Raw genomic sequence first — 72,089 nt, 5'->3', positions numbered from 1 at the left:
TGGTTCGAAGATGTTGATTTGGGGAGTTGATTGCAAGGCTCTTGCATTCAAGTTGAGTCTAGCCATCAAAAAGTGACTTGATCCTATTGGATCATAGCAACATATTCCTCCAAAGGTACTCCTTATTCATGATATTTGATCTTTTTACCGCTATTCAATTCAAGAACTAGGAACCCTAGAGATGAACCAAGCATTCAATGAGTTGTGTGTGGATGTTGTTTTGAAACCCGGGCATAAGCATCTAGAGAAGAAAAGTTTAACACACATTTTACATATGCCAAGGGATGACATTAATTTTTGGTTGGATCACCCTATTTTGATAACAAAGAAGATGATACATAGAATTACTAGGTTGTTAATGCTGAACAAGGCAAAGACAACAAAAATCCTAGGTCATGTTGAACTGACTCAGAGGAGTCTTGTTGAGTGGGATGGAAGATGCATGAACATGATGGGAGTAATCACCATGGAAATTAAGTTTGGCACCCATGTTATTTAATACAAGATATATAGCTCAAATTGTTTGAACACAATTTTCTATGAAGTTGTTGACTTGGCTTACAAGGTGGTGAAGAAAAATTTATCCTTCAACCTTTATGAGATGTAGTCAAGCTAATTCAAAAAGAACATGGAAAGAATACGAGTCTCAAAGAATAATCCATTTTGATTCTCTATTGACTTGTTTATTTTTCTATGTGCAAAATTTTTTCCCTTCAAAATGAATTGTGTCATGGAAGAAAAATACATTGGTTTTATATCAGATAAATGAGTTTATAGCAAAGATGGAAGAAAATTTGAAAGTGTAATGGATAACTATTTTGAGTCCTTCAAAGAGAAAATGAAAGGAATATTCAGAATACCAAGGAAGTTGGTAGAGGATTATGAGAAGGATATCTATTTTCTTGTTGATTGTGAAAAGGTTCATATCTAAGAAGTCAAGCCTAGAGTGGCATGGGTCAAATCTCTAGGATATGAGGTCATTATTGATGACACTAAAGATGTAATTGATGCTATCATGAATGAACCAATAGATCCCAAGACTCCATATTTCAAAACCTATGAGGAAGCAAAGGCTAGATTTGAACTAGAAATCAAGCTTCCTCAATTAGTGAGAAGAGGAAGAAAGAATGTGGAAAGGATTCTTAAGGCCACCAAATCCTCTAGTTCCCATCTCTTATTGACTAGAGGGAAAGGAGATGATATTGTGGAAGAAGAAGGAGAAGAAGAGAATGTAGAGGAAGAAGAACCTGAAGAGAAGGTGCCTCCTAAGAAGAAAGGGAAGGTCATTATAACCAAACTTGCATAGTCTTCCCCTACTATGTTCACAAGAAGAACATCAAAATCTAGAAAGAAACTCAATTTAGGAGATTATGATGATGAATATGAGCATATCATATTCAAATGATCTACCCCCATCTTTGAGAAACAATTGAAAATAATTGAAGAAGGTGGAGATACAAGTGATTTCAGATTTTTAAAGTATGTAACCAAAACCAAGGAAGAGAAAAAATAGATTGAGGATGCCTTGGTGGAAATTATGGATAAGTGGAAGTATTCCCCTGATTAGCTAAAATCAAAGGTTCCTAATGAATTACTAAAGGCATTTGTACCAAAATGGGACAATGCAATGAAAGTTGCCCAAGAAATCAGAGAACAAACTCTAAGAGAACTTATGTTGAGTCTTTCTAATAAGGAAGTGAAGGACTCATTAAAGGCTAATGAACACAAGCTTATCCCTAGATTCAATGAATTACTAATCCTATCAAAAGACATAGATTTAGTTGTGAAATCCAACACCACAACATGGAAAAATATTTATGGGATGCACAAGACTAGTGATCAACTTGTGCAAATTGATGATGAAGGAGGTATTGAAAAAGAAGATCAAGAAATAGATGATATTGAAAATATGGAAGGAGATGATGATGAAGGAGAAGAGGACCAAGAATCTACAAAACAAGATCTTCCTGAGATTTAGAGAATTCAAGAATCTAATGCAAAGAAGATAGTAGCAATTGTTATGGCCTCTCTTCCCAAATCTCCAAGTAAAGCCTTAGTGCAACCCAGTTTAGAGAAGGATTCTACCAAGGTTGTTGAGGTAAAAAAATGCATCACCAAGAACCTAACCAATATTTAGAGAAACATTATCAAGTCCTATAATTAGTGAAGTTTCTATCACTTTATCAATCGAGTAGCTAGCTCCAATTATTCTAGCATCAAGATTTACCAAGCTATTACAAGGTATTTCAAGTATTCATGTTGTTATGATTGCTACCCCTACATTTTTTTTTGTTTCTAATATTTCAACTATTATTTCTATATTGAGCGTATCCACAATAAGTGTAATGATAGTTGATGTTAAGCCTCAACCAAGCACAAAAGTTAAGAGCAAAGGAAATGAAATTATTCCTTCTTCTATTCTAATAGAAAAGGGTAAAGAAGAAGAAATTAATTTGGATGAGGAAATTGTTATTCCAAATTGGGATACCTCTGACCTCACTCTTGAAGAAATGGATACCCTAGGTGAGCTATGGAAAAAGAGGGCTAAATAGAAAAATCTTAGAGAAGAAAGGAAAAAGAAAAATTAAGTGCTTAAGGATATAAAATGAATATTCATTGCTGCACTAAGTATTGAGGTTGATCAAAATCAACCAATTTTTGATCAACTTGTTGAATTTGTTCACAAGTTTAATGAGGAGATTAATGGGCAAGATAAACTTCTGTAGAGGGTAGAAAAAAGTTTAAAAACAAATTTTTGGAGTAGGTAGCATAGAAGATAGTTATTGACCAAGTAGAATTATCTACTATTCTTACTACATTTAAAACATTTGTAAATAATATCATTTCTTTGTTTGTAAAGCTAAGTGATGTATCTAACTTTTCTAAGGAAATAAAGGATAAACTATCCAAGATAGATGAGGACATGAAGGCAAGTGCACAACAATTGTCACTTGATCCTAGTTGCAACTCTGGACATTCTATAAAGATCAAGTACTTGTCACATCTTTGGGAAAAATTATTAAGGGAAGAAACCAGCATCAAGGCCACACTAGCATATATTCAAGGCATGATCCTTCCTTACATGGATGCAATGCAAAAATATACTACAAATGCAAAGACATTAGTCTGTGATAATAATTTCTCCATAGCTGATCATTTAATGGAACTTACTACAAAAGTGAAGATAGCCTTGCATGCATCAAAGATATTACAAGAAAATTGGGACAAGAAAATGATAATCATTTGGAAGGTACACAATGATTTCTTGTCACATTTTGGTATTAACTTGTAAATATTTTGCACCTTTGGCATTTATGTCAAAAAGGGGGGAGAATATTATCATACTCTAGATATATGTATGGGGAAGAGATCTATGTATGTGGGAGTTGTAATAAGAAAGGAAACACATTTACAAATAGTAGAATATATGTAAATACAAAAGAAATTTTGAAAAAAAAAATAGAGTAAGATTTTAATGAGCAGTAGTAGAAGACAACAATCAAAACTGAGTTGAAGACCTAGATTATGGATAGAGGGAGTTTTGACTTGTATTTTGAGAATTCATATATTTGGTATGATAATATTTTTTGTCACTAATGCCAAAGGGGGAGATTTTTGACCTTATGATCGAATCATTTTTCTATTAGTGACCTAACACTTATTCAGTTGGTTTCATTACTACCGAGCTCTATAGTTGCTACCAATATTACCATACTTCTAGTAGTATTAATCAACTGATCATTTTAGTATCTACCAAGTTTCTTAGTGTTCACTAAGTCATACTAAGATAATTGAGTTCCTACTACTCAAAGTGATTAGTATGGATTGATCTTCAAATGTCAACTGAGTGCCAAAGTCTTTTCAGTGTTGTTAGTGTTTTTAGAGTGTCATAAAATCACCAACTTGTCTTCAAAACCTGAGTTACATCAGTGGGTCAATTTAGTGAATTATGATAAATTTTGTTTGTAGCTAAGTCTAGAAGGTAATTAAGTACATTAGTATATAGGTAACATATTGTATCATATCCAAAATACATATGTGAACAAGTAATAAGAAGATAAGTAAAAATTGAAGAAGGCTACAAATAGTATAAGGAAAAGTAGAGAATTATCTATGATAGTTAGGTGATCATTGTGATTTAAAGGAATCTCATTTTGCAAACCAAGTTGGACATTAGAGATCAGGCAATGATTCATCTTAACAGGTGCATCAGTCAAATATTTTCACAAGGTGGACCTAACAATCCTTATTGCTCCTAATAGCATAGATTGCTAGAAGTGGTCAATTGTAAGCTTTAATAAGCTAACTTTATACTATAGTAATAAATTTTATGAGTATCATCCTCACCCTAGTTTTACTTTCTACTTGGAAGGTTTATCAGTTACCAAATAATGTGTCAAAGTGCTATGAATGTTTTATTTCTTTCAATCTTTCATGCATGTAATTATATCAGATTATGTGGTGAATATTTAATTGGTTAATTAAAGTATAAGTTTTAATTGGTTCCTGATTCACCCCCACCCACCCCCCTATGGCCCCTACACTCAGTCACCTAGTCTATACTACATTTCCAATAGTTTCCTTGCATGACCAAGATCTTTTGGTTGATACTAAGACTTTTATTATCCTATCTTGTGTAGAAACATTCTTTTGGGATGATTAATTTCTTGAGATCAAACTCATATACACTTATTGCTTCTTTAGAATTATGAATTGCTTCATTGAAGGCTTATAAAGATTCTTTGAAGTGTGACCATTTATGATTCTTTGGTGAAGGTGATTCTTCTTCAATTTTTTGTAAGAGAACATTACAATAATTTTCTACTTTCTCTTCATTATCAATTTTCATAGTTTGATATGAGTATGAATACTTTGTCACAACATTTTTTGGAGATATAGTTTTCTTGAAAGGATATACTCGAGTATTTGATAGTGCTCCACATTAAATCCTAGGAGATTTTATTGTCATAATTAGTAGTGCCTTATTAGATTGTGACAACTTTCAATGTTGACATGTAAGCCACTTAGTAAAGATCAATGTCATCATTTATTTTGAATTGTCTTTCTATATATTCCTTTCAAAATTGGGAAGATATCTTGCATACATCTTTTCATTTGTTTCTTTCTAAGGGGAGAAATGTTGTTTGGAAATTGTGGACCATATTCTACATCCCAATTTAAGCATCTACCATTGACTATGCATTGTGGAGGGATATATCATTTCTTCCTTCTCACTTTCTATATGACCTTCTTAGGGTGAAGGACACTACAACATAGTAATTGCAATGCATAACTATTGTAAATTTTTGGGAAGGGATGGGGATTTGTTTCCATTGGATTTTATATATTTCCTTTCATTAGGTTTATTGCTTGGTTGGACTTGGGGGAGAGGAGGTCAGTGTAACTTCTAATTGTCTATTATTTATGGTATGTTTTTTGTTATTTATGGTGATTATATCAGTTGCATGCTAGTCATGGTAGTTTGCATTCAATGCAACAAAGGAGAATTTCAAGTTAACTCCATCTCTTCCAATTCCATTGCACCATGCTATGCATTAGTTATAGTTTTGTGTTGATTACCTTCATATAAATCTTTCTTTTCACAATTGAAAATGATAAGAATTTCATTTTATTCACATCTTTGTCTTTTTATTTGTAATTTTTTTTTCCTCTTTTCCAGTAAGATTCATACTTTTTTTTATAGGATCAACTATAATTTTTATTGTAGGGAATATATTATCCTGGTTAATCTCTTATTAGGAAAAATAAACAATGATGGTAGATGTCAAAGGCACACATACAAAAAAAATGCATCTAATTTTGATCTAGATAATTTGGATTTGATTATTTGTACCTTTGAAAATCATGGCATGTAATAATTATTTTAGGTTACTCAAACTATTTAAATTAATGAAAATTTGAATGTCTTATTATATAAGCATGTGTTAAATTAGTTCAAAATGATTATTTTGAAGGGGCAAGATATTTAAATTTTCAATTTAGTAATTAGAGATTATCATGGCTCATTTCAACATGTCTTAGAATTGAATAAAAACCAACATTTCAAAGGCATGCAATAATTACATGGAAGTGTGGGAAAATATGTTATTACATTTGAAACATTCTAACAAATTCAATACAAAACCACTGAAAAATAATATAACTTGACAAATTTTAACATAATAAATAACAATTCTAATTAATAACAATTGTTAAAATAATATATCTATATATCATTTTAATGTAAAATAAAAAATATATACAAAAAATATATTATAATATTAAAAATTCTATGAACAATAAAATTATATACTTTGCTAAATAATAATAGTAAACTATAAAATTTCTTATAAACATGATCTCTTTTTAAATGTATTCTATTTTATTTTTAGTAATACTAATGATTAAAATATTTATTAAAATAATTATATAAATAAAATTGAAAAAAATAACTAATAAAGCATACAAATCTCTCAACAAATATATTTCTTATAACAAAAAAATTAATTAAACTTATTAATCCTTTAAAATGATTATTGATTTGTATTCTAAACTAATAAAATACTTGAATAATTTGTTAGGAGAAAGAACCCTTTCCAAAGGTTTGGGAGAGGTTTGAGAAAAATCTAAAACTAAAATGTTAACAATAGAAAAATTGTGATATTGTTATCAGCTTTTAACTATGTAATTGGAATTTGAGAAAGGTCATCCTTCCAAAAAACATAAAATTTAACATGTTGGATCTAGGATAGCCCTTAGGAGAGTTTTTAACATGTTGGATCTAGAATAGCCCTTGGGAGAGTTTTCAAACAAATTGTAATGGCAAAAGACAAAAAAAATTAACATTTTGAAACCAAAATAGTCATTGTAGGGAGCCGCAGGGTAAAGCATATCAAATAAAGATTAACTAAAGATAGTTTAATGTGTCTTTTACTTCAATATTTTTGTCTGATTATTTATCCTCTACTAACAATATTTTCTTATGTTTATTTGCTTTACTTGAAATGAATATTTGTTCACTATTTTCGAGTGTTGTTCTTAGGATATTTCCACGTATGTCTATTCATGTTATTGTCTACTTCCAAAGCATATGTATTTTTCCTCTTTTCTCCTTTTTAAAATATGTGGTGGCCAAAGAATGAGGAAGAAAGAGGGTCCAAAAAAAAAAATCATGTTACAATATGCTTGATGCTTGACTGACAATTTAAAGAATTTGGTCAAGTTTCAAAATATTATGATTCATAAAGGAATGAATTTTTTATCATTGGGTCTAAAACCATTGAAAGTGATAAATTGTTAATAAAAATAGAGTATGGAGAATAGCAGAAAAATAGAAAAAGATTGGGCAAAGAAAGTGGACAGCAAAATGAGAATAAAATAGAACAAATATACACTCTCCAATTTAAAACTTTATTTACATAACACACTCCAATTTTTATTGTATACACCTATGAGGGAGGCTTCAATATTTATAGATTTTGCAGCCTCTAGAAAATTCTACAATTAGTTACGATGGAGAAAATGGAGAAATTTGGAGTATTCTTTTCCATCTGTTCAAGAGTATTATGGAAGGTATAATAAATGTTCAACTACTATTGTTGTACATAAACATTATTCTAACACTCCCCCATAATTTTTATTTGGAGAGGATAGGAACTTCCTTTAGTTTTAATAGATCTCTAAATTTAGTAAATTTTACAATAGACAATGCTTTTCTAAATATATCAGCAACTTGATCTTCTATTCCATAAAATTGAAGTTCCACCTCTTGACTTTCAATTAGATCTCGAACAAAATTATGATGCACTTCTATATACTTGGATCTTTCATGATATACTAGATTTTTTGCTAGCTTGATAGTACTTTGGTTGTCACAAAATATCGTAGTTGGAGAGTCTTGTGAATAATGCATTCTTCAAGTAATTACCTGAACCGTAATGCTTCTTGAGATACCTTTGATTAACCAATATATTCAACTTCTATAGATGAAAGTGACACCATTGATTGCTTTGTACTATTCCATAAAATTGGTCTTGATCCAAGATGGAAGATAAATCCTAAAGTTGATTTTTGATGTAGAGGAAAGGGTGATGGAACTTTTACACAATATAGGTTATTCAAATTTGACTTAGAAATTCACACTTTTTCAAAAGATTCACAATGGCTTATAAGACTCCACCCAACCAAGACTCTTCACAATTAAAAATAATGATATATTTGAAGTGTTTCATGTATGTAATGATGGATTAAGATATTTTTTAAGTTCCTAGACTTATTTTCCACTCGCAATAGCAAAAAGACTCTAAACTAGCCTAAAGAGGCCTGAAAATCAACTTTTTTCCCTTTTTGTCCCCTAACATGGAACACTTCCAAAGGATGGAACAAATAAATAGTGTATTTGGATACCCTTTTGGCCCTACCACAGCATACTACAAGATTATTATGGACTATCTTGGACCATGTGTGAATTTCCTCTCTATGTGATCCCAAAATGCACTAAGATAGGGTGATTTAACAAAGCAAATACCTCATAGAAATATGTCCAAGTTCTAAAATCTTGGAAAATATCATTAAATGACTCCAAACCTCTAATTATAAAAGGAATCAGGCTCAAAACATGTAGAACAAAAAAATTCTCAATTTGGTTGCTTTGAATCCTTGTTTTGAGGATTTCTCCCATCTCGCTCTTCCAAACCTTTCTAAGATCAATTGGTGATTTATTCACCATTAAATCCTATTGGAAGATTGGAAAGATTGAAATATTGGTTTGATGATGATATGTTACATTCATGATTGAGTTTGTCATTCATGTCAACATAGCATGTTTAATCTCTTCTATGGTATCTGATAGATTAACAGTAGAAAGATTAAGTTGGTATAGATGGCTAGTTGAGCATTATAATCACCCAAGGTTATGGGAGATACTTCTAAATATTTTTTATATTAGTTAATTTTGGAAGTAGAAAGGACAAGTCTAGAAGAAGTTATGTCAGTTTTGGTGATGTCTTTTTTGAGATAAAGTTTAAAGAGGCATGTTCTGGTAAACTTGTTATATCTCCTAACAGAGTTGATATCTTGAGGATCAAGGTTGAGGAAATAAAGAATACATGTTGAAGATGTTTTGGCTATGCTTTCTTGTCATAATATTGCATGTATCAAAATTATTCAAGTTACAAGGTGGAAGATTAAGGTTATCACTAAGTGTAACATGTTCTTAGTGAGGTCCCATAATAATTAATTGAAAAGGACTAATAGCCAACTCAGGAACTATTTTATGGACTTGGTATAAAGGAAGGAAATTTTCCTTTATCATGAGATGTGTTGATATGATTGAATGATCAATGATAAGAAGAAGAGAATTGAAGTTGACCAAAGCAGTGCAGAAGTGAAGGAAACTTCATTGCCAAGGTTTTTTTGAGTGATCTGAGGTTTGATATTTGGATCTAAGGTTTATGACCTAGTCTACAAGGTCTAATAGTGATTGGTCTAATTGACAGGATAGAGGAAAGGATAGAGGAAAGAAGAACATACCAGTAAATTACTTATTTGAGAAATGAACTCTTCTTTTAGTTGAAATTGCATGTTTGGGCAGTGGGCTCTTCTTGCATACATTGTACCACAACTCCTAACAAGGTTGTCATAACTCTTATTAGGGTTAGAATCTCCTAAAAGGGATTCAAAGTCTCCTAACAGAAACTCATTATACTAAATCTTGTAATAGACTCCTAACAAGGTCCATCCTCTAACAAGGAATATTTATATTAGTACATCATCTTGTGGGCATAATTCTCACTGGGGTTTTCCCTTTGATCAAGGGTTCCCTAGTCAACATATCTAGTGTAATTTTCTATGTGCATCTTCATATGGTTGTTTAGTTTGGTTGAATGGTTAATTTTTTTTACTAAAGATAAGTGTTTTAATAATTAGATAACTGATTTAAGCCCCCCCCCCCCCCTCTTCTTAGTTATCTTCGTGGACTATTGTTTCTAACAATTGGTATCAAAGCATCAAGTCCTTGAAGAAAAAGTTTTACAACTTTGTGAGATCCATGGTGAACATGTTCAAGAAAGATAATCCAAAGTTTGATGGAGCAAACTATGATAGTTGGATGGAAAATATGAAGACATGTTTGTTGTGTATGGGTCTAGGATATTGAATCTTGACAAAATAAGCGAAAATAATTATCAAAGAAAATGAGTTGGAAAGTTGCTCTGAAGCAAAAAGAGATCTTTTCATGTGTGACATGAGAGCTGGAGAAGCACTATTGACTACACTTCTTGAGATTCAGTACAATTAGGTAAAATCACTTCCTACTTCACATTTGATTTGGAAAGCTTTGGAAAATAGTTTTGGAGGTGATGCACACTCTAAGAAGTTGAGGCTACAAAGTTGGATTTGTGCATTTCAAGATACTAAGATGATGGAAGATGAATCTGTAAGAACATATATAGCTAGGATATAAGAAATTACTATAGGTATTAAAGCTCAAGGAGGAAACAAAGAAGATGATGAGGTTATATGGAAGATATTGAAGACTCTAACACCACCATTCAAGCTAGCAATTCAGATGATATAGTTGTTGATATCTTGTACCAAGGATTTCACAAAGGAGACATTGCTTGGAAGACTTGAAGTAGTTGAGAATGAACTTAGACAGTCTAGAGAATTAATTAGAATAGAGGTAGCTTTTTGTGCCTTGAACATTCAACCTATATTAAAGGAGCACAACTACTAGAGGAGATTTTGCTAGTAGAAGCAGATCTGAAGAAGACAAAAAGATTGATGAAGCAGTAGCCCTTGTAGTAAGAAAAGAGAAAGGAGATAACAAATTCTTTAAATGTTGGACTTGTGATAAGTATGTTCATTATGCGTCTAAGTTTCCTAAAAGGGAGAAAAAGTAGAAGGGAAATCATAAGTCTAGAAAAGATAGAGATTGTTTGTATGCAAATGAAGATAATGATTTTGATGGTCAAGCATTAAGTGCTAGTGATAATGAAATTGGATTTGTGACAATTAAAGAGAAAATTCTAGAGAAGGTAGCTTTGGTATCACAAGTTGAAAAGAAATATAATTGGATAATTGATAGTGATTGTTTACATGATATGACTAGTGATATGAACAAGTTTTTTGACTTCAAAATTTAGTAAAAGGTATTGGATCTATAACTCTTGATGGTAAAACTAATACTAAGGATGTATACTTTGTTGATGGTTTAAAGCACAATATTTTGAGTGGTAGACAACAAGTTGACAAAGGTTATCAGTTGCAATTCATAGAAAAGACATGCATAATCAGAGACAAAGATGGAAAGGTAATTGGAATAGGAACCAAATCTAAAGGTAATGTATTTTAGTTGAATCTCACTAAAATGACATGTTTTTTTACAAAGGTCGATGACAACTAGTTATGGCATAAGAAATTTTTTCATATAAACTTTGATAGTATTGTGAGGACTACTAAAATGTTTGTTGTTAGAGATTTTCCGAAGATTGTAAAGCCTACTAACACAATTTTCAAGGAGTGTGTTTTGGCAAAGTATAATAGAAATTATTTTCCTACAAAGAAGTTTACTACTATAGAAAAGTTGGAGATTGTACACATAGATCTTAGTGGTCATACAAAGAGTAGAGGATTCTATAGTGAAAGGTATTTTATGATTCTTGTTGATGATTTTTCTAGAATGGTGTGGGTTGCATTTATTAAAGAGAAATCTGAGGCATTTGACAAGTTTAAGATATTCAAGAATAGAGTTGAGAATGAATCTAGAATAAAAATTAAATGTTTAAGATTAGATAGAGTAGGAGAATTTACTTCAAATGAGTTTAACATGTTTTGTGAGGAAAATGGAATTAAGAGACAACTACTAGCTCTAAGAACCCCTAAACAAAATGGCATTGTAGAGAGAATAAACAAGTCTATAAAAAAAGTAGCTAGAGCTATGTTAGCAGAAAATGATGTATCCAAGACATTTTAGAGAGAAGTAGTGAATACAACAATCTACACTATGAATAGAGTTCAAGTCAAGTAGGACACAAACAAGAAATCTTATGAACTATAGTTTGGTCATTCACCTATAGTTAAGTACTTTAGAATATATGGAAATAAGTGTTACATAAAGAGACATGATGACATTGGTAAGTTTGATGCTAGAAGTGATGAAGGTATATTTTAATGAAAAACAAGGCTAGTAGATGTTAAAATTAGAGAACTAAGACTATTATGGAAAGTGCTAATATGAAAATTGATGAGAAATTCAAAGTACAAGAGAGAATGGTTGATTACAATTTAGATGATGATGTTGTTATTACTAAGCCAAAAAATGATGAGGTATTTCTTGAAACAAACAATGATTTGCAAAATGAAGGAGAGCAAGAGCAGGAACAAATCTTGGAACCTTTAGTAGAGCCAAGAGTTGAGATAACAAATCCTATTTTAAGAAAGAACATGATAAAAAATTACCCACTCAAATAGATCATCAGAAGCAAAGACAAAGGTGTGATGACAAGAAGCAGAGTTAATGAAGAATTATGCTTGATATCTCAAGTTGAGCTAAAGAATGTAGATGAAGCATGTAAAGATGACTATTGGAAACAATCTATGAAAGAGGAATTAGATCATATAGTAAAGAATGAGACATGGGAATTGGTCCTCAGACCACCAAATAAGATTGTGATAGGAACTAAATGGGTTTTCAAGAATAAGATGAATGAGCAAGGAGGAGTTGTAAGAAAGAAAGCAAGATCGATATGTAAATGTTACTCATAGCAAGAAGGAATAGACTATGAGGAGACTTATGCTCCAATGGATAGAATAGAAGTAGTAAGATTATTCTTAGCATATATAGCACAAAAAAATTTTAAAGTATATCAAATGGATGTCAAGTTAGCATTTCTAAATGGAGAACTTGAAAAAGAGGTATACATTGAGCAGCCTAAAGGATTCCCTATGATAGATTACAAGGACATAGTATGTAGACTGAGGAAAGCACTGTATGGATTGAACCAAGCACCCAGAACCTAGTACGCAAGGTTGGACAAGCATTTGATGAAGCTCAGATATAGCAAAGGTATGGTAGATAGTAATCTGTATTGGAAAGAATCTAATGATGGTTTGATGATGTTGGTAATATTTTTTGATGATATCATATTTGGAGGCAATGATGAAGAAAGTCAAAAATTTGTAGAAAAAATGAAGAAAGAATTTGAAATAAGTATGATAGGAGAGATGAAATGTTTCCTAGGATTGTAGATAATATAGAATAAAGAAGGAATCTTTATTTCTCAAACTAAGTACTTGAAGGATTTACTGAAAAGGTTTGGTTTGGAAACATGTAAAAACTATTGGAGCACCTATGATAACTAGACACAAGTTATCTACTAAGGAAGAGACACTTACTATTTAGCAGAAGAAGTACAGATCTATGATCAGAGGTTTGTAATATCTAACTCACACAAGGCTGAATATAGAAAATGCATTTGGAATTATTGCAAGATTCCAAGCTGATCCTAGAGAAACACGTTATGTACCAGTGAAAAGGATATTTAGATATCTAAAAGGAACTTCAAAATTTAGATTATGGTATGAAAGACCTAATGATTTTACTCTAAGTGCTTATACTGATGTAGATTTGGCAAGCAGTATGGATAAAAGAAAGGGTACTAGTGGAGGAGCTTTCTTTCTTGGAGGAAGATTGGTTTCTTAGTTCAAAAATAAGCAAGATTGAACATCTCAAAGTATAGTAGAACCAAAATATGTCATAGTAGAGACTAATTGAAATCAAGTTATCTGGATGAAGTAGATGCTAAAGGATATAAGGATAGCAATTAGTGAACCTATTCTTATACATTGTGACAACACAAGCATGGTAAATATGTCTAAGAATCCAGTATTGCATTCAAGGATGAAGCACATTTCTATCATCATATGTTAAGAGAAAAAGTTGTACAAAAGGAAATTAGATTAGAGTATGTGACCACTAAAGAGTGGATTGTAGATATATTCACTAAGCCTCTTCCCAAAGAGACTTTTGAGTATTTGCAAGGTATCCTTGGGGTTATGCCCCTTCCTACATTAGAGTAGAAGATACAAGAGTGCATCGGTCTAGGGTAACAAAGCAACATTGTTTGTCTAGACTAGATGGTAATGCTTCCTATATAGGGGAGTATCTATGATGGATAGAGTCATTCAAGACTCTTATTGATTTTGTTGATGTTGTGTGTCTTTTGACACTCAAGATGAGTAAGTATCATTTGTTGCAGAGCTTGATGTAGAGATGTTGCTTGTAGGAACCTTTGACATTGATGTCAATAGGGGAAAAGTGTGGCATGAAAAATAGTATAGTATGGGCGAGAAGTATTATAGGAAATTATTATACTAAAGGAGAAGTTTTCTATGAATTTGTAATAACAAGTTTGGTAATAGGTGTTGGTGTTTCAAAATGAACTAAAACTACTAAGAGACAAAATGCTTAATACCAAGATGATAGTACTCATACAATCTAAAGACTAGCCAATTCTTGTTAACAATTGCATGTGCACAGCATTTGGGCCCAACTACAAAAAAACCAAGGGTGGTTTTCTACTCTTCTAGCTCTACAAAACTAGGGTGGGTATACTCAGGGATGATTCAAGACTGGGAAAATTGTATGAGGATTATTTTTAGTTTCATTTTGATTCTCTCAAATCCTCAAATACATACACAATCTTTGATAACTTGATAAACACATCCCATATAATAGCTATGGAAAAAAAATCTTCTATAGATTTGCAAGTGCTCTTAGCAAAAGTGGCTAACTAAAGCTAAAATATTCCATGCAGACAAGTACTAGCCAAATTTTAAGATCTACAAAAAAAAAAGTAAAATTGATTTAATTCTGCATTTTGACAACCATCAGTGATACTTTTCTCTTTCAGCTGGATCAAATTTGATCAGTGCCTAATCCATTAGCATTTAGAGTCTATAGAAAAAATTTAGATCTAATTTTTTTTTTTTCAAAAAATTTTATCAGCAATTCTTATCTGAATTTATCATTTAAAACCCTTTCCACTACTATAGAAACCTTATCACATTCACCAGAGCTTTTACTTAATCCATTGAATTAACAATAGTGATAAACAAATATACAACCTAACTAGATTGCATTCAATTGCATAGGCCTTTACCTATACAACATCAAGATAAGCAAGTAATCAAAAGGAGACAAAGTTCAAAAAGAACTGATATGGGGACAGTTCAAAATTTGTATTCATTTTCCTTGAAAATTGTATGCAATTTACAATAGACTCAGAATGACCTTTAGAAAGAAATACATATCATTCTGTATTCATTTATTCTCAAAGAAAAGATAGAGAAAATACATCACAAACTTTCTTTCAAAACATTGGACCAAAGACAAACTAAGCCTATCACTTAGAAAAATAGAATTCAAACATTTTCTCTAGCCCTAGAATCTCACTTATATAGTGTGAGATGCAACAAGCTTCAAACTAAGAGAAAATGATAGGTGTCCTTTACAAGAGGAAGACACAGACATCTATCAAAAATAAAATGACTAACAGGAAGTTATGCCAATTACACATTCTCTTGCGAGCTTCTGTCTATCACCTCCTTTCGTTGATTTTGCTCAACCAGTGATCTTGTCGTATATGTAACTACTAAGCTTGTCCCTGACAAAATCTATTCTGATGATTGCACTCTATCCTCAACCCATGGGTTTTGTCAAGATAATAGCTTTGTGAAATTCATCTTTACTTCCCACTCTTCTCTGATCATGCCAAGCTTCAAAAATAGTGGAAAAATTAATTAGTATCCAACCTTTGAGTAGGGAGACAATGTGGTTGTCAAATATAACAAAATGGGTAGCTTTTGATTCCCAGCCATGTCTACTTTCTTAACCACCTTTTAACCAAAATTTTCCATCCACTGATACAAAAAAGGTGTATGCTAACAAAAATTGAGAAAGACCATACCCGTGAGTATGAAATCTTCATCATCTTCCTCAAAAACTATGCACAGGACCCCACACATTTCTGTTACCCTGGTATCAGGCTATGATATTTTGAAAATTTGTTTAAAGGATGATGTTACCACTGAGAGGGTTGTTATCTTACCAGGTTCATTCATTATCCTTCTTAAAACCTTGGTTACTTGACTACAACATTTTACCATAGTTTCAAAGAGATGAAACTTTAAGAAAAACACTTAGGATTACTAGTTTTCCTCTATCAAAAATCCATATACTTCTACACAGGACAAAACACTTCTTTTATGCAAACCAGTTCAAAATGGTATGCAGGATATTACAATCCCAGGCCCAAGTATTTTTACCTAGTAATCTCTCTCCTATCCACAACCCAGAATGTAGTGAACTCTTTGGAACCATCTTTTGATTAAACCATACAAGACTAAAATTTTTTTAGAAATTATGGCATGAGAACTTACTTGGATTTTTTTGCTCTTCGTAACTCTATAATTTATCTTTGAACCAATCACTTCACACTCGTGCCAGATTTATCTCAATCCTTGCAATAATTATCTTTATTCAAAAAAGATTTCAAAATCTTTATTCGTGCAAGCTAAAATTGAGAAAATCTTGCCTGTTATTTTGTGTTATTTACTTCACATGCAAAACTTTTCACATCTTATTAATGTGCAGAGTGCCACCACCTTCAGTGTTTAAAAATTTGTTGTCAATCTTAAAAATCATATGATCGTGGGGTACAGAGAGAGACAACTAGGTATCGCACTCGACAAGTTGGACCTCTAATCCAATGAAAATCTCTCACGTACACTTCTCTTTCCTTGGTGGCACTTCTATCTAGACCCACTGGCAACTAAGGACACGTGTCAGTAGGTCACTACTTTTCTATACATAAAGAATGAGCACCTTGCTATAGTGAAGTAGCGACAACCATCAATCTGATCTTGATCTTTCAGATGATTTGTTACTGTACTGCTTAAAAACATAGTGGTGGGCCCTCATTCGCTATCTCACTATACATATTGTTCGAGCAACTTTTTATGGCGAGATAGTGATGGTCGTTGATCTGAGATTACATCAAAGGTGGAGTAACTGCACCAAGTACCTTGAGGAAAATTGGGTCCTACACTCACCATGTCACAATGACTAAACATCGTGCAACTGTTTATAGCAAGATGGCGATGATCGCTGATTGAAACTTGATCAGATGATTGGGGTCTCTTAAATGCTTTTACGAGTCCAAGACACTGCTGACATAGGAGAATCTACACTGCTGGCAATCAACAAAACTTTACTTTGAGCCTAGTTAGCCATCCATGTTACCTCAAGCCCCACCAACTATTGGTTTTTATGGTGCCTCACTACTTTGCAAATGGTGAGGAGTCAATTTTTTCCTATAGCAAGGTAGCAAGCTCTGATGACTTGAAAGAACTTGACACCGTGAAATACAAAGACCCATCAAATCGTTATCGTTCTTGCCAATTGTTTTTGATAACAATTATTGCTTATCATGCCACCTGGTCATACCATAGTTACTGATAAATTTTGAGGCCACCATACTTTTTATTTTTTGACACCTCGCTACTTCGCTAACGGCGATATGGAAAACATTTCTGATAGTGAGATAGTGAGACATCAAAAAAATCATCATTCTGGTGCTGATTTCTAATTGTCTCCATCTGGGTCCCTTTTCCTATTCTGACAGCATTTGCTAGGTGTCTGTAACTAAATGATCAGTTAGAAGATAATTTTTTGATAGCTATTTCTTCATCTTGTGGTCCTATTTTACATTTTCAGGCACTCACTACCTCACTATACATAAAGAGTGCCCATGTTTTCATAGCAAGGAAATGACAACTGTGGATCTACTTAGATTGAATGGCTAGGAAATTTTGTGAGGAAAAGTAGCTCGGGGTGCAAAAGACATTAATGGAAAAAGAAAATTTGCCTAATTCAAACATTTTGCACCCAAAAAATTATGAATGGAAAGAAATGTAGGGTTGACATAAAACTTTCAAAGGCTTGCAAATGGACAACTTATCTAGAAACCCTATTTATCAATTTATGGAGACAATCTAAAGATTTTACATCCAAGCAAAGGATTTCTATCATTCGAGAATTCAGACCAACAGTGGCTCTATCTGGGGACATTGAATTCTTTGGATTCAAATGAGGGCTCAAAGATTTTGGGAGAAGCAGACCACATATAGACTCCCAAAATTTTCTTTTTTGGATGGCTTCATGAAAAGAAAGAAGCTACCACTAAGGTTACGTAAAAACGATGGCCCCAGGCCACCAAAATTCAATAAAAAGTTTTACCTCTATCATAAACATGATTTTCCTCTGAACTCACATGAGATAAATTGGGATTATCACTTATATCAGTTTCTCCACTCAGATATATATCTTGAATCTCACCACTTAGAAAAACTAAAACTAAACCTTGATTTCCATAATGCATATAAAAATTTGCTTCATCTTCAAACATTTGCTCATCATGAAAGTTCTTATCAGCATGCTTAAACATACCAAATTGAAAATCCTCTTTATTTAATGACTTATACATGTTGTCAATCTCAAAAATGAAAGTTTCATATTCAACTTGAGGAAAAGGATCACTCATACCTTCAAATTGTGTATCCATGTGCATATCCTGATGGTACTCTGAAGAACAATCTAACTAGTACTCACATATATCATCAATGTCAGAATCTAAAAATAATTTGAGATCTTTAAGTGATTCTCAGAGATCAGCAAGTGGGTTAGTCCCCTTATTAGAATATTCATCTTAAAATTCATTACAAGGTGCATGCTGACTTTAAAAATCTTCATCAAACACCTTATCATCAATTTCAAAAGATGCCATCTCAGCAATACTTTCACCATAATATTCAGAAGTACAACAATCTGATCTCTCACAATAGTAAGATAATGTATCATTAGTAAACTCATTCTCAACTAAATCTAAACTTTCTAGGTCTTCTTCAAACAAAGGATTGATAACTCCATGCAATGACCCTCTTTGAACATTTTGACAAAAATTTGGTTGATCATCCTCACAAGAATCATCATATAAAGTGTTATCATATATTTTAAATTCACTACCCATTTTATCCTCATGGAAAATTTCATTGTATCAAGAAAAGTTAGAACTATATGAAGACTCCTTGTCTATTTCTTCTATCAAATATATAGTATCCATAATTACATCATCTTTATTAGCTTGTTTAGGATAACCATTATAAATAGACTGTGATTAATTCCTAAACATCCCACTATATGCTCAATCTTTATTGTTTGATATAAAAGCACTTGAAAACTCTTCCCCAAAATATTCATATTCAAAGTTATTAGCATCAACTGACCTCACCATCTCTTTTTCTTCATACTTTGTGGATAAATCACTTTCATATTTTTCATTTGGTAATTGATTTGTGTAACACAAAAACTGAGACGCACTTTCTTTTTCAGATTCAAAAGAGGAATTCATACCCTTATCTTCAAATGAGTGTTCACTATCATCATTACTCTCTTCCTCCCATTCAACATCAAACTCATATGAAGTTGAACATATTGTGTCATTGTCCTCACTATGGTTCAAGTTACCACTCTCATCATCTCCTTCATACAATTCATCTTGATAACACACCAGGTCAACAATTTCATTTTCATCATTTAAAAATTGGCTTCCAACATCTTCATCCTTATGTTGAGATGCATATTTTTCCATTTTAATTTTTAAAACATTCTCAACATAATGCCCTCTTTCAATAAGATAGCTCATTTCTTGCACATTTTTTTGATCAACCTTATAATATCGTGGTATCTCTTCATGGTCTATTGGATCAATAACACCAAGTCCATGATCAAAAAGATAACTCTCAGTTTTCTCATTTGCACAAAATTGAGATCTAGGTGTAGCAACTTCATTAGCAATAGAATCATATATACAATCAATATCAAAAAAACTTGCTAATGTATCTAATTCTTGATCTTCACTATCAACACATTGCTGAACCCTATCAAAGTCTGAGATACATCCTATTGTTGTAGCATTATGAGCATGTGTGTTGTCATTTGTAACCAAGCTAACCTTTCCTACACACATATTCTGATCAAAATTTTCCATTTAATTAAAACCTACAATAGGGGTATGGATATGCTTATTTGAAACTGAAGCACCAACACCATATTCATCCTTTCTTTCAAATACATTATACTGGTAGTCATACATAGAAAAATGACCTTTACTCAATTTGTACTCAAGTTATTTTCAATATCCCTAGAGGTCACAAAAGCCTGATATAATGTCTGTGGTTCTTTATCCCTTAGTACATAATTCATTTTCTTGTCAAATGTATCAAAATACACTGCTAAACACATTTGATCATCAGGTCTATAATTCTCAGGGATTTCATTCTAAACTCTTCCAAATCTGATGTTAAAATGAGAGACAAGTTCATCACTTTGAATATGAATATTCGAGAATTTATCATAAGAGTCAAATACGCTTACCCTTTCTCCAAATTGCTCCATGAAGGAAGAATGCAATTTACCCCAAGATGAAATAGACCATGCTACCAGAAAAGAAAACTAGTCTCTAGCATCACCTTCTAAGGTTTGAAAAAATAACATCATATGCAAGTCCTCATGAGCAATTTCATAGTCACCCATCAAATCAGCAAACAACTCAATATGGTGACTGGCTGTAATAAGATGGTTTCCACTGAACTTAGGAAAAAATTTTCTAACATCATTGGGAATGACATTTGGGAAACCATGAATATGTCATGCCTAGACTATGAGGGCAAAACACACACACAAATTTTTTCTTTTTTTTTTTATATATAATTAATACTTAAACATGCTCTAAGTTTGAAAAGATTGATTATAGTTTAAGAAAAGTTTCTCTACAACATTCTTGGTTTAAAAAATTTTGTGGAGGAATACATCGTCAGGATTCTGAAGTACATTGTTATTAGGTTGATATAAATGTTTAATAATTCGTTATTACATTGCTTAAAAAATCATGCGAAAATTATTTTAATAACAATCTAAAGAAGATTGGGTTTAGATTATTCGAATAATTTAAGCTATTAGGAGACTAATTAAACAAATTTTCAAAGATACTATTAATACCAACATTTCTTAAATCTCCAACTTAGCTTAATCTTCAACAAAAATTTAATCAAATATAAATTAGATCTAAACTAAATTTAATATTAATTTCATATTAAACTAATTTATCTTAAACTAACCAACTAAATCTATAGTTGATCTAATCATTCATAAAAGAACGTCTAATCTATTAAATAGAACTTAACTTTACAATTTAAATAAAATTTAAAGACTATTAATTAAAACATGAAACTAAACTAGCATTACTAAAGCAATATATATAAAATTTAAACAATATACTTTAACAAATTGCACTTTAAACTAATAAAAACTAAAAACTAAATACTAACACCACTTACTAAAATATAGCTTAATAATAATAAAACTAATAAATAAACTCACTAACATATTTTAACATTAAATAAAACCCAAATTAAATTTAACAACCTAACTACTGAAACAACTAATATAACCTAACTAATGTCTAAACTAACCCCTTAACATTCTAACATAATTTTAAAACATCTAATAAAACTCAAACTAAAAAAAAAAAAAAAAATTAATTAACAAAACAAAAACAAAACTTAATACTAACCTACACCTAAGACACCTACCTCCTCCCACCTATCAAAATGACCTTGAAATCTTCCCTGTGCAATGATCACGTGACTGACGGTCTGCCTCAGTCTTGTCTCGATCCCCACCCACAGTGAAACCCTAGTTGACGTGAGGCAAGGATGAAATTTGTTTTAAAACAATTCACTCAACTTCCCATCCAAGGAAAAGATGAGCGCGCACTTTGAGAGGAGAAAAGAAAGGGGGGGATGTGACATGGGGACAGGGTGACGTCACCCTCCCCATGTCCATTGTTGACTTTGCCTCCAACTACTCCGCCTAGGTAAGAGCTAAGGAGTTATGTTTAAAAGTTTATTTGGTATGGTAGGATATTAAGGGTCTTAGATATAATTTTTATATTACTTTAGATATTCATGTTTAATTTATTGATTATTTATTTATTTTTTTGAATTTAAATTTGAACAAAAGGATCTACAAAGAATATTCTCTGTTCTACAATGATTTAATTTCCTTTCCCATGCAAAATCTAGAGAGCATTTTGCTCTTGGAAATTTTCTTTTGAAGCTTTAATTTTTTTTATAAGCATAGATTACAAAGTGATGGATATATTTATTTTTCTTTTGTTCTACAAGGAATATATTAATAGAACAAATTTATAACAAGAAGTTAATATTTGTGTCACAATAATGCATGGTAAATTTGATCTCCTAAATAACTTGAATTGCAATAAATCAACCATAGCCATTGTTTTCTTTCCTTAATCATAATTTTCATTTTGAACATAAAAGGAGCTAGAAAATTTTGCTTGATTAACCCTTCATCATAACTCCATCCTATTTAGATATGCATCCATCCAAATTAAAATTTACGATTAAATCACATGACAAGCAATTATACTTAACAACAATTTTATTGGCAAACCTGATTCAAGGCTCAGCCGGGAAAGAATCAGGAAGAAAACCCGGCTTCATTGCCATTTACAATAAGGTTTAAAATACAAATTACAATAGGATCTCAATCCAAAATTTCTATAATTATATCAAATTTTCCTCATGATCATAATCAAGGAGTTTGTACTATTTTCTGAATCTCATTTCAAGGACCATGGAAGAAACCAATATCTGATCAGGTGACAACCAAGCAAAACCAAAAGAGAATCAAACATGCATAAGCATACATGGTTTACACAATAGGATTCACAATGAATCAAGAATAGGGAAAGGTGGATTCTTCCAACAAGAGAAGTCAAGCACAACACCAATTCAGATGCCCAATTGGGGCTAATAACCAAGAACTTTCATTCTTCCATTTAAATATACCATACTCATACCAGGTTTATGCTGACAGGTAGGGGCCCATAACACCCTACCCTTTCTCCCTCTTCTCATCCTGAGAAGAGAATCTACACTAGTTGGAGTCCAACTAAACAGACCTTTCCCAAAATTGGTCACTTATGCCCTTTCCAAGGGTGAGTAATACCAAAACACCCATGTAAGGAAAACTCAAAATTTCAAACATAATCAAGAAAGGAAAACAACCAAAATGACATGGTTTTCAAATCTTCCCACATACCCACAACCATACAATAGTGAAACAACAACAAGGTAACATGAACATGAAACCAAACATAAAAACTGAATAAGGGAGATGAGAATTTCCTACCTTCACAAAGAGGTAAAGGCAATGAACAAGTTTGAGTAGAGTATCCCTTTCCTTCCTTCAAGCTTCAAGAAATATTCTCTAAATGTAGAGATTGGGTAACAACCAACTAGTCCAAGGAAGGCCTCTAAATAAGCCTCCAACTCAACCACCCAAAAGGAGCAATAACTATTTCCACCCACTAGCAAATCTAGAAACTCCTAACTCAACCTACACTATGGTTAAACCCTAAGTGGAGATGAGGTGAGGTAACTCAAGATAGCCATGGTCAATTTTTGCACAAAGGCAAAAAGGGAATTTTTGAGTGACCTCAAAAGTCAAAAAAAGGGGCTTAGGGGTTGGAAAAGACCCCTAACCCATACCCATACCCATTGGTTAGAAAAATAACAAGTTTTAAAGCCTTAGGAAAGAGGTTTAGAGTCAAATAAAATCTAGGAATAAAATAGGTCCATCTAACTACTCTAACTTGCAAATTAAGCACTAATCCGGATTAAGGGATGACTAACCTTGATAAGAACCTAATAGAAAACTGACATTAACTTATACCAACTTGGTCCAAAGGTTAAACAATTAACCCTAAATAGCCACTGAAGCACATAATCATTTTACGAGTGTCAATCAACATTGAAAGAACATAATTATGAACATTAACATTCACTGAACAAAGAAGATGCATACATACATCTCACAGTACAAATACGTGAATTATGAACAACAAAGTTTTCAAATTTAGCACATAGAGATCAGTTCTGTTCCTCCGTAGGGTTTCTCGGCTAAATATCTACACACTCATTGCACACATTAGTAGTCCTGTAAAATCACATGTACATAAATGTATATGTATCAAAAATTTACACAAATTAAAACATACATCAACAAGGGTTTCTTTATCCTACTTAATTCTCAATCATTTAAAATCTCTTAAATCAAAGTCTCAATCCTACATTTACCGAGTTCATCAACATACATATACATGAAACATTAAATGACAATCATCAAATATATCTGAAAATAACATCACACAACATGAAATAATAAAATATGTTCTAAGCATTAGATAATGTCTCGACATCTCGAGTCGTAAATATCAAAAATAATAATAATAATGCATCGCTATGCTACGATGGGTCGGGGTGAGGCCTTACAGAATACCATTAAAACTTAATGGCATATACCACGTGGTAGAAATGGATCTAGGAATTTCATTAACTGGTTACTTACTAGATGAAATGAATCCTGACATTCTTCACAAATTTGAAGCTCATTCATCCATATTTTGATCTGTAATTTGCAGCAAATCTACACCCTTCTAGCAATGAATCACTTCAAACTATACACTTCACAAACTTAGAAACAATAAGTGAAATTCAATCCAATGAAGTGTATGAAACTTTTCAAACTATTCTCCTCTTCTTAGTGTTGAAACTTCACTTGATGGAGAACACACTTGTATAACAATCAATTTTCATGAAAAGAAAATACATGAAAATGAGAATACCTTTAGTGTTGTTGCATGAAACCACTGATTTGCTGATTGGCCTAGTGCTGATCTGAATTCCTCACACCACTGATTATAACCTTACAAAGTCGCCATTTTCTTGAGGAGAGAAATGAAATCACAACAATAATTGGCATTTATCATTTTAGAAACTTTTAACAGCAAATCAAACAACACTTTGAAACTTATTGGTCAAAAACTTATATAGATCTCTCTTCTTGCTTGAAAATTCACACAACTTTTAGATCTGCTTATTTCAATCTGAAAACTCTTTGAAAGCATTTATAGGTAACTGATCTACATTGATATAGAGATCCTTTAGGGAGAGTCACCACTCACAAATTTTGAGAAAAGTTTTTAAACAATGATTTGCAACATGGCAGATCTGAATTGAAATTTCCACTTGTAAAATTTACAAATCTTTAAAACACTTAGAAGAGAGAAACCTTTATTCAACAATTCTAACTCTGATCTTACAACAGTATTTTTGAAAACCATAATTTACTGAATTGATTGAAAGTAACAATTAATAACAATACAATCTGCATTCAATCTTACCGAATACTACTGTAACTAGATAAAACATATTGGGTGCATGACAACTAAGTAAGAAAACTGGAAAAATACATCAAAGAGCTTACTCTTGCAACATTTCCATGCACATCTTCTTACTGTATTGAATCCATTCTTAAATTCTCAAAGTTTTTCTATCATTTTGATTCAATATAGTCCCCAACAGAGTCACAATTTTGTTGGTGTTTTAAAATGAACTAAAACTACTAAGCAACAAAATGCTTAATACCAAGATGACTATACTCATACAATCTAAAGACTAGCCAATTCTTGTTAACAATTGCATGTGCACAGGATTTGGGCCCAACTTCAACAAAACCAAGGGTGGTTTTCTACTCTTTTGGCTCTGCAAAACTAGGGTGGGTATACCCAGGGATGATTCAAGACTGGGAAAATGGTATGAGGATTATTTTTAGTTTCATTCTAATTCTCATCTCAAATCCTCAAATACATACACAATTCTTGATAACTTGATAAACACATCCCATATAATAGCTATGGCAAAAAATTCTTCTATAGATCTGCAAGTGCTCTCAAAAAAGGTGGCTAAATGAAGCTAAAATATTCCATGCAGAAGAGTACTAGCCAACTTTTAAGATCTACAGAAAACAAAAGTAAAATTGATTTAATTATGCATTTTGACAACCATTAGTGATACTTTTCTCTTTCAGCTGGATCAAATTTGATCAATGCCAAATCCATTAGGGTTTAGAGTCTATAGAAAATTCTTAGATCTAATTTGTTTCCTTACAACAAATTTTATCAGCAATTCTTATCCGAATTTATCTTTCAAAACCTTTTCCACTACTATAGCAACCTTATCACATTCACCAAACCTTTTATTTAATCCATTGAATTAACAGCAACGATAAACAGATATACAACCTAACTAGATTGCATTCAATTACACAGGCCTTTACCTATACAACATCAAGATAACCAAGTAATCAAAAGGAGAAAAAGTTCAAAAAGAACTAATATGGGGACAGTTCAAAATTTGTATTCATTTTCCTTGAAAATTGTATACAATTTACAATAGACTTAGAATGACCTTCAGAAAGAAACACATATAGTTCTTTATTCGTGCATTCTTAGAGAAATGATAGAGAAAATACATCACAAACTTGCTTTCAAAATGTTGGACCAAAGACAGACTAAGCCTATCACTTAGAAAAATAGAATTTGGACCTTTTCTCTAGCCCTAGGATCTCACTTATATAGTGTGAGATGCAACAAGCTTCAGGCTAAGAGAAAATGACAGGTGTCCTTTACAAGAGGAAAAAATAGACATCTGTCAAAAAGAAAATGACTAACAGGAAGTTATGCCAATCACACATTCTCTTGCAGGCTTCTGTCTATCACCTCCTTTCATTGATTTTGCTCCAATAGTGATTCTGTCATATATGTAACTACTAAGCTTGTCCCTGATAAAATCTATTCTGATTATTGCACTCTATCCTCGACCCGTGGGTTTTGTCAAGATAATTGCTTTGTGAAATTAATCTTTACTTCCCACTCTTCTTTGATCATGCTAGGCTTTAGAAATAGTGGAAAAATTACTTAGTGCGCAACCTTTGAGCATGGAGACAATGTGGCTATCAAATATATCAAAATGGGTAACTTTTGATTCCTAGCCACGTCTACTTTCTTAACCACCTTTTGACCAAAATTTTCCATCCACTAATACAAAAAAGGTGCAAGGTAACAAAAATTGAGAAAGACCATACCCGTGAGTATGAAATCTTCTTCATCTTCCTCAAAAGCTATGCACAGGACCCCACACATTTCTGTTACCCTTGCATCAGGCTATGATATCTTGAAAAAAATTTTAAAAAAATGATGTTACCACTAAGAGGGTTGTTATCTTACCAGGTTCATTCATTATCCTTCTTAAAACCTTGGTTACTTGACTACAACATCTTACCATAGTTTCAAATAGATGAAACTTTAAGAAAAACAATTAGGATTACTAGTTTTCCTCTATCAAAAATCCATATACTTCTACACAGGACAAAACACTTCTTTTTTGCAAACTAGTTCGAACTAGTATGCAAGATATTACAATCCCAAGCCAAAGTATTTTTACCTAGTAATCCCTTTGCTATCCACAACCTAGGATCTAGTGAACTCTTTGGAACCATCTTTTGATTAAACCATACAAGACTGAAAATTTTTCAAAAATTATGGCATGAGAACTTACTTGGAGTTTTTTTCTGTTCATAACTTTGCAATTTATCTTTGAACCAATCCCTTCACACTTGTGCCACATTTATCTCGATCCTTGCATTAATTATCTACGTTCAAAAAAGTTTTCAAAATATTTATTCATGCAAGGTGAAACTAAGAAAATATTTCCTGTTATACTCTGTTATTAACTTCACATGCGAAACTTTTCACATCTTATTAACATGCAGAGTGCCACCACCTTTAGTATTTAAAACCTTGCTATCAATATAAAAAATCATATGATCGTGGGGTACAAAGAGAGACAACTAGGTATCACACTTGACAAGTTGGCCCTCTAATCCAATGAAAATCTCCCACGTACACACCTCTTTCCTTGATGGCACTTCTGTCTAGATCCACTGGCAACTAAGGACATGTGTCAGTAGGTTGCTACTTCGCTCTACATAAAGAATGACTACCTTGCTATAGTAAAGCAATGACAACCATCGATTTGATCTTGATCTTACAGATTATATGTTATTATACTGCTTAGAAAAATAGTGGTGGGCCCTCGTTTGCTATCTCACTATACATATTGTTCGAGCAACTTTTTATGGCAAGACAGTGACTACTGTTGATCTAAGATTACATTAAAGGTGGAGGAACTACACCAAGTACCCTAAGGAAAAGTGAGTCGTACACTCACTATGTCACAATGACTAAACATAGTGCAACTCTTTATAGCGATATGGCGAGGATCATTGATTGAAACTTGATCGGACAATTGGGGTCTCTTAAATGCTTTTACGGGTCCAAGACATTGCTGACATAGGAGAATTTGCACTGCTGGCAATCAACAAAACTTTACTCTGAGCCTGGTCAGCCATCCACATTACCTCAAGTCCTACCGACTATTGGTTTTTATGGTGCCTCACTACTTCGCTAATGACAAGGAGTAAATTTTTTTCGATAGTGAGGTAGCGAGCTCTAATGACTAGAAAAGAACTCGACACTGTGAAATACAAAGACCCATCAAATTGTTATCATTTCTACCAAGTGTTTCTGACAACAATTATTGCTTGTCATGCCACCTGGTCATACCATAGTTACTGATTAATTTCAAGGCCACTGTACTTTTGATTTTACGACACCTTACTACTTTGCTAATGGCAATATGGAAAACTTTTTTGATAGCGAGATAGAAAGACATTAGAAAAATCATCATTCTAGCACTGATTTTTTATTGTCTCCAACTATGTCCCTTTCCCTGTTCCGACCACATTTTCCAAGTGTTCATGACTAAATGATCAGTTAGAAGATAATTGTTTGACTGTCGTGTCTTCATCTTGTTGTCATGTTTTACACTTTCAAGAACTTGCTACCTCGCTATACATAAAGAGTGCCCATGTCTTCATAATGAGGAAATGACAACGGTGGATCTACTTAGATTAGACAGCTAGGAAATTTTGGGGGGAAAAGTACCTCGGGGCACAGTAGACATAAATGGAAAAAGAAACTTTGCCTAATTCGAACATTTTGCACCCAAACAATTATGAATGGAAAGAAACGTAGGGTTCACATAAAACTTTCAAAGGCTTGCAAACGGACAACTTATCTAGAAACCCTATTTATCAATTTATGGAGACAATCTAAAGATTTTATATCCAGGCAAAGGATTTCTATCATTCGAGAATTCAGACCAATAGTGGCTCTAACTGGGGACACTAAATTCTCTAGATTCAAATCAGTGCTTAGAAATTCTAAGAGAAGCAGACCACATTTAGACTCCAAAAATTTTCTTTTTTGGATGGCTTCATGAAAAGGAAGAAGCTACCACTAAGGTTACATAAAAACAATGGCCCTAGAAAATCAAAATTCAATAAAAAGTTTTAACTCTATCATAAACATGATTTTCATCTGAACTCAGATGAGATAAAGTGGTATTATCACTTATATTAGTTTCACCAATCAGATATATATCTTGAATCTCACCACTTAGCAAAACTGAATCTAAACCTTGACTTCTATAATGCATATTAAAATTTGCATCATCTTCAAACATTTGCTCATCATGAAAGTTCTGATCAGCATGCTTAAACATACCAGTTTGAAAATCCTCTTTATTTAATAACTTATACATGTTGTCAATCTCAAAAATGAAAGTTTCATATTCAATTTGAGGAAAAGGATCATTCATACCTTCAAATTGTGTATCCATGTGCATATCCAGATGGTACTTTGAAGAACAATCTAACTAGTACTCACATATATCATCAATGTTAGAATCTACAACTAATATGAGATCTTTAAGTGATTCTCTGAGATCAGCAAGTGGGTTAGTCACCTCATTAGAATATTCATCATAAAATTCATTACAATGTGCATGCTAACTTTCAACAATACTTTCACCATCAAATCTAGAGGTAGAACAATCTAATCTCTCACAATAGTAAGATAATGTATCATCATTAAACTCATTCTCAACAAAATCTAGACTTTCCAGGTCTTCTTCAAACAAAGGATTGATAACTCCATGCAATGACCCTCTTTGAACATTTTGACAAAAAATTGGTTGATCATCCTCACAGGCATCATTATATAAAGTGTTATCATATATTTTAAATTCACTACCCATTTTATCCTCATGGAAAATTTCATTGTATGAAGAAAAGTTAGAGCTATATGAAGACTCTCTATCTATTTCTTCTATCAAATATATAGTGTCCATAATTACATCCTCTTTATTAGCTTGTTTAGGATAACCATTATAAACAGACTATGATTCATTCCTAAACATCCCATTATATGCTTGATCTTTATTGTTTGATATAAAAGCACTTGACAACTCTTCCCTGAAATCTTCATATTCAAAGTTATTAGCATCAACTGACCTCACCATTTCTTTATCTTCATACTTTGTGGATAACTCACTTTCATATTTTTCATTTGCTAACTAATTTGTGTAACACAAAAACAAAGATGCACTTTCTTTTTCAGATAAAAGAGGAATTCATACCCTTATCTTCAAATGAGTGTTCACTATCATCATTACTCTCTTACTCCCATTCAGCGTCAAACTCATATGAAGTTGAACATATTGTGTCATTTTCCTCACTGTGATTCAAGTTACCACTTTCATCATCTCCTTCATACAATTCATCTTGATAACTGTTAGAAATGATTGAATTGATAATAAGAGTTTTTGGAATGATAAAGAATGTTCTCAATCATTATTTTGTCATTGATGTCAAACTTGCTACTTGCAGGAATGACAATTTCTTTAGTGATCCAAATACTATCAATTAGTTGGTTGACAAGGTGGTGGCAATCAATAAGATGTAACTAGAACCTCTAGAGAAAGGTTGAAGTTATGATGTTGTAATGAAGTACTAGGATCAGCTAAGCCATTGATGAAAAAGTGTATTTGATAACATACTATAAGATATAGAAAAAAGGGCACACTGAAACATATTAAAGAGGTTAGGTGTTAGCTAAGTCTTTTACAAAGCTCAACTAAGAGAAGGTTCCGAGTATATCATATAAGCCAAGTGATCTTTAGGTGCTGAGTATATCATATAAGCCAAGTGATCTTCAGGTGCCGACTAAAGAGTAGGTGCCGAGTAACACCGAGATGCCGAGCATCAGTAAAAAAAATAATGTCGAGTTACTACATTATTTCAAAGATCGAAGATTCGCCAGAACTAAGCCTACAAGGTTATTAGTTAGAAGTTTGTAAATTAAATAGAAGATAAGAATGATGAGCTGGTGGCACAGAACACCATGTAAAATGTTTTTGAGGATACAGCTGGCAAAGTTTCGAGAAGAGAACAAGATATGGGGTAGATACATTGTATTTTACCTAGTCCATATTGAAACCCTAAAAGTGAAGAGGGAGAATTGAGCGGCAAAGGCATATCAGATCTCTATATAAGGAGTCATTAGTTAATGAAAAAAATTAATGAGAGAGGGGTGGTCAAGCATGAAAGTGTAAAGTGCTGAAGAAGGTGGAAAAGAGGAAAGAGAGCATAGTTACTCTATTTCAGTAAGAAGATCCCTGATATGGATGCATTAGTACAGTGAGTTAGAAGACTCAAGGAGACGAAGCTTGAATAGATGACAAGCAGTCAGAGCTGAAGAGATAAAAGCCAAGCATAAGGACTAAACTGAAAGTGTGATATGAAATCTGCAAAGTATGTTGTAAGTTATATCAGATCAAAAGTTCATTTTTGTTACTTTCTCGCAATTGTAACAATTAGTTTAAATCCTATGGACTTAGGTTGGTTTGATAGCCATGAGATAAATCCTTTAACAGGGTGACATTCCCAGTGAATGTTCTAAAGTCCTTTAACCAGGCCCATTCCTAACAGTTTGGTGAAATCCTCTAACAAGGTCACATTTAACAGTGTGTTGTAAGCCTTTAACAGGGTAGGCCTTTAACAGGGAATCACTTCAGAAGAGTGAGAATCAAGTAGCATGTTACTGGTGGTTTTTCCCAAATTGGGTTTCCACGTAAATCATTGTGTCATGTGTTGATCTTGCATGTTTTACCTTTGCATGTTGATTTACTGTAACTTGCTAATATGATTGATTTAAGCTTGGATGGTTAAAAGGTTTATGAGTTCACTACATTTGGTGAAAAAAAAAAAAAGTTTTATTAGGGCATTTGGGACCTTGAATAACTGATTCACCCCCCCTCTCAGTTATTCTAAAAGATTCTAACAATTGGTATCAGAGCAGACTGTTGATCCAGTTTAAAAGGCCTAGAAGTAGAAAAGATCAAAATGCCTAAGAGAGAAGTTCCCAAGCTCAACAAAGACAACTTTGTTGCATGGAAAAGTTTGATGAAACTACATCTTGGATCCATAGGAGACTATGCCCAAAAATCAATTATTACTGAACATGTCGATCCAACAAGTGCTCCTACTGCAGAAGATATGAAAAACAAGCAAGAACATAACCAAACAATGCTGGAGATTGCCTCTGCACTTAGCTATGCTGAATTTGATGATATCAAAGGATGTGACACCGCATTCAAAATGTGGAAAGCCCTATCAAACATCTATGGAGGAGATCAGAATGTACAAAGAGCAAAAAGAGAAAGTCTCAGAGGAAAATTTGATGATATGAGAATGGAAGAAAATGAGAATGTTGTTCAGTACGGTGCAAGAATAAAAGAAGTGGTAAGTGTGATAAGATGTTTGGGTGGTCAATTGGATGAAGATACTATTAATAGTAAGTATTTGAGAACCTTGCTCCCTATCTATGCTATTAGAGTATCAGCAATACAGGAACTAAGATGTGTGCCAGGAAACAATCTAAGTTTTGAAGGTATCATAGGAAGACTCACTACATTTGAGTTATCTAACTTTGACAACTATAGACCTGATAATGTTGAATCTGCTTTCAAGGACAAGTTTTCACTGAAAGATGTTGAACAGGTGAAATCTAAGAAGGGAAGAAAGATGAAATATGTATCCAGTGAGAGCAGCACAGATGAGGAAGATGTGGATCAATTAGAAGCTTTAGTAGCTAGAAGATTTCACAGAGGTAAAGGAAAATTCAAAGGTAAGATGCCTATCATTTGTTTCAATTGCAATGAAGTAGGTCATATTGCTGCAAGATGTCCATAGAAAAAGGATTACAAGGAAAGCAACAAATACAAGAACAGAAGAGATGATGACAAGAAAGATTACAAAGAAAAAAGGTAAGAAGTGTTATATTGTTGAAGAAAATTCTGATGACAATGATGATGAAGTTGTTTATGTAGCCATGGAGGACCAATCCGATGAAGAAGAAGCCACAGCACTAATGACTTGTATAAAAAAAAATGACAGATGGATCATAGATAGTGGATGCTCACATCACATGACAGGAGACAAAAGTAAGTTTGTTAACTTTACTCAGTATGATGGAAACAGTGTTAGATTTGGTAATGATGCCCCTTGTCAAATAAAAGGAAAAGGTTCCATCAAGCTCATAGAAAAAATCTCATGTGACAATGCATACTATGTTGAAGGATTAAACTACAATTTACTGAGTGTCTCACAGTTAGGCAATATAGAATGCAAAGTGGAATTTGGAAACAAAACTGCAAAAATCTATGATACTGATGGTAAACTAATAGGAAAAGGAGATCAAATGAAGAGTAATCTGTTTTACCTTGATATGGATGATATTTCTTGTTTTATTGCAAAATTTGATGATTAATGGTTATGGCATAGAAGATTATGTCATTTCAATTTTGATAATCTGGTCAACATTAGTAAAATGAAGAAAGTCAGAGGTTTACCAAAATTGAAGAAGCCTAATAATATTATGTGCAAACAATGTCAACTAGGAAAGATGACAAAGTCAAGTTTCAAAAGCAAAAACTATACATCTAAGGAGATACTTGAGTTAATTCACACTGACTTATGTGGTCCAATGGAAGTACAAAGCTATAGAGGAGATAAATACATCATGTTATTTGTTGATGATTATTCCAGGATGATGACTGTCATGTTCTTAAAAAAAAAATCTGATGCTTTCCAAATGTTTAAATGGTATGTGGCTAGAGTTGAAAAGGAAACAGGAAAAAGCTTGAAATGTCTAAGATCAGATAGAGGTGGTGAATTCACATCAAATGAATTCGAGATATTCTGTAATGACAAAGGAATCAAAAGACAAACGTCAGCTCCTAGAACTCCCCCACAGAATGGAATTGCTAAAAGAAGAAATAGATCTATAATTGATTGTGCCAGAACATTAATGATGGAAAAGACTGTTGCTCTAAAATACTGTAGAGAAGCTGTAAGTGTAGCTGTTCATACACTAAACTGAGTACAAATCAAGAAAGGTACAAATGCAACACCTTTTGAATTATGGTATGGTCACTCACCCAATGTAAAACATTTCAAAATGTTTGGTTGTAAATGTTTTATTCTTAAAGATGTTAGAAATGGAAATTTTGATGCAAAAAGTGATGAAGGTATATTTCTTGGTTACTCCACAAGAAGGCATATAAGTGTTTGAATGTTAACACTAACAAAATTGTGGAAAGTACAAATGTAAATTTTGATGAGCACACAGAAGTTCAAGCTGAAGAACCAAAGAAAATGGAAGAATACAAAACCTTTGTGTACTCTTAGGAAGGAATGACTGCTGAGGAGGAGGATGTCAATCCAATTGAGACTCAACAACAAGTATCAGTCTCAGCCGAGTCTCAACCAGTGAATGTCGAGCTGCATTCATAAGCCGAGTTACAGAATGAAGGAAATGAACAATCTGATTCTGAAGACAGAATACATGATGAAGAACAACCAGACAACGAAGTGCAAAGTGATCTAGAATCTGAAAGATCAAACATGGAAACAAGGACAGAGCCAAGATTATCCAAATATGTAAAAAGACATCACCCTGCTGAACAAATAATTGGTGACAAAGATGCAAGACCAATGACAAGGAACAGACTAAGACATGAATCATGTCTAATCAGCACATCTAAACCCAAGACAGTGTATGGTGCATTACAAGATGATGACTGGTATAAAGCTATGGAAGAAGAAATTGATCAAATAAAGAAAAACAAAACCTGGAGTTTGGTTCCTAGACCAACTGACAAAAATGTGATTGGTACCAAGTGGGTATTCAGGAACAAGCTAGATGAGAATGGTGAGATTACCAGAAACAAAGCTAGACTAGTATGTAAGGGTTATGCTCAAGAAGAAGGAATAGACTGTGGAGAAACATTTGCTCCTATTGCTAGGATGGAAGGAGTAGGAACCTTGCTTACATATGCTGCCTACAAAAATTTTTAAGTCTATCAGATGGATGTAAAATCTGCTTTCTTGAATGGTATACTAGAAGAAGAAGTCTACATTGAACAACCAGAAAGATTTTTTGATAAAAACAACAGGGATATGGTGTGTAAACTACACAAAGCACTTAATGGTTTGAAACAAGCACCAAGAGCATGGTATGAGAGACTTCACAAGTATCTAGTGCAAATTGGATTTGAAAGAACTGATGATAATAGCAACATGTACATCAAAGCAGAAGAAGGTAAAGACATTATTGTATCTGAAATTTTTGTGGATGACATAGTATTTGGTGGAAAGGAAGTACTTTGCAAAGGCTTTGCTGACAAAATGAGACATGAATTTGAGATGTCTATGTTTGGAGAAATCAAATTTTTTGTTGGCTTACAAGTACATCAACTCAAAAATGGAATATTTATTACACAATCAAAGTACATCAAAGAGATTATTAAAACATTTGGACTAGAGGAATCCAAACCAGTCAGCACACCAATGGCCATAGGAAATAAGCTATCCAAAAATGATGAGTCAGCTAAAGTCAATCAAACAATGTACAGATCCATGATTGGAAAATTATAGTATGTAGTACACAGCAGACCAGACATAGCATTAGCAGTTGGAATAATGGCTAGGTTCTCTGCTAATCCTAAAGAAAACCATCTTATAGCAGTAAAAAGAATAATGAGATATCTCAAAGGAGCTGATAACTTTGGTCTATACTACAAAAAGAGTGAGAAATTTGAACTCAATACATACACTGATGCAGATTGGGGAGGAAACATTGATGATAGAAAAAGCACAAGTGGAGGTGCATTATTTTTAGGCAAAAGGCTAGTTACCTGGACTAGTAAGAAATAAACATGCACATCCCAGTCCACTGCAGAGTCAAAATATGTGGTAGCTATAGTCAATTGCACAAACATTGTATGGCTCACACATCTATTGAATGGAATGAAAGAAGAGGTAACCAAACCTGTGATATTGTATTGTGACAATACAAGTGCTATAAACATATCCAAAAATCTAGTAATGCATGCAAAAACCAAGCACATTGCAATCAAGTATCATTATGTCAGAGAATTGGTAGAAGACAAACAAGTGAAGCTGGAGTACATTCACACAAAGGAACAAATTGCAAATATTTTCACCAAACCATTGCCCAAGGATGCTTATGAATATCTTAGAGGCAAGTTGGGGGTAATACCCCTAACTCAAGCAGTTTAAGGCAATAAGGAAGCTGCCTTGCATCAACAAAAATCAAACATTGGAACAGTAACAGGTTGATACAAAGGATGACAGCAGGAACAAAAACTCCAAATCAGTCACAAGCATGGTGACAGAGGGAGAAAGACAAAGAAAAAGACAAAGCTTATATTTTGCATGATAAAGATGCTTCATCTTTGGCATTTATGTCAAAGAGGGAGAAATATGACGAAACTGATCTATGCAAAGAAAGAGGGAGATATATGCGATCAGTAGTAAAGATGCAACAGCACAAAAAAAGAAGCAGATAATATATACAATTAGTTTTGGTGGTAACTAAGTTGATCCATTGATCAGTTTGGTTTGCCATCAATGCCAAAGAGGGAGATTGTTAGAAATGATTGAATTGATAATAAGAGTTGTTGGAATGATAAAGAATGTTCTCAATCATTGTTTTGTCATTGATGTCAAACTTGCTACTTGCAAGAATGACAATTGCTTTAGTGATCCAAATACTATCAATTAGTTGGTTGACAAGGTGGTGGCAATCAATAAGATGTAACTAGAACACCTAGAGAAAGGTTGAAGTTATGATTTTGTAATGAAGTACTAGGATCAGCTAAGCCATTGATGAAAAAGTGTATTTGATAACATACTATAAGATATAGAAAAAAGGGCACACTGAAACATATTAAAGAGGTTAGGTGCTAGCTAAGTCTTTTACAAAGCTCAACTAAGAGAAGGTGCCGAGTATATCATATAAGCCAAGTGATCTTTAGGTGCTGAGTATATCATATAAGCCAATTGATCTTCAGGTGCCGAGTAAAGAGTAGGTGTTGAGTAACACAGTTTTCTGTAGGTGCCGAGTAACACAGTTTTTTGTAAGTGCCGAGTAACACAATTTTGTGTAGATGCCGAGTAACACCGAGATGTCGAGCATCAGTAAAACAAATAATGCCGAGTTACTACATTATTTCGAAGATCGAAGATTCGCCAAAACTAAGCCAAAAAGGTTATTAGTTAGAAGTTTGTAAATTAAATAGAAGATAAGAATGATGAGCTGGTGGCACAGAACACCATGTAAAATGTTTTTGAGGATACAGCTGGCAAAGTTTCTAGAAGAGAACAAGATATGGGGTAGATACATTGTATTTTACCTAGTCCATATTGAAACCCTAAAAGTGAAGAGGGAGAATTGAGCGGCAAAGGCATATCAGATCTCTATATAAGGAGTCATTAGTTAATGAAAAAAATTAATGAGAGAGGGGTGGTCAAGCATGAAAGTGTAAAGTGCTGAAGAAGGTGGAAAAGAGGAAAGAGAGCATAGTTACTCTATTTCAGTAAGAAGACCCCTGATATGGATGCATTAGTACAGTGAGTTAGAAGACTCAAGGAGATGAAGCTTGAATAGATGACAAGCAGTCAGAGCTGAAGAGATAAAAGCCAACCATAAGGACTAAACTAAAAGTGTGATCTGAAATCTGCAAAGTATGTTGTAAGTGATATCAGATCAAAAGTTCATTTTTGTTACTTTCTAGCAATTGTAACAATTAGTTTAAATCCTATGGACTTAGGTTGGTTTGATAGCCATGAGATAAATCCTTTAACAGGGTGACATTCCCAGTGAATGTTCTAAAGTCCTTTAACCAGGCCCATTCCTAATAGTTTGGTGAAATCCTCTAACAAGGTCACATTTAATAGTGTGTTGTAAGCCTTTAGAAGGGCATCACTTTAGAAGAGTGAGAATCAAGTAGCATGTTACTGGTGGTTTTTCCCAAATTGGGTTTCCACGTAAATCATTGTGTCATGTGTTGATCTTGCATGTTTTACCTTTGCATGTTGATTTACTGTAACTTGCTAATATGATTGATTTAAGCTTGGATGGTTAAAAGGTTTATGAGTTCACTACATTTGGTGAAAAAAAAAAAGTTTTATTAGGGCATTTGGGACCTTGAATAACTGATTCACCCCCCCTCTCAGTTATTCTAAAAGATTCTAACAGATAACAAACTTGGTCAACAATTTTATTATCATCATTTAAAAACTAGCTTCCAACTTCTTCATCCTTATGTTGAGATGCATATTTTTCCATTTTAATTTTTAAACCATTATCAACATAATGTCATCTCTCAATAAGATAGCTCAGTTCCTGCACATTTTTCTGATCTACCTTATCATCTTGTGTTATCTCTTCATGGTCTATTTGATCAGTAACATCAGGACCATGATTAGAAAGATAACTCTCAGTTTTCTCATTTGCACAAAACTAAGATCTAGGTGCAGCAACTTCATTAGCAATAGAATCATATATACAATCAACATCACAAAAACTTGCTAATGTATCTAATTCTTGATCTTCAATTTCAACACATTGTTGAACCCTATCAAAGTCTAAGATACATCCTATTGTTTTAGCATCATGAGCATGTGCATTGTCATTTGTAACCAAGCTAACCTTGCCTACATACATATTCTGATCAAAAAATTTCATTTGATTAAAACCTATAGTAGGGGTATGGATATGCTTATTTGAAACTGAAGCACCAATACCATATTCATCCTTTCTTTCAAATAAATTATACTGGCAGTCATACATAGAAAAATGACCTTTAGTCAATTTGTATATCAAGTTATTTTCAATATCCCTAGTGGTCACAAAAGCTTGATATAATGTCTGTGATTCTTTATCCCTTAGTACATAATTCATTTTCTTGTCAAATGCATCAAAATACACTGCTAAACACATTTGATCATCAAGTCTATAATTCTTAGGGATTTCATTCAAAACTCTTGTAAATTTGATGTTAAAATGAGAGACAAGTTCATCACTCTGAATATGAATCTTCAAGAACTTATCATAAGAGTCAGATACACTTACCCTTTCTCCAAATTGCTCCATGAAGGAAGAATGCAATTTACCCCAAGATGAAATAGAACATGCTGGCAGAAAAGAAAACTAGTCTCTAGCATCACCTTCTAAGATTTGAAAAAATAACTTCATATGCAAGTCCTCATGAGAAATTTCATAATCACCCATCAAAACAACAAACAACTCAATATGGTGACTGGCTGTAACAAGATGGTTTCCACTGAACTTATGAAAACTTTTTCTAACATCGTTGGGAATGACATTTGGGAAATCATGAATACCATTAAAACTTAATGGCATATACCGCTTGGTAGAAATGGATCTAGGAATTTCATTAACTGGCTGCATACTAGATGAAATGAATCTTGACATTCTTAACAAATTTGAACCTCATTCACCCATATTCTGATTTGTAATTTGCAACAAATCTACACCCTTCTAGCAATGAATCACTTCAAACTATACACTTCACAATCTTAGAAACAACAAGTGAAATTCAATCCAATGAACTGTATGAAACTTTTCAAACTATTCTCCTCTTCTCAGTGTTGAAACTTCACTTGATGAAGAACACACTTGTATAACAATCAATTTTCACAAAAAGAAAAGACATGAAAATGAGAAGACCTTTAGTTTTGTTGCATGAAACCACTGATTTGCTGATTAGCCTGGTGTTGATCTAAATTCCTCACACCACTGATCATAACCTTACAGAGTCGCCATCTCCTTGAGGAGATAAATGAAATCACAGCAGTAATTCACCTTTATCATTTCAAAAACTTTTAATAGCAAATCAAACAACACTTTGAAACTTACTAGTTAGAAACTTATATAGATCTCTCTTCTTGCTTGAAAATTCACACAACTTTTAGATCTGCTTATTTCAATTTGAAAATTCTTTGAAGGCATTTATAGGTAACTGATATACATTGATTTAGAGATCCTTTAGAGAGAGTCACCACTCACAAATTGTGGGAAAATTTTTTAAACAATGATTTACAACATGGCAAATCTGAATTGAAATTTCCACTTGTAAAATTTGCAAATCTTTAAAACACTTAGAAGAGAGCAACCTTTATTCAACAATTCTAACTCTGATCTTATAGCAGTATTCTGAAAACCACAATCGACTGAATTGATTGAAAATAACACTTAATAACAACACAATCTGCATTCAATCTTGTAGAATACTATTGTAAATGGATAAAACATACTGGGTGCATGTCAACTAAGTAAGAAAACTGGAAAAATACATCAAAGAGCTTACTCTTGCAACATTTCCATGCACATCTTCTTACTGTATTTAATCCATTCTTCAATTCTCAAGGTTTGTCTATAATTCTGATTCAATATAGTCTCCAATAGAGTTGCCATTTTGTTGGTGTTTTAAAATGCACTAAAACCACTAAGAAAAAAAATGCTTAATACCAAGATGACAGTACTCATACAATATAAAGACTAGCCAATTCTTGTTAACAATTGCATGTGCACAACATTTGGGCCCAACTTCAACAAAACCAGGGGTGGTTTTCTACTCTTCTGGCTCTGCAAAACTAGGGAGGTTATACCCAGAGATGATTCAAGACTGGAAAAACTGTATGAGGATTATTTTTAGTTTCATTCTGATTCTCATCTCAAATCCTCAAATAAATACACAATTCTTGATAACTTGATAAACACATCCCATATAACAGATAAGGCTAAAAATTCTTCTATAGATCTATAAGTGCTCTCAACAAAAGTGGCTAACTAAAGCTAAAATATTCCATGTAGACAAGTACTAGCCAAATTTTAAGATCTACAAAAAACAAAAGTAAAATTGATTTAATTCTGCATTTTGACAACCATTAGTGATACTTTTCTCTTTCAGCTTGATCAAATTTGATCAATTCCTAATCCATTAGGGTTCAAAGTCTATAACAAATTCTTAGATCTAATTTGTTGCCTTACAACAAATTTTATCAGTAATTCTTATCTGAATTTATCATTCAAAACCCTTTACACTACTATAGCAACCTTATCACATTCACCAAAGCTTTTACTTAATCCATTGAATTAACAGCAGTGATAAATAGATATACAACCTAACTGGATTGCATTCAATTGCACAGGCCTTTACCTATACAACATCAAGATAACCAAGTAATCAAAAGGAGACAAAGTTCAAAAAGAACTGATATGGGGATAGTTCAAAATTTGTATTCATTTTCCTTGAAAATTGTATACAATTTACAATAGACTTAGAATGACCTTCAGAAAGAAACACATATAGTTCTTTATTCATGTATTTTTAGAGAAATGATAGAGAAAATACATCACAAACTTGCTTTCAAAACATTGGACCAAAGACAGACTAAGCCTATCACTTAGAAAAATAGAATTTGGACCTTTTCTCTAGCCCTGGAATCTCACTTATATAGCGTGAGATGCAACAAGCTTTAGGCTAGGAGAAAATGACAGGTTTCCTTTACAAGAGGAAGACATAGACATCTGTCGAAAAGAAAATGACTAACAAGAAGTTATGCCACCCACACATTCTCTTGCAGGCTTCTGTCTATCACCTCCTTTTGTTGATTTTGCTCCAATGGTAATTCTGTCGTATATGTAACTGCTAAGCTTGATCTTGACAAAATCTATTCTGATGATTGCACTCTATCCTTGAACTGTGGGTTTTGTCAAGGTAACTACTTTGTGAATTTCTTTTTTACTTCCCACTCTTCTCTGATCATGTCAGGCTTTAGAAATAGTGGAAAAATTACCTAGTGCACAACCTTTGAGCAGTGAGACAATGTGGCTATCAAATATATCAAAATGGGTAACTTCTAATTCCCAGCCAGGTCTACTTTTTTAACCACCTTTTGACCAAAATTTGCCATCCACTGATACAAAAAAGGTGCATGCTAACAAAAAATGAGAAAGACCATACCCGTGAGTATGAAATCTTCTTCATCTTCCTCAAAAACTATGCACAAGACCCCACACATTTCTATTACCCTGGCATCAGGCTATGAAATCTTGAAAAAAAAATTAAAGCATGACGTTATCATTGAGAGGGCTATTATCTTACCAAGTTCATTCATTATCCTTCTTAAAACCTTGGTTACGTGACTACAATATCTTACCATAGTTTCAAAGAGATGAGACTTTAAGAAAGACACTTAGGATTACTAGTTTTCCTCTATCAAAAATCCATATACTTCTACACAGGACAAAACACTTCTTTTTTGCAAACCAATTCAAACTGGTATGCGGGATATTACAATCCTAGGCCCAAGTATTTTTACCTAGTAATCCCTTTGCTATTCACAACCTAGGATCTAGTGAACTCTTTGGAACCATCTTTTGATTAAACCATACAAGACTGAATTTTTTTCAAAAATTATGGCATGAAAACTTACTCGAAGTTTTTTTCTCTTCATAACTCTGTAACTTATCTTTTAACCCATCGCTTCACACTCATGCTAGATTTATCTTCATCCTTGCAAAAATTATCTTGGTTCAAAAAATATTTCAAAATCTTTCTTCATGCAAGGTGAAAATGAGAATATCTTGCCTGTTATACTCTGTTATTAACTTCACATGTGAAACTTTTCACATCTTATTAATGTGTAGAGTTCCACCACCTTTAGTATTATAACTTTATTTTCAATCTTACAAATCATATGATCATGGAGTATAGAGAGAGACAACTAGGTATTGCACTCAACAAGTTGCCCCTCTAATCCAATAAAAATCTCCCATGTACACAGCTCTTTCCTTGATGGTGCTTCTGTCTAGACCCACTGGCAACAGAGGACACATGTCAGCAGGTCGCTACTTTGCTATACATAAAGAATGAGCAACTTGCTATAGTGAAGCAGTGACAACCATCGATTTGATCTTGATCTTACAGATGATATGATACTATACTGCTTAGAAAAATAGTGGTGGGCCCTCAATTACTATCTCGCTATACATATTGTTCAAGCAACATTTTATGGAAAGATAGTGACAGTTGTTGATCTGAGATTACATCAAAGGTGGAGGAACTATACAAAGTACCCTAAGGAAAAGTGGGTCCTACACTCACTATTTCGCAAAGACTAAACATAATGCAACTCTTTATAGCGAGATGGTGAGGATAGGTGATTGCAACTTGATCAAATGATTGGGGTCTCTTAAATGCTTTTACGAGTCCAAGATATTACTGACGTAGGAGAATCTGCACTATTAGCAATCAACAAAACTTTACTTTGAGCCTGGTCAGCCATCCACGTTACCTCAGGTCCCATCAGCTATTAGTTTTTATGGTGCCTTGCTACTTTGCTAACGGCGAGGAGTCAAGTTTTTTCGATGGTGAGGTAGCGAGCTCTAATGACTTCAAAAGAACTTAGCACCGTGAAATGCAAAGACCCATCAAATCCTTATTGTTCCTGCCAATTGTTTCTAACAACAATTATTGCTTGTCATGCCACCTGGTCATACCATAATTACTGATAAATTTTGAGGCCACTGTACTTTTGATTTTGGGACACCTTGCTACTTTGCTAACGGCAATATGGAAAACTTTTCGGATAGTGAGATAGCGAGACATCAGAAAAATTATCATTTTGGCACCATTTTCTAATTGTCACCAACTGGGTCCCTTTTCCTATTCCAAGAGCATTTGCTAGGTGTCCGTGACTAAATGATCCGTTAGAAGATAATTTTTTGACTACTGTGTATTCATCTTGCAGTCCCACTTTACACTTTCAGGCACTTGGTACCTTGATATACATAAAGAGTGCCCATTTTTTCATAGCAAGGAATCAACAACAGTGGATCTACTTAGATCGAATGGTTGGAAAATTTTGGGAGGAAAAGTAGCTCGAGAAGCAGAAGACATAAATGGAAAAAGAAAATTTTCCTAATTCAAACATTTTGTGCCCAAACAATTATGAATGGAAAGAAACATAGGGTTCACATAAAACTTTCAAAGGCTTGCAAACAAACAACTTATCTAGAAACCCTATTTATCAATTCATGGAGACAATCTAAAGATTTTATATCCAGGCAAAGCATTTCTATCATTCGAGAATTCAGACCAACAGTGGCTCTATATAGAGAAATTGAATTCTTTGGATTCAAAAGAGGGCTTAGAAATTTTGGGAGAAGCAGACCACATATAGAATCCAAAAATTCTCTTTTTTGGGTGGCTTCATGAAAAGAAAGAAGCTACCACTAAGGTTACGTAAAAACGATGGCCCTAGGCCACCAAAATTCAATAAAAAGTTGTACCTCTGTCATAAACATGATTTTCATCTAAACTTGCATGAGATAAACTAGGATTATCACTTATATCAGTTTCACCATTCAGATATATATATCTTGAATCTCACCACCTAGCAAAACTGAATCTAAACCTTGACTTCCACAATGCATATAAAAATTTGCTTCACCTTCAAACACTTTCTCATCATGAAAGTTCTGATTAGCATGCTTAAACATACCAAATTGACAATCCTCTTTATTTAATGACTTATACATGTTGTCAATCACAAAAATGAAAGTTTCATATTCAACTTGAGGAAAAGGATCACTCATACCTTCAAATTGTGTATCCATGTGCATATCCTGATGGTACTCTAAAGAACAATCTAACTGGTACTCACATATATCATCAATGTTAGAATCTAAAACTAATATGAAATCTTTATGTGATTCTTTGAGATCAACAATTCGGTTAGTCACATCATTAGAATATTCATCATAAAATTCATTACAAGGTGCATGCTGACTTTCAACATCTTCATCAGACACCTTGTCATCAATTTCATAAGATGCCATCTCAACAATACTTTCACCATCATATCCAGAAGTACAACAATCTGATCTCTCACAACAGTAAGATAATGTATCATCATTAAACTCATTCTCAACTAAATCTAGACTTTCCAGGTCTTCTTCAAACAAAGGATTGATAACTCCATGCAACGACCCTCTTTGAACATTTTGACAAAAATTTGGTTGATCATCCTCACAAGCATCATTATATAAAGTGTTATCATATATTTTAAATTCACTATGCATTTTATCCTCATGGAAAATTTCATCATATGAAGAAAAGTTAGAATTATATGAAGACTCCCTGTCTATTTCCTCTATCAAATATATAGTATCCATAATTACATCCTCTTTATTAGCTTGTTTAGAATAACTGTTATAAACAGACTATGGTTCATTCCTAAACATCACACTATATGCTCGATCTTTATTGTCTGATATAAAAGCACTTGACAACTCTTCTATGAAATCTTCATATTAAAAGTTATTAGCATCAACTGACCTCACCATCTCTTTATCTTCATACTTTGTGGATAAATCACTTTCATATTTTTCATTTGCTAACTGATTTGTGTAACACAAAAAATGAGATGCACTTTCTTTTTTAGATTCAAAAGAGGAATTCATACCCTTATATTCAAATGAGTGTTCACTATCATCATTACTCTCTTCCTCCCATTCAGCATCAAACTCATATGAAGTTGAACATATTGTGTCATTGTCCTCACTATGATTCAAGTTACCACTCTCATCATCTCCTTCATACAATTCATCTTGATAACACACTGGGTCAACAATTTCATTATCATCATTTAAAAACTAGCTTCCAACTTCTTCATCCTTATGTTGAGATGCATATTTTTCCATTTTAATTTTTAAAACATTCTCAACATAATGCCATCTCTCAATAAGATAGCTCATTTCCTACACATTTTTCTGATCAACATTATCATCTCGTGTTATCTCTTCATGGTCTATTGGATCAATAACATCAAATCCATGATCAGAAAGATAACTCTTAGTTTTCTCATTTGCACAAAATTGAGATCTAGGTGTAGCAACTTCATTAGCAACAGAATCATATATACAATAAACATCACAAAAACTTGCTAATGTATCTAATTCTTGATCTTCAATATCAACACATTGTTGAACCCTATCAAAGTCTGAGATATATCCTATTATTGTAGCATCATGAGCATGTGTGTTGTCATATGTAACCAAGCTAACCTTGCCTACACACATATTCTGACCAAAATTTTCCATTTAATTAAAAGCTACAGTAGGGGTATGGATATTCTTATTTGAAACTAAAGCACCAACACCATATTCATCCTTTCTTTCAAATACATTATATTGGGAGTCATATATCGAAAAATAACCTTTAGTCAATTTGTATCTCAAGTTATTTTCAATATCCCTAGCGGTCACAAAACCTTGATATAATGTCTGTGGTTCTTTATCCCTTAGTAGATAATTCATTTTCTTGTCAAATGCATCAAAATACATTGCTAAACACATTTGATTATTAGGTCTATAATTCTCAGGAATTTCATTCAAATCTCTTGCAAATCTGATGTTAAAATGCAAATCTGATGTTAAAATGAGAGACAAGTTCATCACTCTGAATATGAATCTTCAAGAACTTATCATAAGAGTCAGATATGCTTAACCTTTCTCCAAATTGCTCCATGAAGGCAGAATGCAATTTACCGCAAGATGAAATAGAACATGCTAGAAGAAAAGAAAACTAGTCTCTAGCATCACCTTCTAAGGTTTGAACAAATAACTTCATATGCAAGTCCTCATGAGCAATTTTGTAGTCACCCATCAAATCAGCAAATAACTCAATATGGTGACTAGCTGTAACGAGATGGTTTCCACTAAACTTAGGAAAATGTTTTCTAACATCATTGGGAATGAAATTTGGGAAACCATGAATACCATTAAAACTTAATGGCATATACCGCTTGGTAGAAATGGATCTAGTAATTTCATTAACTGGTTGCATACTAGATGAAATGAATCTTGACATTCTTAATAAATTTGAACCTCATTCACCCATATTTTGATCTGTAATTTGCAGAAAATCTACACCCTTCTACCAATAAATCAGTTCAAACTATACACTTCACAAACTTAGAAACAACAAGTGAAATTTGATCCAATGAGCTGTATGAAACATTTCAAACTATTCTCCTCTTTTCAATGCTGAAACTTCACTTGACAGAGAACACACTTGTATAATAATCAATTTTCATGAAAAGAAAATACATGAAAATGAGAATACCTTTAGTGTTGTTGCATGAATCCACTGATTAGTTGATTGGCCTAGTGCTGACGTAAATTCCTCAAACCACTAATCATAACCTTATAGAGTCACCATCTCCTTGAGTACAGAAATGAAATCACAGTACTAATTCACATTTATCATTTCAAAAACTTTTAACAGCAAATGAAACAACACTTTGAAACTTACTGGTCAGAAACTTATATAGATCTCTCTTCTTGCTTGAAAATTCACAAAACTTTTAGATCTACTTATTTCAATCTGAAAAATCTTTCAAAGCATTTATAGGTAACTGATCTAAATTGATTTAGAGATCCTTTAGAGAGAGTCACCACTCACAAATTGTGAGAAAAGTTCTTAAACAATTATTTACAACATGGCAGATCTGAATTGAAATTTCCACTTATAAAATTTGGAAATCTTTAAAACACTTAGAAGAGAGAAACCTTTATTCAACAATTCTGACTCTGATCTTACAACAATATTCTAAAAACCACAATTGACTAAATTGATTGAAAATAACACTTAATAACAACACAATCTACATTCAATCTTGTAGAATACTAGTATAACTAGATAAAACATACTAGGTGCATGATAACTTAGTAAGAAAACTTCAAAAATACATCAAAGAGCTTACTCTTGCAACATTTCCATGCACATCTTCTTACTTTATTGAATCCTTTCTTAAATTCTCAAGGTTCGTCTATCATTCTGATTCAATACAGTTCCCAGCAGAGTCGCCATTTTGTTGGTTTTTTAAAATGAACTAAAACTACTAAGCAACAAAATGCTTAATACCAAGATGATAGTACTCATACAATCTAAAGGCTAGCCAATTCATGTGCATAGCATTTCAGCCCAACTTATCCAAAACCAAGGGTGGTTTTCTACTCTTTTGGCTCTGCAAAACTAGGGTGGGTATACCGAGGGATGATTCAAGACTGGGAAAATTGTATGAGGATTATTTTTAGTTTCATTCTGATTCTCATCTCAAATCCTCAAATACATACACAATTCTTGATAACTTGATAAACACATCCCATATAACAGATATGGCAAAAAATTCTTCTATAGATCTGCAAGTGCTCTTAGCAAAAGTAGCTAACTAAAGCTAAAATATTCCATGTCGACAAGTACTGGCCAAATTTTAAGATCTACAAAAAAATAAAAGTAAAATTGATTTAATTCTGCATTTTGACAACCATTAGTGATACGTTTCTCTTTCAGCTGGATCAAATTTGATTAGTGTCTAATCCATTGGGGTTCATAGTCTCTAGCGAATTCTTAGATCTAATTTGTTTCCTTACAAAAAAATTTATCATCAATTCTTATCCCAATTTCTCATTCAAAACCCTTTCCACTACTATAGCAACCTTATCACATTCACCAAAGCTTTTACTTAATCCATTGAATTAACAGTAGTGATAAACAAATATACAACCTAACTGGATTGCATTCAATTGCACGGGCCTTTACCTATACAACATCAAGATAACCAAGTAATCAAAAGGAGACAAAGTTCACAAAGAACTGATATGGGGACAATTCAAAATTTGTATTCATTTTCCTTGAAAATTGTATACAATTTACAATAGACCTAGAATGACCTTCAGAAAGAAACACATATAGTTCTATATTCATGTATTCTTAGAGAAATGACAGAGAAAATACATCACAAACTTGCTTTCAAAATGTTGGACCAAAGACAGACTAAGCCTATCACTTAGAAAAATAGAATTTGGACCTCTTCTCTAGCCCTGGAATCTCACTTATATAGTGTGGGATGCAACAAGCTTCAGGCTAAGAGAAAATGATAGGTGCCCTTTACAAGAGGAAGACATAGACATCTGTCAAAAAGAATATGACTAACAGGAAGTTATGCCAATCACACATTCTCTTGCGAGCTTCTGTCTATCACCTCCTTTGATTGATTTTGCTCCAACAGTGATTCTGTCGTATATGTAACTGTTAAGCTTGTCCCTAATAAAATCTATTATGATGATTGCACTCTATCCTTGACCTATGGATTTTATCAAGATAATTGCTTTGTGAAATTCATCTTTACTTCCCACTCTTTTTTGATCATGCTAGGCTTTAGAAATAGTGGAAAAATTACTTAGTGTGCAACCTTTGAGCAGGGAGACAATGTGGCTATCAAATATAACAAAATGGGTAACTTTTGATTCCCAGCCACGTTTGCTTTCTTAACCACCTTTTGACCAAAATTTTCCATCCACTGATACAAAAAAGGTGCATGCTAACAAAAATCAAGAAAGACCATACCTGTGAGTGTGAAATATTCTTCATCTTCCTCAAAAACTATGCACAGGACCCCACAGATTTTTCTTACCCTAGCATCAAGCTATGAAATCTTGAAAATTTGTTTAAAGAATGATGTTACCGATGAGAGGGTTGTTATCTTACTAGGTTCATTCAGTATCCTTCTTAAAACCTTGGTTACTTGACTACAACATCTTACCATAGTTTCAAAGAGATGAAACTTTAAGAAAAACACTCAGGATTACTAGTTTTCCTCTATCAAAAATCCATATACTTCTACACGAGACAAAACACTTTTGTTCTGCAAACCAGTTCGAACTGGTATGTGGGATATTAAAATCCCAGCCCAAGTATTTTTACCTAGTAATCCCTTTGCTATACACAACCCAGGATCTAGTGAACTCTTTGGAACCATCATTTGATTAAACCATACAAGACTAAAAAAAATTTAGAAATTATGGCATGAAAACTTACTTGGATTTTTTTGCTCTTCGTAACTCTACAATTTATCTTTGAACCAATCACTTCACACTCTTGCCAAATTTATCTCGATCCTTGCAATAATTATCTTCATTCAGAAAAGATTTCAATATCTTTATTCATGCCAGGTGAAACTGAGAAAATCTTTCCTGTTATACTCTTTTATTAACTTCACATGCAAAACTTTTCACATCTTATTAATGTGTAGAGTGCCACCTCCTTCAGTATTTAAAACTTTGTTGTCAATCTAAAAAATCATATGATCATGGGGTATAGAGAGAGACAACTAGGTATCATACTCGAAAATTTGGCCCTCTAATCTAATGAAAATCTCCCATGTACATAGCTCTTTCCTTGATGGTGCTTCTGTCTTGACCCACTGGAAACTGATGACACATGTCAGCAAGTTGCTACTTCACTATACATAAAGAATGAGCACCTCTATATAGTGAAGCAGTGAAACCATCGATCAGATCTTGATCTTACAAATGATATGTTACTATACTACTTAGAAAAATAGTTGTGGGTCCTTGTTCGCTATCTCGCTGTACATATTGTTCAAGAAACTTTTTATGGTGAGATAGCAAAAGCCATTGATCTGAGATTACATCAAAGGTGAAGGAACTACACCAAGTACCCTAGGGAAAAGTAGGCCCTACACTCACTATGTCTCAAAGACTAAACATTGTGCTACTCTTTATAGAAAGATGGTGAGGATCATTGATTGAAACTTGATTGGATGATTGGGGTCTCTTAAATTCTTTTAGGGGTCCAAGATATTGTTGACGTAGGAGAATCTGCATTGTTGGCAATCGACAAAACTTTACTTTGAGCCTGGTCAGCCATCCACATTACCTTAGGTCCCATCGACTATTGGTTTTTATGGTGCCTCACTACTTTGCTAACGGTGAGGAGTTAGGTTTTTTTGATAGCAATGTAGCAAGCTCTGATGACTTGAAAAGAACTCGGCACCATGAAATACAAAGACCCATCAAATCATTATTATTCCTGCCAACTATTTCTAACAACAATTATTGCTTGTCATGCCACCTCGTCATACCATAGTTACTAATAAATTTTGAGGCCACCATACTTTTTATTTTGTGACACCTCGCTACTTTGCTAACAGCGATATGGAAAACTTTTCTGATAGCGAGATAGCGAGATATCGAAAAAATCATCATTTCGGTGCCATTTTCTAATTGTCTCCAACTGTGTCTCTTTTCCTATTCCAACAGCATTTTCCAAGTGTCCATGACTGAATGATCAATTAGAAGACAATTTTTTGACTGTCGTGTCTTCATCTTGTGGTCCCATTTTACACTTTCAATCACTCTCTACCTCGCTATACATAAAGAGTGCCCATGTTTTCATAGTGAGGAAATGACAATGGTGGATCTACTTAGATTGAAAGGCTGGGAAATTGTGGGAGGAAAAGTAGCTCAGGGTGTGGAAGACATAAATGGAAAAAGAAAATTTTCCTAATTCAAACATTTTGTGCCCAAACAATTATGAGTGGAAAGAAATGTAGGGTTCACATAAAACTTTCAAAGGCTTGCAAACAGACAACTTATCTAGAAATCCTATTTATCAATTTATAGAGACAATCTAAAGATTTTATATCTAGGCAAAGGATTTCTATCATTCAAGAATTTAGACCAACACTAGGCACATTGAGGTATGTCAATGGGGGGGGGTATGATTAATGCAGAGGATTTGAAGACTATCTATCTTTTGTTGGTATTCTTGGAACTAGATGTTTTTCATCTATGTTGTTATAAATGCCAAAGGGGGATATTGTTGGAAGATTGGCAGGTTTGGAAAATTGTTTTGATGATGATATATTACATTCATGACTAAGTTTGTTATTGATTTCAACATAGTATGTTTGATGTCTTCTATTATATTTGATAGAAGAATGATGGAAAGATTAAGTTGGTACAAATGGCTAGTTGAGCATGATAATCACCTGAGGTTATGGAAGATACTACTAAGTATTTGGTATATGCAGTTAATGTTAGAAGTAGAACGGACAAGTCTAGAAGAAGTTATGTAAACTTTGGTGATGTATGTTCTAAGATAGAGTTCATAGAGGTATGTTCTAATAAACTTGTTATACCTCCTAGAAGAGTTGATATTTTGAGGATTGAGTTTGAGGACATGAAGAACACATTTTGATAATGATGTGGCTAAGATCACTCCTCATAATATTGTTTATATAGAAATCTATTCAAGTTACAAGCCAAAAGATTAAGGTAATCACTAAGTGTAACATGTTCTTAGTGAGGTCCCATAATAATTAATTGAAAAGGACTAATAGCTAACTTAGGAATTATTTTATGGACTCGATGTAAAGAAAGGACATTTTCCTTTATCATGATATGTGTTGATATGATTGAATGATTTATGATAAGTAGTAGAGAATGTGAAGTTGAGTAGAGTAGTGTAGAAGTGAAGGAAATTTCATTGCTGACATTTTTTTGAGTGAGCCAAGTTTTGATATTTGGATCCAAGGTTTGTGACCTGGTCTACAAGGTCTAACAATTATTGGTCTAGTTGATAGGATAGAGGAAAGGACAAAGGAGAGAAGAAAATACTAGTAAATTATTTGTTTGAGTAGTGATCTCTTCTTGTAGTTGAAATTGCATGTTCGGGCAATGGGCTCTTCTTGCATACATTGTACCATAACTCCTAACAGGGTTGGCACAACTCCTAATAGGTTTGGAATCTCCTAATAGGGATTCAAAGTCTCCTAATAGGGACTCATTGTAATAAATATTGTAACAAACTCCTAACAAGGTCCATCTTATAACAAGGAATATTTATATCAATACATCATCTTGTAGGTATTGTTCCCACCAGGGTTTTCCCTCTAATCAAGGGTTTCCATTTTCCCTAGTCAACATATCTTGTGTAATTGTCTATGTGCATCTTTTTATGGTTGTTTTTTATTTTGGTTGAATAATTAAGTTTGTTTAATGAAGACAAGTGTTTTAATTATTGGATTACTGATTCAGCCTAGGCCCCCCTCTCAGTTATCTTGGTGGACTATTATTTCTTACAAATCCACCATATAAAACTATTTCAAACATAAAAAGACCATGTCATTTAGCACAAACTCCTACTACTACACTTGTGCCATCATTTTCAGAAGGAACACTCCTAGTACTAGCCTATGATCACACTTTCTAGTAAATTTGTTGCATCTATTAGGTTAGATTCATATGATACAAGGTTAGTATACATCATTCCATAGATTCTAGGCCTTTAAGTCCATGGGATGGCTATTAGTTACCAAGAAAGCTTCAAAACAATGCAAGGAAAACTCAAAAATTCAAACTACTTTGCTTATCAAGAAAGTACAGTCATGGAAAGTGACTCTCAAACCCTCTAAAATGTATGAAAAATCCTTAAAATATACTATTGAAACCTCCCACAACTATTCTAGGTTAGATATCAAAGAAAAACAAGAAATATTAATGCAAAACAATGGATTTGCTGATCCAAAACATGAATTTCATTGAATCTTTGTGTTGTCCATACACTCTAGGCTTCCTTGCCATACAATGGAGTTTCAAATAAAGAAAATAATCAATATTAACTTCCTCAATGTCTTCCAATCAGTTTGAGGGAGTAGTTAAGTATTTAAACTACCAAAAATCCATTTCCCTCCTAAATGATTACTAATCATTATGCATTGAGAATTTAAACTTTTAACTATGAAAATGAACTAAAACTCATTAAATCTTCTTGTTAAGGTGTTTCCAACACTTAGGAGACTTATTTAAACTTATTAAAAATCAACTAACCTCCTAAAACCTCCTAGACAAGTTGGGACACTAATGGTCCAAATTACATTTATTTAATCATTTCTATGATATTAATTCATTCAAAGTTATTTCATGGTATTTAAACCATTATAGGAGACAATACATCATATTTGATATGATTTTCATCATTTAGGATTTCTTTGACCTCCTTGGACCTTTGATTATCATTAAGTGTCTTCGATTCCTTCATAGTCTTCATAATTTTCTTGTTGTTCCCATATGCTTTCTTGTTATTCCTAAGTGCCCTTGTACCACTTTTCTATCATCAATGTCACCTAGATAATCAAAATCTATATATCCAACTAAAGTAGGCTCTCCTCCATCTCTATATTTGATGCCAAGCTGGTAATTATCCTTAATTTATCTTAATCTACTTTTAGCTACTTTCCAATGTTCAAAGTGTCGATCTGCCATGTACCTAGATATAATACCAACTACATATGCAATATTTGGTTTAGTTATAGTAAGCTACAAAATATTTCCACCAAGTTTCCTATAAAATTTTCTATCCACCTTCTTTTGAGTAGAGTTAGTACTCAACTTTAATCATACTTCACATGATGTATTGCATGATTTATAATTGTTGAGATCTAATTGAAAAGATCATTGTTGAGAAAGATTGTCCAAAAGAAGGAGATTGTTGAAGAAGACCATATGTTTCAATCATTTTTTTGTCAATGATGTCAAACCTACTATTTGTCGGTAAGATAATTGCTTATAAGATTCGTGTATTGTCACTTAGTTGATTGATGAAGAAGATTTGATCAATAAGAGGTAACAATAGCACCTAGAAGAAAGATTGAGTTATGATTATATAATGAAGTACAAGGATCAATTAAGACAATGATGACATGATGTATTAATAATCTTCTTAAGATTATAAAGGTTGGTTACACTTAGAAAGTTTAGAAGAACAAGTTACACAAAGTTTGTCTGTCAAGCTTGACCGAGTGGAGAGGAGGTGCTAAGCGAAATTAGTGCTAGCCAAGCAAAAAAATAGTTGGAGTTGAGTAAAAGATTCATTCTAGTGTATGCTGAGAAAAATAGTTGATGCTGAGTAAAGTTTAGTTGATGTCGAGCACCAGTAAACTTTAGAAGGTGCTGAGTAATTTCACAGTGGATGTTGAGCAACGTAGTATGTGTCGAGCATTAGAAGGTTGATAATGTCAAGCTACTACATTATTTAAAAGATCAAAGATTTGATGAATCTGAGTCAAAAAGTTTATTTTTTTGGATTTTAAGAACCAGGTGGAAGATAAGGTTGATGAGTTGGTGGCACAAAATTTGAGGTAAACTATTTTTAGGTGCATTCAAATGGATTCTAGGAGAAGTTTCTAGAAGAGATATGAGATATGGAGTAGATACATTGTATCCTACCTAATCCATCCGAAACCTAAATTTGGATGATGAAAAATGAGCAAGAAAATATCTTAATTTCCTATTTATAGGAATGTCTAGTCATGAAGCAAAGATGTATTGTGCAAGAACCTAAAGGACACAAAGAGTCAAGGGTTTTGTGGCATCAAGTGACCTAAGAGAAGAGTCTGCAATGACATGTTAAGCAAGAAGGCTTAATGAGATGAATGCTTAAAGCATAATAAGCTATTAAAGTTGTAAAGTATGAAGGCCAAGTAGGATTGAGGACTAAACAGATATCTATAATCTACAAGAGAAGTTGTAAGTTATATTAGATCAAAACTCTACTATTACTCTCTAACAATTGTATTAGTCTAGGGTAAATCCTTTGGATTGAGGTTGACCTAATAGTCATTTGTAACTTCTTTAACTAGGTGGCATTCTAAGTGAATGGTCTAAAGTTCTCTAAGACTCACTCCTAATAGGGTGGTTGAAATCCTTTAACAAGTTCACATTTAACAATGTGTATTGTAACCTTTAATAGGGTTGGCATTTCACAAGGCATCACTTTAGAAGAGTGAAAAGGAGTAACATGTTACTGGTGGTTTTTCTCAAAAAAAAATTTCATGTAAATCAGTGTCAAGTGTGTCGATGAATCTATTATGTTTCATGCTTTACATTTTTGCAAGTTGATTTAACAGTAACCTACAAGTTTTTAGTAATTGCATAATCTTATGGATGCATGCATGAGTATGAATATTTTATGGATTCACAAATATTTGAAAAGTTTTATTTATACATCTGGACCTTGGATAACTAATTCAGCCCCCCCCCCCCCCCCCCCCCCACTCTCAGTTATTCTAAAGTATTCCAACAATTGGTATCAAAGTCATCTTCTTAAGAGAACTAGTTTGAAAGTACTAGAAGCACAAAGATCAAGATGTCTAAAAAAGAAGTACCAAAGCTCAATAGAGACAACTTTCCTGTATGGAAAAGTTTGATGAAGCTACACCTTGGAGGACTTGGAGATCATGCATAATCTACTATTTCTGTGGAACATGTTGATCTTGTTGGTGCCCCTACTACTAAAGATATGAGAAAGAAGAAAGAACACAACTAGGAAATGTTGGAGATTACCTCTACCCTAAGTTATGTCAAATTTGATGATATCAAAGGTCTTGATAGTGCAAACAAAATTTGAGATGTCTTAGCTACCATCTATAGAGGAGACACCAATTTTCTTAGAGCCAAAGCTGAAAACTTCAAAGATAAGTTTGATGAAATGAGAATAGAAGAAGGTGAGAATACTACTCAATATGTTGAAAGTATAAAAGAAGTGGTTAATGCAATAAGGGGAGCAAATGGTAAACTAGATGATGAAATTTTTTTAAGCAAGGTTTTGAGAACACTACTACCTATATATGCTATTAGAGTTTCTACAATTCAAGAAATAAGATGTATTCCAAGGAATAAGTTATCACTTGAAGGTCTAGTAGGTAGACTCACTACTTTTGAGCGATCTAACTTTGATAATTAAAAACCTAAAAAGATTGAATCTGCTTTCAAAGCTAAGGTATCATTAATGGAACTTGATGAGAAGAAGAAGAAGGAAAAGAAGTATGTGTCTAGTGACAGTGATACATATGAGGAGGACGTTGAACAACTTGAAGCACTACTAGCAAGAAGATTCCATAAAGGTAAAGGTAAGTTACCCATCATTTGTTTCAATTGCAATGAGGTTGGTCATATTGTGGCTAGATGTCCAGAGAAGAAGAACTACAAAGGTGGTGACAAATACAAGAATAGAAGAGATGAAGACAACATAGATTACAATGAAAAAGGCAAGAAGTCTTGCTACAATATTGAAGAGAATGATTCTAATGAACATGATGATGAGCTGGTATATGTTCCAATGAAGGATGAATCTGATAAAGATGATGTAACTACACTTGTGACTTTTATGAACAAGAATGATAGATGGATCATTGATAGCAGATACTCACATCACATGACTAGAGACAAAAGTAAGTTCATTACTCTAAATTGTTATGATGCAAATAGTGTAAGATTTGGTAATGATCCACCATGTTTGATAAAAGGAAGAGCTTCTATCAAACTCACATATAAGATTTCATGTGACAATGCCTACTATGTTGAAGGACTAAACTATAATTTTTTAAGTGTGTCACAACTGAACAATCTGGGATGCAAGGTTGAATTTGAAAACAAAATTGATAAGATATATGGCACAAAGGGGAAACTAATTGGAAAAGGTGATCAAAGTAGAAGTAATCTATTCTATCTTGATATAGAGGATGCTATTTATCTTGTTATAAAATTTGATGATGTATGGCTATAGCACAAGATCGTATGTCATGTTAACTTTGATAACTTGGTTAGTATTGGTAACATGAAGAAAGTTAGAGGTTTTCCTAAGTTGAAGAAGCTTGATAATGCAATTTGTAAACAATGTCAGTTAGGCAAAATGACAATGTCATGTTTTAAAAGTAAAACTTATACCTCTAAAGAAATACTAGAGATTATTCATACTAACTTGTGTGGACCAATTGATGTGAAAATCTACAAAGGAAATAAGTACATAATGTCATTTTTTGATTTATCTTCAACTATTCTAGGATGATGATAGTTGTCTTTTTCAAAAAAATTTCTAATACTTTTCAAATATTTAAGTGGTACTTGGCAAGTGTTGAAAATAGGTAAAAGTCTAAAGTGTTTGAGATTTGACAAAGGAGGACAATTCACATCAAATGAATTTGAGATGTTTTTTAATGACAAAGGAATCAAAAGAAAGAAATCTACCATGAGAACCCCTCCACAAAATGCAATAACAAAAAGGAGGAACAGATCTATAATGGACTATGCTAGAACACCCATGATGGAGAAGAATGTTACTCTAAAATACTAGAGAGAAGATGTAAGCAAAAATGTCTATACCTTGAACTGTGTGCAAACCAAGAAAGGTACTCATTCAACACCTTTTGAACTATGGTATGGATACTCACCCAATGTAAAATACTTTAAGTTATTTGGAAGTAAGTGTTACATTCTTAAAGATGTTAGGAATGGAAATATTGATGTAAAAACTAAAGAAGGTATATTCCTAGGATACTCCACAAGAAGTAAACCTTATAAGTGTTTGAATACTAACACTAAAAAAATTGTGGAAAGTGTAAATGTGAACTTTGATGAAAATACAAAAGTATATGAAGCTGAACGTATGAATGAACTAGAAAAATATAAATCATTTATATATTTTTATGAAGGAATTCTTGCTGAAGAAGATGCTACAAATAAAGTTAAAAATCAATAGCAAGTTATAGTGACTATTGAGTCACACCCTACAAATGTCGAGTTGCATTCAAGAACTAAGTTGCATTCAGATATCGAGTTATAGAATGAAGTGGATGCACATTTTGATTTTGATATTAGTACATGAAAGAGATGTTGAACTACCTAATAGAGGTATACATAGTGATTCTATAGTTGAAAGACAAAATGGAGAAACAAGATTTGAACCAAGATTGTCTAAGTATGTCAAAAGACATCATCTTGTTGCTCAAATCATTGGAGATAAAGATGCTAGAACAATGACAAGAAATAAATTGAGAAGTGAAACATGTTTTTTGAACTTGAAGGAACCCAAAATAGTAAAAGATGCACTAGAAGATGTTGATTGGTACAAATCCATGGAAGAAGAGATTGAACAAATAAAGAAGAAAAAAACATGGAGTCTAGTTCCTAAATAGAAGATAAAAATGTGATTTGTACCAAGTGGGTATTCAGAAACAAGCTAGATGAAAATGGTGAAGTCACAAGAAACAAAGCAAGATTAGTTTGCAAGGGATATGCACAAGAAGAAGGAATTGACTATGGAGAGACATTTGCCCCTATTGCTAAATTAGAAGGAGTTAGAACACTACTTTCTTATTCTACATACAAAGGTCTCAAATTTTATTAGATGGATGTTAAATCTACAATTCTAAATAGTGTACTAGTGGAAGAAGTTTACATAGAATAACAAGAAGGTTTTGTTGATGTGAACAATAAGAACATGGTATGTAGACTGCAAAAAGCTTTATATGGTTTGAAACAAGCACTAAGAGCATGGTATGAGAGACTTCATAATTATCTTGTGAAGACTAGATTTGAAAGGATTGATGATAACAGTACATAAAAATAGAAAAAGGCAAAGGTATTTTTTTATTTGAAATATTTGTTGGTGACATCATATTTGGAGTCAAGATTCTTTATGTAAGAATTTTTGAAATTAGATGAAGCAAGAATTTGAGATGTTTATGTTTGGAGAAATCAATTTTTTTGTGGGTTTGCAAGTATATTAGACGAAATATGGTATATACAACACTCAATCAAACTATGTCAAGGAAATATTGAAAACTTTTGGATTGGAGAATTCCAAACTAATAAGTACACCTATGGTGATAGGACACAAGTTGTCAAAGAATGATGATTCTGCTGAGGTGAACCAAACATTGTATAGGTCTATGATTGACAAATTACAATATGTAGTACATAGAAAACCTAATATTGCATTATCTGTAGGGATAGTTGCAAGATTCTTTGTTAATCCAAGAGAGAATCATTTAATGGCTATGAAGAGAATAATGAGATATCTAAAAGAAACAAAAGAGTTTGATATATACTACAAGAAGAATGGAAATTTTGAATTGAGAGCCTAGAGTGATGTTGATTGGGCTAGAAACATTGATGACAAAAAGAGCACTAGCACAGGAGCATTTTTCCTAGGCAAGAGATTAGTTACATGGACTAGTAAGAAGCAAAGTTCTACTTCACAATCTACTACTAAAGTTGAATATGTTGCTACTTCTGTAAATTGCACAAACATTGTATGGATCAAACACCTACTCAAAGGAATGAAGGAAGAAACCATAGAACTAGTCATACTTTATTGTGATTATACAAGTTCCATCAATATATCAAAGAATCTAGTGAAGCGCACAAAGACAAAGCAGATTGCAATCAAGTATCATTACTTAGGAGAGCTAGTTCAGGATAAAGAGGTGAAGATGGTGTAGGAATTGATGAAATCCAACTCCGCAGTCGCCAAGATCACCTACATGCAAATAGCTTGCTGAAGAGAAATCGAAAGAGCAAGAGCATGAAGCAAATAATGCAAGAGAAAATATTTCACAATAGGAAAATGAAATTGCTATGTGAATGGAATGATTTACAATGAGAGAGAGACCGTTTAAAAAGGCCTCATGGAAGCTTGTAGAACAAGCTGGAAGGAGGTAGAGGGCAAAAATGACAACTCAGCACATATCCTCAAAAAGTGGAATATGCTAAAAAAGGAGAAAACTCCCGAGTTGTCAACAACAACCACTACATGCATTAAATACTAAATATGCATTAACCTAAGTAAGCTTAAGTAATAGAATAAATAATTAATTATTAATTATTTACTCTAACACCCCCCCTTAAGTGCAACTTAGGGGAATGCCTTAAGCTCCTAAAACTAAGATGAAATGCATAATGGGTCCCAACAACGAGGCCATGTTAGGTACCCATGTACAATGCAACCTCTGTAAAATGGAGAAAGAGGGAAAACCCTGTGGGAAAAACCCTCCTCCAAAAAAGAGGTAAAAACAACATGCTAAAAAAACATGAAGTGAAGGAAGGAAGGCCTCAACCAATCCCCCCAAGGACAATTTCTGCCAGAAATGTTTCAAGAGACTCTCTCAAAACCATAAGTACAACCAGCCCCCCCATGAGAATAGACACCAAGCCCCCCCCATAATGATGGAGCTCCTGTAGAAATGATCGAACCAATGAAACTCCAATTCGGAAGGAACAAAGGCACGTAACAAGGAAATCCCTGCGTGAGAGGAGCAATTGGAAAGCCTAGCTGATGTCCAGAAGAGAATGTATGAGGAACCGAAATGGGAATCCCCAAGGCAGGTGTGATGACATTGTCATGAATGTCCATTGAAGTAGCTGCAACAAGTGTACCTAGAGTCTCAATAAAAGAAGCTGGAAGATCAGATGGAGTGGAAGGAGAATCTTGTAGAGAGGAAAAGCCCTCAACTGGTTGTGGTGTGGTAGTCAAAATAGGGATCTTAGGAACAATACAAAGGTTCAAGTGTCCTGACTGCACCACACGATGCTCCTGCGAAAGTGAAGTAGTGTGCTCCAACAATGGAGATTGTGTACCAAAGTGTGAGAAAGAGTAGAGATGAGTGGAAGGATCAACTGCCCCTATAGCAATAAGTTCTCCTGTAGCACGATCTCGAATGAAGACTGAATCAATAGTGAACTCAACTGTCTTCCCTGATCCACTGCGTGTAATCTGAGAAATCGAGAGAAGGTTAGCAGACAAAGATGGAACATACAATACATCATTGAATATGCCATCTTGGATGTGAACTGAACCTTTCCCACGGACTGGTAAGGCAGTGTTATTCCCCATGAGAATGTGAGGAATAGGAGAAGCTTCAAGAGTGGAGAAGACACCTTGAGAAGATGTCATATGGTGAGAAGCACCTGAATCCAGTATCCAAGGAATTTGTGAAGGAGATGTAATGGAAGCCTGAAATGCATGACCCTTTCCAAGATCTGATGTAGATGTTGAAGAGGTGGAGGAAGCCTGAAAAGAAGACCCTTGTGAGGTAGAAGAGGATGGAGAGGAAATAGTGCTCTTCTGAAGGAGAGCGTGCAAATCAGCAATCTGTTTCTCATAGCCATCACATCTCTTTTGAAAACAACGTGCCTCATCATGAGATCCTTCCCACAATAGGAACAGGTGGGAGTTGCGGTCTTCTTTTTTATCTTCTTGTTAGAAGATGATGAACTAGTAGAAGAGGGATCTGATAGCTACTTCAACTTCTGTTCCTGTGTATCCTTGGAAAGCAATGCCTGTGACTGAGAACTTGAAAGTGAATCCATTTGAGTAATCTTCGACTGTTCACGGGTTAATCGATTACAAAATATCTCAAATGAAGGCATCCTATGTCTATCACCCAAGGCATCCATAGTGGAGTAGAAAGTGGAAGAGAATATCTGATACTGTCCCTTTAACTTTGAGAGTACCAAAAAGATACACTCATCATCTGTTTTGTTCTTCCCACATCCCTGCAAAAGTGTACGTAGAGATTTGAACTTCATCAAGAAGTCCTCAATGGTGGGAAAGTGATCAGGTGTCAAAGAAGTCAATTCTACATCTAGCTGAAGTGCCTGAAACTCATTCACTTGTCCAAACAAAGTCTGAAATCTTAGCCAATAAGCCCGTGGAGTAGTCAAACCATCCAGGTGAAACAACAAGCTGTCTGAAATGTTGAGTGCAATAAGCCCCATGGCTTCATCCATCTTGTTCCTGTGTTGTAGAATCTCATAAGGTCGTTGGAGATTAGGCTAATGCTCATCCAAACAAGACCATAGACCTCTTGACATTAGAAGTCTAGTCATTTGTACCTTCCATGTGTGGTAGTTGTGTGGTGTGAGACAGGATATAGATGGATCCGCCATTGAGAGAAAGAAGAAGACGGAAGTAGAAGGGTCTTAACTGAAGTAAATTATAGAAAAGAAAGACACCCCCCCACAAACGTACAAAAATATCTCCCAAATACCACAAAAAAAAACAACTAAGGAAAGCAAAAAATTGGAAAGGAACCTGGGTTTGTTGATGCAGAATAGGAAACAGAAGCCTCTACTTTGACACAAAAATTGGAAGCTCAAACGAACTCAAAATCATGTGAAACTAGCACCAATGTGTCCATCTCTGAGTCAGCTTTCTGACGCTTCTTTCGGATCGGAAAAAGACCTCCGTATGCTCAAGTTATAGCCAAAAAACCGACTGCTGCTCAAAAAATGCACTTGCTGGAAAATTACAGACACTGGCATAAATTTGACGGCCGTATGCCCGTCACAAACCTGTCGCCGGCAAAAAAAATATGTCACGGAAAGGTGATGTCACACACCGGGAAAGTGACGTCAGCGGACCGAAATATGATGTCAGCAAATCTGTCAGCAGCCACGTGGCGGTCAATGATTGGTAGTAGATAGCGCAACGTGTCGTCCGGTGGTTGGAGAGGCTGTAGGGCGGCAGAGCGATGAAAACCACCGGTGGCGGTGGCGCCCGGGAGGAAAACCCGGTGGCGTCGCTGTTTGCGGTGGCGGAGACAGCTGTGCCCGGGCGGTGGTTGTTTCGGGTGGCGCCGCGGCGGGAGCCGCTGGCGGAGCGGCCTGTCGGAGGCGCGCGGGCAGAGATCGGGTGGCCCCGCGGTGGCGCGTTGGCGCTGCTGCGGCGGTGCCCGGTTAAAATTTTTTTTTTATTTTTGCACTGTCGCGCGTCCGTACGATGGTACGGCCAGACCCTGAAACAAAAAAAATTTGCCTTCCGGAGCTCTATCTCTAAAAATGAAAAGTTTTATATGAATTTTGACTGTAAATGGCCTTCCGGATCCAATGGTGATGTCCGTTTGGGCTGAAAGTGCTCCAAAAATTCACTCTAGCCCTGATTTGAAGAAAAAATGCACAAACAAACTAGGGTTTGTGACTTCAAATCACGGCTTCAAAAATCCTTCAAACAAGAAGCAGCAGGGAGGCTCTGATACCATGTAGGAGTTGATGAAATCCAACTCCGCAGTCGCCAAGATCACCTACATGCAAATAGCTTGCTGAAGAGAAACCGAAAGAGCAAGAGCATGAAGCAAACAATGCAAGAGAAAATATTTCACAATAGGAAAATGAAATTGCTATGTGAATGGAATGATTTACAATGAGAGAGAGACCGTTTAAAAAGGCCTCATGGAAGCTTGTAGAACAAGCTGGAAGGAGGTAGAGGGCAAAAATGACAACTCAGCACATATCCTCAAAAAGTGGAATATGCTAAAAAAGGAGAAAACTCCCGAGTTGTCAACAACAACCACTACATGCATTAAATACTAAATATGCATTAACCTAAGTAAGCTTAAGTAATAGAATAAATAATTAATTATTAATTATTTACTCTAACAGATGGAATCTGTTAGCACAAAGGATAAAATTGTTGATATATTCACAAAACCATTACCTAAGGATGCTCATGAGTATCTAAGAGATATATTAGGGGTGATACCCCTATTAAAGGCTATCTAAGTAACAAGAGGAGTTCCCTACATCAAACAATATGATGTTCATATGTTACACATTGATGCAGTGGATCTTACTTTAGGAGCTACCTAAAGTAATCACAGAACCAAAACATCAAATTAGTCACAAGCAAGATGATAGAGGAAGAAACTGAAAAAACTACAAAAGCCGATATTTGCATGTTTAAGATGATAAGTTTTTGGCATATGTCTTTGGCATTGTTGTCAAAGGGGAAGATATATTCTATTGATCAAAAACCAAAATGTATAGGCAAAGATATTCTACTAATAAAAGAGGAAGATAGATCAAGCTAGTATCTATATGATTAATGAGAAAGAGGGAGAGATATTAGGAGATTTTTGATCAGAGAGATAGAGAACAATTCAAGAAAGAGGAAGAAATTCTAATCTACCTAGTCAGAGTGAATTTCATAACCTAATTAGAAGATGGAAGTTGTTGATAGAGGGAGAGATGTCAATACACATTTTCTTTTTGGTATTATCTTATTGTTTTAACCTAGTCAGTTTGGTTGAACAAATTTGTTTACCATTTTGTTCATTTGGTTGATCAATGCCAAAGAGAGATATTGCTGAGATCTGATTAAAAAGATCATTGTTGAGAAGGATTATGGAAAAGAAGGAGATTGTTGAATAAGACTATATGTTTCAATCATTGTTTTTTCACTAATGTTAAACCTAATATTTTTTGGCAAGATAACTTCTTATAAGATTCAAGTACTATCACTTAGTTAATTGATGAAAAGGATTTGATCAATAAGAGGTAACAATAGCACCTAGAGGAAAGGTTGAGTTATGATTATGTAATGAAGTACAAGGATCAGTTAAGACAATGATGACATGATGTATTGATAATCTACTTAAGGTTACAAAGGCTACTTACACTTAAAAAAATTAGAAGAACAAGTTACACAAAGTTTGTCTGCCAAGCTTGGTTGAGTGGATAGTAGATGTTGGGTGAAGTTAGTGCAAGTAGAGCATAAAATTAGTTGGAGCTAAGTAAAATATTTATTCTAGTGTAGACAAAGAAAAATAGTTGATGCTAAGTAAAGTTTAGTTGATGTTGAGCACTAGTAAACTTTAGTAGGTGTCAAGTAATTTCATAGTGGATGTTGAGCAATGTAGTATGTGTTGAGCATCAAAAAGTTATAATGTTGAGCTATTACATTATTTAAAAGATCAAATATTTGATGAATCTAAGTTGAAAAGTTTGTTTTCTTGGATTTTGTAAACTAGGTGGAAGATAAGTTTGATGAGATGGTGGCACAGAATTTGAGTTAAACCATTTTTAGGAGAATTCAAATGGATTCTAGGAGAAATTTAAAAAAGAGATATGAGATATGGAGTAGATACATTGTATCCTACCTAATCCATCTAAACTCTAAATTTGGATGATGGAAAATGAGCAAGAAAATATCCTAATTTCCTACTTATAGGAATGTATGGTCATGAAGCAAAGTTGTCATGTGTGAGAACCTAACAGAGACAAAGAGTCAAGGGTTTTGCTTCATCAAGTGACCTAAGAGAAGAGTCTACAATGGCATGTTAAGCAAGAAGGCTTAAGGAGATGAATGCTTGAAGGGTGAACAAGCTATTAGAGCTGAAAAGTATAAAGGTCAAGTAGAATTGAGGATTGAATAGAGATCTGTAATCTGCAAGAGAAGTTGTTAGTTGTATCATATCAAAACTCTATTGCTACTCTCTAACAATTGTATCAATCTAGGGTAAATCCTTTGGATTAAGATTGGTTGAACAGTCATTTTTGAATCCTTTAACTAGGTGGCATTCCAAGTGAATGGCTAAAATTCTTCTAACAAGGCTCACTCCTAATAGGGTGATTGAAATCCTTTAATAGGGTCACATTTAATAGTGTGTATTGTAACCTTTAATAGGGTTGTCCTTTCATAGCGCATCACTTTAGAAGAGTGAAAAGGAGTGGCATGTTACTGGTGGTTTTTCCCAAATTGGGTTTCCATGTAAATCATTATGACAACATTTATGACAAGTGTGTTGATGAATCTATTATGTTTCATGCTTTACATTTCTACAAGTTGATTTGACAGTAACCTACAAGTTTTTAGTGATTACATAATCTTATGGATGCATGCATGAGTATGAATGTTTTATGGGTTCACTAAGTTGTGGAAAGTTTTATTTATACATATAAACCTTGGATAACTAATTTACTCCCCTCCCCCCCCTTGCCCTCCTAGTTATTCTAAAGTAATCCAACAACAATTACTCATATTAAATTTATTTAGCACATCAAGAGCATATTTAGTTTTACAAAATATTATCCTTCCTTCTTCTTGCCATACTTATATGCCCCAAAAGTAGTGCATTAGTCCTAAATCAGTTATTTCAAAAACGTGTTTGAGTTGATCTTTAGTTATCTCAATATCATGCATGTCATCTCCTATAATAATCAAGTCATCCACATACAATACAATGATAACAACTTTATCATCACTATATTTTACATACACATCTAGATTAGTTTTACATCTTTTAAATCCAACATCTAAAAAGTACTTATTTATTTTTTAGTACCATTCTCTTGGTGCTTTCTTAAGACCATAGAGTGATTTTCTTAATCTACACACAAAATTTTCTTCACTATATTTAATAAATTCTTGTGGTTGTTGCATATAAATTTCTTCTTTTAGATCATAATACAAAAATTCACTTTCTAAATCCATTTGAAAAAAAATTCAACCAAACTTTGCAACTAAAGAAACTATTGTACAAATGGAAGTCATCTTGGCAACTGGAGCAAAGATTTCAGTATAATCTATACCTTCTATTTGCAAGAAACCTTTAGCCCTAGCCTTTCTTTTTACTTTTCAATAGCTCCATTTGATGTAAACTTTGTTCTATAGGTCCACTTGCAACTAACCACATTTTTTCCTTCTGGAAGTCTTTTTGGTTCCCACGTTCCATTTTTTATCAAAGAGTTGTATTCTTCTTGCATAGTTGCTTCCCAGTCATCTTTTCCATTTGCTTCTCCATACATGCTTGGAGTGTCAACCTACATCACCTTAGTCATAAGAGCATAGTTAGCAAATATATTTCTAGGACCTTCTTAATAAATTTCTTGGATGATTCTAAATTTTCTTGGATTTGTATTATCACTTTCACTTGATTCTTCAACTTGAGTCTCTTCCTCTATAGTAGTTTGCAAACCTTGACTTTGACCATTGATAGAAGTAGACTTTTCTTCATTCATCAAAATTGGAAAGAAAAAAATGTTGGAAAGTTATCATTCTTAACATCTTCATCAAACCATACATTTCTTTTAATATAGATTTCATTTGTTTTGGGATTGTATAACCTATATCCTTATGATTCATCACTATATCTAACCATTATGCACTTCTCACTCTTCCTTTCAAGTTTGCTCCTTCTTTCATCAGTAATGTGAGCATATGCATTGCAACCAAAAATTCTAAAATGAGATAATGTAGGCTTTCTTACACTCCATGCCTCTTCTAGTGTTATGTTTAAAATTGCCTTAGTAGGTGTTCTGTTCAAAATATATATGGCAATATGAATTGCTTCAGCCCAAAATTTAGCTTCTAGATTTCTAGAATGAAGCATACACCTAGCCATTTCTATTATAGTTATGTTTTTCTTTTTAGAAACCCCATTTTTTTGGGGTGTATAAGAGATAGTTGATTCCTTCTTTGTGCCATGTTCTTTGCAAAAATCTAAAAAGGCCTTATCTATATATTCAGTCCCTCTATCAGTTTTTATTATCTTTAAACATTTTCCACTTTGTTTTTCAGTCAAGGCTTTAAACTCATTAAACTTTTGAAACACTTCATCCTTCTTTTGTAGAAAATATACCAAGATTCTTCTACAATAATGATCTATAAAGGTGAGAGCATACCTTGATCCTCCAATTGAAGGTGTTTTAAAAAGAACCATTACATTACAATGAACTAGATGTAGAGGAGTTTTTGCTCTCCATAATTTACCTTTTGGGAAAATTTCCACATTTTTTTGTTTCCATTTCACACCCTTCACATATCTTGGGACTCAATGATATCTTTGGAAGCCCATGCATAATTTGCAATCTCTCCATAAGCTTGAGACATTGAAAATTGGCATGCCCCAAACACTCATGCTACAACTTGCTCATATCATCATATTGGGCAATAACACACATATGTTTATCTCCACATTTAGAAGTAAATTCTTGAAACTTATATAATCCATTCTCAATTTTACCAGTTTCAATAACTCTATAATTATCATTTACATCCTTGATTAAGAACTTATCATTATAGAATTCTATTTTGTAGTCGTGACTTGCAATTTGAGATACTAAAACTAGATTTGTTTTCAATTTAGGGACTAACTTCACATTTTTTAACAAACCATTATCAACCTTCACATTACCAGTCCCTTTAACTTCTAAAGCACTATTATCTCCCAAATATATTTTCTCTATAGTATTTTCACTTATTGATTCAAATTGTTTCTTATTATGAGTCATGTGTTGTGTAGCACCAAAATCAATAACCCAATCATCTTTGAAAGTATTATTTTCTTTAAGTGCAACAAAAAATACATTTCTTTTAGGATCACCAAATGTTGGAGAATTATTTATCTTCTTCTCTATATCTCTTTTCTTCTTGAAACATTCATTTCCTTTATGACCCATTTTTCCACAATAATTGCATTTCAATTTACTTCTATTGTAATCTATGGATCAAGTGCCTTTATTTTCATACTTCCAATTTCTTGGTTTAGATTGATTATCTTTTAACTTCTTATATAATATTGTTTTCCTTTCATTACAAATGCTTGAGATTCATCATAAAATGACTCTTTTTCTTTAACTTGTCTTTTCTCTTCTTGGATTAACTTAGTAGACAATTCTTCAGACTTAATACATTGTAATTTATCTGTAGTATCTAAACCCCTTATAAATGATTGATAAAATCCTAGAAGACTTTGTAATATAATATGCACAAAATCTCTATCATCTATATATTTTCCAAGAGAAGCAAGCTAATTCTTCTTTTCGCTTAATTTACTTAAATGTGGGACTATCTCTTGTGAGCTTGATAATTTTATTTTCTCTAACTTAGTAGTGAGAGATAAGATCCATTCATCACCTAAATTTTGATATAGATCCTTCAAAATTTCTCATACTTTTACTCCACTTCTCTCATTATGAACTTCTGAAAAAACCTATTTTGAGAGTGTAAGTTTTATTAGTGTTGGTACCTTATTGGCCCTTTTGTCCCAATTATCTTGGTCCTTTCTTGGATTTGTAGGCCTCTGTTAACTACTAGTCACAATATCATAAAAAATTTGTAGAGTTAAGAGTGATTTCAATATGGGATACCCAATCATAATATTTTTTTCCATTCAATTTAACTTTAGGCAAAGTCACACCAAGTGATTCCATTGGTAAATTCTCTCCTTTTTGGATGAGAATGAAAGAGAATTCAAAAAAGTTGAATGCCCAAATTGAAATTGAAATTTTTCTCACCAAAAAAATACTCTATGTCCCTTGTTGTAGTAGTCTTCTTTTTCCCAAAAGTAAATTGTTTCTCACTTCCAGATTACTACCTCCAAGAGCAAAGATCCATGGCAAAAAAAAGTTTTCACAACCCAAAGAACAAAGAGAGCTTTGATACCATGATAAACTGGTAATAAAAAGAGAGTATGGAGAACAAGAGAAAAAAAGAAAAAGACAGGGCAAAGAAAGTGGACAACAGAATGTGAATAAAGTAGAAAAAATATGCACTCTCCAATTTAAAACTTTATTTGCATAACACACTCCAATTTGTATTGCAACTATGAGGGGAGGCTTCAATATTTATAGAGTTTGCAACCTCTAGAAAATTCTATAGTCAGTTACGATGGAGAAAATGGAGAAATTTGGAGTCTTCTTTTCCATCTGTTCAAGAGTATTCTGGAAGGTATAATAAATGTTCAAGTACTATTGTTGTACATAAACATTATTCTAACAAAGTGAGTAAGAAAAGAACTAAAAGAAATGATCTGGTATGGATATGCATTTGATGTTTTAGATTATTTTGATAAGTATTGGTCTTTTATATTGTTAATTTGAATATAATGATGCAAGCCTCTTTTTACTACATAGTAAACCAAGAGAATAGATTTATGTATGAAATTTAGCATGAAGTATGATTGTCCTTTAATTTCCATTACCTTTTGAGAAGGTGAAGGAGGATGGAAACGTTATATTGCAAACCCTATTTCTTCCTCCTCAACAATCAATACTACCTTGGACTGAATGCTAAAACCACCATGGAGGAAATGAGAGAAATACAGGTTTGAAATTTTTCAAATATACTGAGATGTATCACATACAAGTATAAATACTGCCCCTACAAAATCAATGCCACATTAGCAATCTCCTTAAAATGCGAAAAAATTTAACAAGAGTCAAAGTCCTTTGAATATTGACTAGTCAACGTTAGTTGATTAACTACCAATAACTTTAACTAAAATGATACATATACATATATGCTCAAGTTTAAAAGAAACCATAGTCTCCTTACTAGATTACCAATGCCACATACTAGATACCAGATAGTCTAGCCATGATGACCAAGTTGAAGTGAGCTCCAAAACTTGTCTAAGAACACAAGGGTAAGAATATTGTTGGAGTGCTTTACCACCCTACCACGAAGTTGTTAAGCTTCCCTAAAATCTTTGCTAACATGAAAGATACCCAGCCTGGCTATGAAGAAGACTAACCAAGTAAAACCAAGAGGAGTAATGGAATTGTGTTCAACCAAAGAAAACTATATATATTTATATCTACTCTATAATAAAATTCACGCTCATTATCAAGAAAGTTTCCAAGAATTCTGCCACAATTCAATTCTCATCTCATATGGCATAGTTACACAAGGTGCATTTTAAAGTTTCACTAAATCAATACCCTTTCCATTCCCAAGAAGAAGAACAAGAACCAAGTTCTACTTAACATATGAAATTACTCATGGAGCAAGGAAAATATGTTTATGTAAATGATCCATCATTCTAGACCCTTTAGGGAAATGATAAAATAGCAATTACGTATCATGTAAAACAATCTCTTATATAGAAAAAAACAAATACTCATGTATGTAGGAGAAATAAGATAACTCGTGTCTATCTTCCCTTAAGTTTGGTATTCCAAAGACTACTTTGACACAATGAAATTAATGAGAAATGGAGACACATCTTAAAATATTTAATTTGTATGAGTATAGGCTTCTTCATCTTTAATATCACAAGATGACATTTTTCCAAGACTTCAGATTAGTATACAACCAATTACTTATTTGTTTTGAATAGAAATAGAAGTACAAACTCTATTTTAAATTTTGTTCAGTTATATTGAACACATTGTACAAAGGAACATTTACAAGGTCATATGACTGATTTTTCAATATCCCACATGAGGTATACTTCACATATTGGGTCTAAGGAAAAGATA

Source organism: Cupressus sempervirens, chromosome 4, assembly GCF_028749045.1.
Source record: "Cupressus sempervirens isolate cs-2001-9-10 chromosome 4, ASM2874904v1, whole genome shotgun sequence".
Classification (NCBI taxonomy): Eukaryota; Viridiplantae; Streptophyta; class Pinopsida; order Cupressales; family Cupressaceae; genus Cupressus; species Cupressus sempervirens.
Note: the sequence above shows the minus strand (reverse complement) of the source record.